At 41.5% G+C, this 72,089-nt stretch overlaps 1 protein-coding gene across 3 annotated transcripts; it reads right to left on the reverse strand.

Annotated features, from left to right (window-relative positions):
* Window positions 1–10,643: 10,643 nt before the first annotated feature.
* Window positions 10,644–43,250, reverse strand: RIPK2 (receptor interacting serine/threonine kinase 2). 3 transcript variants are annotated; one of them, XM_048508653.1, is made up of 12 exons: window positions 42,257–42,377; window positions 36,740–36,812; window positions 26,632–26,785; window positions 25,205–25,360; window positions 21,198–21,355; window positions 20,234–20,283; window positions 19,683–19,844; window positions 17,926–18,011; window positions 17,224–17,319; window positions 16,133–16,238; window positions 12,229–12,399; window positions 10,644–11,227 (listed from the first exon to the last, which is right to left on the reverse strand). In XM_048508653.1, the coding sequence occupies exons 2-12, from the start codon at window positions 36,751–36,753 to the stop codon at window positions 10,899–10,901; spliced, it is 1,482 nt and encodes a 493-aa protein (XP_048364610.1). In that variant the 5' UTR covers window positions 36,754–36,812; window positions 42,257–42,377; the 3' UTR covers window positions 10,644–10,898. The 3 variants fall into 3 exon arrangements, with proteins under 3 accessions (XP_048364610.1, XP_048364609.1, XP_048364611.1); XM_048508652.1 differs by lacking the exon at window positions 36,740–36,812 and having other exon boundaries at window positions 42,257–43,250; XM_048508654.1 differs by lacking the exons at window positions 36,740–36,812; window positions 42,257–42,377 and adding an exon at window positions 27,739–27,755.
* Between the last annotated feature and the right edge of the window lie 28,839 nt (window positions 43,251–72,089).

Consider the following 72,089-nt stretch of genomic DNA (forward strand, 5'->3'; position numbering starts at 1 on the left):
ATCAGTCCACATGCTGCAGAAAGCAGCACTTCTAGGAACTGCACACATTCTACGCAAATACCTCTAATATCCTAGGTCCTTGGGAAGGACTCGATATTCAGAGATGAATTCCAGACACTTGTGCTGTGTTGTTATGTGTATAATTATTATTATTATTATTTGGTGCTCATTGAGAGGGAAGCTGCTTTTTCCTCTAGGCGAGTGATGGCGAACCTTTTGGAGACCAAGTGCCCAAATTGCAACCCAAACCCCACTTATTTATCGCAAAATGCCAACGTGGCAATTTAACCTGAATGCTGACGTTTTAGTTTAGAAAAAAATGGTTGGCTCCCTCTTCCTCCGCCCCACCCGCTCGAGCAGGGGCCAGCCTGCTGTAGCCTCCAGCAAGTCCCTTGCGCACCGCTCTGTGCCTCTCTAGCATCTCTGCCTCCTCTGCGCCCCCTCCCCAGGGAGCAGCCACCAGACCTGCCAGCCAAGTCCTCCCTACTCACTGCAGTGCATGCACATCGTGCTCAGTGGCCCAGGCCAGCCTAGATGTGTGTGTGTGTGTGGGGGGGGTGATTTTCCACCCCCACATGACGAACTCTGTGTGTGCGTGCCCACAGAGCAGGCTCCGAGTGCCACCTCTGGCACCCGTGCCATAGGTTCGCCATCACTGCGTCTAGGTGCATCCCATAAATTACGTAACAGCATAGGAGTTGCTATGTGAATTTACAAATAATGAAAAACATGTAAAACAAAGAAAACCTTACCAATGTACTCAGTTTAGGCTTCTTCCAGAGTTACAAAACTGCTCTATTTAGAACAGTTTTACTGGAATCTAAGGATCAGAATGAAGCAACGTGCTTCTTGTGAGCAGAAACTTAAGTTAATGTGTGTTGGACAATTAAACCTTGTCTCTTAGGGTGGTGGGGTTTTTTTTGGCAGCAGTGAAAACAAGGGGTCCAGTGTCAACAAATGAGTTTGTGTTTGTGAAGGCAAAGAGCAGTTGAGAGAAACTTACCCAGCGTAACCAACCAAGCTGTGACTTAGGCCCTTCCCTGTTTCCTCCCAGCACTTGACTTTCAGAGATTTTGGATACAAGGTGAACTGTTCTGCTGTTTCTAACTGCTGCAGTCTGAAGAATCTGAAGCATTTTTCATTCCGTGCAACTTCCCACCCTTACTGGCCACATAAATAATGGAGACCCACAAGCACTGCTCAATATCCGTGGCTTGTATTCGGCAACCACCAATTTGTTTTCAGTTATAATCTAGAAAAGTCTGCCACAAAGCCTTGTCTTACTAGTCTGTGAGTGAAAGCAGAAATGAATCAAGCCACCAAAGGTACTTAGAGACAAAGCTTCTGCAACAAAATTAAACTTAAGTGACAAAGTAGTCATGCATGGGGAAAGCCTGACACCGCCAGTGCCAATTTTTTTAAAATCAACTACAAAACAATCATTTGAGTGGGTTCATTGCTGCAGTGTTATTTACAGTTCCAAGAAATCCAAACCCTTCTGTGGCACAGTAACAGCTGTTCTATTTTAAGCTCTCAGTAAATAACAGTGTGTAGAAGGGCAATGTGGCACCATATGTTAGAACTGCTTGTCTTGATAAATGAGATGACTTCTCAGAAACATTTAACAAGGGTGACCTTATTGAAACCAGAAGTGACATCACATGCACAACGGACACTGGGTGGAGAAGGAAATTCAACATCTAGCACCCATGTGGGTGTAACATCCTCTAACTGACTGGCTTTTCCTGTTGGCGACTGGCTTTGGCATCTGAAGTAGGCACTGGTAGTGGAAGCAGAAAACGACTTATGTATACTATACAAGGTCGCCTTCCATTCAAAGTCCAGAATCCTTACCTTCTTGTCTTCACATTCCTCTAGCCTCTTCAAAAGTAGTGCAGCAAGCTATACATTGCATACCCAGGGCCTCAGACCTCTTCTGAGAATTCAGCATCTATTTTGGCAACAGCAACTGTTGGTAGGGAAGGGATAGGTGAGCCAGGTCAGCCAGCCAGGTAAACCAGTTAGGGAAGGCGAATTGGCTATTCCATGTATATTCAAAAGCTTTTCCTAGCAATCAGCCTCAGGTAAGGAAACTACCCCAACTAATCAAATTTTGGCCAGGTGGCAACTCCTGTCCTCATGCAACATTGCACTTTATTTATTTTAGTTATTTAATTCATTTACACCCCATCTTGTCCCCCAAAGTGGCTTACATCATTCTCCCCTCCTCCATTTTATCTTCACAACAACCCTGTGAGGTAGGTTGGGCTGAGAGTGTGCGACTGGCTCAAGACCATTCAGAGAGTTTCTGTAGCATGAGCTATGAGACTCAGGGACTTGAGCCTGAGTCTTCCAGATACTAATCCAGTGCTCTTAATCACTATACAACACTAGCTCACTGGTTTGGTGGATTAAATTTCAGTGTCTAAGAAAGCAGTTCTAAGCAGATCTATGCATGTGTCCCATGATATTCAATAGGGCTTGTTCCCAGGAAAGTACTCTTGCAATTGCAGCTTAAGTATATAATTGCTTTTGCCAGTTGGGAAAGTAAGCATAAAATAAAAATGGCTAATAAAAGCCATACGCATAGAAATAAACAGGGGCGGTATAAAAGCTGAATAATAAATAAATAAATATAAATAAATTTAAGTCTCAGGATTTAGAAACAGTGTTTTCAGCTTGGATTTCTCAAACAAATCTCTTGTTCTTCGTTTGCAGCAACCCGCTTTTGAAACTGAGGCAGATTTTAAAACTTGCTTGTACTAAGCCGCGGAAGTCTGCCATGAAAAAGAATTTTGAAAAATCCAAGTTGGCATGTCCATTCCCTTGGGCATCAAAAATAGCTCAAGGTCAGATCTTGCCTAGTACATAGAACTCAACATTATTATTATACAGACATATTTTCTTTTTAGGAGGAAAGCTCAAACAACATATCTTTGAAATACCAGCACAAGTTGTTTATTTTTCTAATCAGAAATTGTGATTCTGAGTCAACTTTGTACTTTGGGGACTTCACAAAATGAGAATAGAAACAAAAATTGGAATCTCTTCCTTGATGGTGTTTATTTCTTTACATTTGTTCATTTATATAATATGCTTCTCCCCCAGTATGAACCAATAATAAAATAAAAAACCAAGTACAACAATACAAAAAAGTGAACAGGAGAAAAGGAGGGAGGTATCTCAGTAGAGACTCTCTCTTTGTCTCTCTCTGCCACAAGATCTTCACAGTGTAATGCAGTTCTAAGCAGGGTTGCACTTTTCTAAGTTCATTAACTTCAATGGATTTAGAAGGTTGTAACTCTGTTTAGGATTGCATTGCTAATCCAGAAGACAGTGAAATCAAAGGTAAGGATGAAGCAGAATCAGAGGTCTTGTGTGGCCCCATGCTGAATCCCATGGATCCAGTCCTCTAAAAGTGGTACTTTCCATCTGAGTAAAGAGCCTTCCTCTGTTGCAAGAGGTTCTTTGACTGAAGAAGGAATCTCTTGCATCAGGAAAAGGCTCCACATGACAGAGGAAAGCACCACTGTTAGCAGAATAGATTCATAGTGTCCAACCCACTGCTTTTTTATTTATTTAAAATATGAACCCATTTTTCTTCCTCTTCTCAGAGACAGATTCCTCAAGTGTACCAAATGCCTGAATATATTTTGCATTCTACTAGATTTTGAAAATCTGTTACCAACTTCAGAGCCTAGTCAGTGATTATTTAGTAATGAAGTCAAATGGTCTGTTCTAGTAAGTCACCTCTTAAATTCTTGTAACTCTCCGTATAAAGGGTATGTTTAAACAGCAAACTTCCTAAAGCTAAGATAGTCTAGGTATTATCAGTGCCTGGAAAGGAGACCTTGTAGAAATCACAGTTGTCCTTTTTTGAGCTTTGTGTTAGAAGAAAGATGGGATATAAACGAAATAAACATACACAGATTTACTCCAATACATATTATATTCTCTTATGTCTACCTGTTCTTTCCATTTATTGTTGTCATGGTGAAACTCTGGCATATATTTACAATGCACACACATAGCTTGCTGCTGCTTTTACAGGAAATGTTCTTGCCAAGAGTTTTGGAATATATGAAGAAATCAAAACAAACCACAAATCAGCTAAATGGATAGTGCAAATAATCTGACAGCTACATATAATCTGACAAATAATCTGTAAACTATGTGCAAACTATAAAAGTCTAACCAAGATATTGATGTGTGTACTATGTGATGGTGTTGATATCTCAGCCTTGAAACACTTTGATTACATTTTTCACCTTCATACAGCAAATTCTAAAAAAAGCAAAAATATCAAAAATGATCAAAAATACAAAGTTATTTGAAGGAAAATCTTCTTTTACAACTCACTTAAAAAGCAGAGTAAAAAACTCTTGCCAAAACAGTGTTTGGGTTTACACAAAAGAATTAATCTTAGAGCATGAACCCTTACAGATAAGGTTTAACAATGTACAAGCAGATTAAAATTAGGACTGAAATGAGGCTCAGAAATAACTCCGTCTGTACAACTACCGTCCCAAAGTCTGAGTTTAAAGTCTTAAAGAAATTGAGAAATCAGATGAAAATGAGAACAAGAGTTCAAAGCCACTTATTTTCAAAAATGAATCTTCTTCAGCCTGAACATGTCATACAGAAAGTCATAATTTCTGATGATCAACTCAATACCCAACATAATACAAATTACATACCGGTAAATATAAATGGGAGATCATCAATCTGTTAACTAGACAACCAGTTTTTACTCTGCTTTTCAAGTATGTTCTAAAATAAGGTTTTCCTTCAAAATACATGTGCTTTGTAAGCTTGCATTTTTGATAATTTGCAGCAAGACGGTGTAAAATCTAATCAAAGTGTTTCAAGGCTGAGCTGTTGAGTGAGCTGGTGTCTCTGAGCTTAAAGAGAAAGCAACACCATCATATAATATGCACATCAATCTTCGTTTAGAGACCTTCACAGTTTACACATAGCTTTCCTATTATAACAGTCAGATTATTTGAACTATCTATTTAACTGACATAGTTTCTTTTGATTTCGACTTGTATTTCCACCACAAAGTTTGTCTTTTTGTTAAGAGTTTTGGAATATGCACACATTGTTAGATCAAAATCAGTTGCTACATTATGGCCCATTATACATTGAACACTTACCTTGGGGCTCTTAGCTGCACAGGGGGACTGTAGTGTGGTCTCCTCGCATTTCTCTGTTTACAGACAAGGAGCCTTTCATTGCCGGCCCTGCAGCTACTTGCTGAAGTTTCAAGTGGTGTCTGTTTTTCCTGGTTCTCTTACCTCCATTCATCACCTCCCTCTTAAAGGCACAGATCTCATCACACTCGATAGTTGCAAGTTAAAGGACTTTGTTAAAGCCCTTTAAATTGCAGTTATATCGATATACCTATAATAGCAGTTGCAGTTATACCAGTATTGTAAACCCCCCTCCCAAGAAAGAGGCAAAGCAATACCTTCACCACACACTGCTGAAGAAGGAGAACAACTCCTGGAACTGATATCTCCCCGTCCCCCCCACAAATAAAATGCAATAAAAGACAGCAATTTTACAGTGCTTCTCTGTTTATATCGATATATCAATATAATAAATAACAAAATTGAACTAAAATTGAACTAATAATAATAATTGAACAATTGAACTAATAATAAAAATTGAACTAATATACTTTTATTATTATCAAGGGGAAGGAGGCTGCATGGGAGTGCGAGGGAATGAGGGGGGAGCTGGTGGTGAGATGTTTGGGACAAAGTTGCGCTTACTGGCAAATCTCTCCTGCTCTGGCAGCAAAGAAGTTGCACTTAAAGTGGAGTTACTTAGCAGGAGGTGAATGGAAATTGAAAGTGGTATTCAAGGAAATACATCTGTACAAGAAATCTTGCTGTGATAGACATTTGCCCCATAAACACCTGGTGCATAATAGACCTTCAGCCTTCAGAAAAAAGCCGAATGTTTGAAGAAGTTCAGTGACAATTTCATACTACAGCAGGCAGTCAAGAAGACTGGAGTGTTGCCTTTTTGCCAAATAATATCAGATTCTGACTTGACATTGGCACATGATGTGACCTGAAGCATTTGACACAGACATGGGATATGTTACTGTTGCCTGACTCAACTTTCTCCTCCTGACCTGAATATGTGCTCCTGGCCAAAAGTTGTCAAGCCTTATGATTTCTTTATCCTCCTTCGACCCCTCTCATCTCAACATCTGCTCATCCAGGATTTTGATACAGATATTGAACTTTGGCAGTTGCCAAGTTGGTATTTTCTACTGTAGGAGGGTGCCATATTGGGACCTGCCTCACAGCAAGTCCAAATAGCAAAGAACCAGTCCTGCCTTAGCCTACAGCATTCTCCCAAAGATAGGGAAAGAAAGGAATGTTTACCAGATTCCTGGCAACATGTTTCTCATGAACTGCCTTTGCAATCTCTGTTATGAGCATAGTTCTGCACAGGAAAGAAGACTAAACCCTGATCTGAATGCTCCAGACCTTCAAAATTAAGCAGTGTCAGTCATGGTTAGTATTTGGATGAGAGACCACCAAGGAATTCCTGAGACATTATGCAGAGGAAGGCAATGGCAAATTACCTCTGAATGTCTGATGCTTTGAAAACCATACAGGGTTGTCATAAGTTGGCTGTGACTTCTATATTAGATTTGTCAACCTCCAGGTAGTTGCTGAAGATATCCTGGGGTTACAACTGATCTCTAGGTGATAGAGATCAGTTCACCTGGAAAATATGGCTACTTTGGAAGGTGGGCATTATGGCATTATTGTGTTGCATTTTGGAAATTATCCGACACAGCTAAGAATTGTTCATCACAGTCTATTACTGACGGCCTTGGAAATTCCCTGGGAAGAAAGTAAATACAGGTGCTGTCAATTGCAATTGCAGTTACATTAGTCCAGAAGCCTCTAATTAGCCGCATAGGTTACTCAATAGCTGGACTCTTGAAATTCCAAATACCATAATTTTCAATATAGATTATCATGGATTTGGATTTCATATGGTACATTACCTATGAAACAATAGAGACATTTATGATAAGATTTATGAACTTGTACAGGATTCTATATATGAAATTGCTTTCCATATTGTACACTGTTCTATAGATGTAATATACTTATTTGTACACTATCACACATGGGGTGTTTATGGTTAAAATGTTAGTTTATGTTTATGATTCATGACACATATATAAATAAGATGCCTATGCAGCATTGATATGCAACATCTTTTTATATTTCATTCATCCTGCAGTGCTCCAGGAAGCCTACAAGTAGGGCTTGAAAGTAGCCCACTTTCTACCATATGATTATTCCTTCTTCACACGGATTATGATCAGGATTTTCCCTTCTGTTCTGCAGAAGAATCTCTTTCCTCTTTGGGTACTGACTGGGTTAGAAGCCTCACTGCCTCTCCCCTTCAGCATATCTTTCCCAAAGATGACCAATACCTGCGTTAAACTGCCATCAGAGAATGCAGATTAGTCCAGCCTGTCTGACAATCCTTTAGACAGCAAAAGCTAATAGTAGAGTTATTCACTCAATCTCTGCCTCTCTAAAACTCTCATCCAACTGTCTTTTCTGTTCAAATTAAATATCCACTGGTTAACTGGCACTCGCTCCTCCAGCCAATCTCTTATCTTTTTCTCTTATCTTTCTGTAGTTAACTGTTTATATTCAGGTTGGCTCTGCTTAGTTACACTTTAGCAATGTCCTAAAATCCATCACACCTGAGTACCAGGATTACAGTAGAGGGATTTACCTACGGCTAATTATAAGAGGCTCATTAAACACATTCAAATATAAAATGAGAGGGTCTTCCTCTCACAGAAGCACAGGATTTAATCTCATTATTTACTTTAGCTTTTAGCTAAGAGATCTGAATGCTACTAATCACATGCAATATTTGCACTTCAGCTCCATATGATTTCTGTGCCAAGGAGGCTTATGGTTCTGGGAACTCAGGGTAGTTTATGTTGCTTTCGCTGTCTTGCCAGGTCACTAATGCTGTTGACATATGGTGTCATAAAATATTCAACTTCAAGTCATAAAAGCATTTAAAATATGTAGACTCAGTCTCAACTCAATATTTTTCTAATATGAGATATCAGTCATCAAGTACTAATAAAAACATCGTGGGATCTGTTGTTTTAGCTCGATACAGATTCTAAAGAGTAAGATTATGTAAGCATAAGATTTTTCATGAGTTCAGCTGTACTGGTTTCAGCAGGCTCAGGTAGTTTCTAATATAGATGGTTCATATAAAATTTAATACTATTGCCTACTTTACAACCTCTCCCTTCTATTTCATGGTCTTTATTAGGCTATGTCCAGCTGCTGATACTTTTACCAGGTTCGTAGACTTTATTCAGAAAAGAAAAGGCACATAAGAAATTTAGCACTGATTTTTCAGAAACACATGCCTTAAGTGGTGTACTAAAGACATGTTTTTGTACAGCACTCCATTCTATATTATCTCCACAAGGAGGCACATGTTCACCGAATGACAGCTACAAACTTTCCTCTTCGCTGCTTTTTAGAAAGGAATTTATTTCTACGTTAAACTTAGCATAGTTGGAAAAAGTGGAGTGCATCTCTACTCTGCTTATGTTCCCATGAGTAAACCAGGAGCACTGATTTTAAAAATGTTCTCATTTGAGGTGGTGGTGGTTGTAAAAGCTTTCATTGCCAGCTGTTCTGATAAATTCTGAAGTTCCTTGAAAAACATACTTCTTATTCGTTAACTGAAAAGATCTCTAGAAGATGCTGAAAAAGATACACACTTATGCCAGGAAGGTGATTCCACAATCTAGGCACTACAGCTAAAAAGTCCATCTCATTCCTGAAGGGAGGGAAGAACTGAAGAAGGTGTTTGGCAGATAGTTTTTGAACATGGGTAGACTTTTATGAGGACAGCAAACAGTCCTCAGGTTACCCTAGTCAAGTCCCAGACCATTCAGAGCTTTAAAAACAATGCTGAATTGCACTTAGAAATAAGGTGGTAGTCAGATGAGCTTATTCAACACTAAAAGACACAAAGAACTTACCAGGTGTCTCTCACTGAAAGTTCATCAGTTAAAGACAAGTTTTACTGACAGGCAGCTTGCTGACCACTCATCTCTTTTAGCAAGAGATGCAGGAGACTGTTGGATGTATTCCAGGCTGTGCATGCCATATGAGAAAAATGGTTCAACAGGCTTAGTGCTCCACAAGGCACCCTAAAAATTCTGCAGGATTGAAGAATGCATGATCATATAGGCTGGACAACCGTAAGAGACAAATCAATGTGGAAAGGTTTCTTTGGGTAGAAAGTTTAAAAGCCCTAGTTTTAGATCAAAGAGACTTCCACATGGGTTGTCTGCTCCAAGTTAAACACATTGTGGTACATTTGCGACCCTCTTGGGATTTCCCTGGCTTCTCTCCAATCTTTCTCAAACCTGAGTTTCAGGAAACATCCTAGCAAAACCAAGATGGCTGCCTCTTTGGTGACAAAGTTTGGATTTCGCCACCCACATTGCCGTCATTTCACTTGATCTGTCTCCACGGTAGCCAATCTCTCCTCCCATCGTTGGGGGCTTTTTTGTTTTTAAAAATGTCAATTTCATATCATATGGATATAGTTATAACAATACATGTAACAGGTTCTGGGAAAAGCCTTCATTTTTATTTCTCCAAAAGGAGTAATAGTGCAATCCTAAGGAGAGTTACACCAGTCTAAGCCTATTCATTTCAGTGGGTTTAGACTGGAGTAACTCTCCTCAGGACTGCACTGTAAGTTTCTAACTCCTTTTATTAAAGGGAGATAAGGGCAAAGCCATATTTCCACAAAGGAAGAGGCTAGAGCAAGGATCCCTAGTCTTTTTGAGTATGCAGTCACCACTGGAATTCAGATTCAGATGTGGGGTACAACCACAAAATTTTGTCACAAGAGATGGAGCCAACCACAAAATGTCAGGGAGTGAGGTCATGCATAACTCTAATGGTAATTCTTCAATATTTCAGGCAGAAGCTCTGGTTAGCAGGATATTTTTTTAAATGAACATATTGTTTAAAAACATTTGCAAGCATACATACTGAATACACTTATGCTGTGGTGACAGCTGCTGGCAAAGCAGATTTTTAAAAATCTGCAGTCAACTCGATCTCCATTAGTGGGATTTCAGAAGCCCTTCTAGGTACATAGCCTCAAAGATTTTCTAATAACTCTTGATGGGCACCAGAAAAGGTGTTGATGGGCACAATGGCACCCACGGGTACCACACTGAGGACCCTTGAACTAGGTACTTCCTTTTAAAAATGGAAGCTGGGAATACACAGAACCTGTTACACTTATTCTTATAACATTATATTGATATAACAATATGAAATTGGCAGTTTTTAACTGAAAGAGCTTCATAGAGGGTTTTGGGGGGGAGGGGAGGATGATTCTTGATGGACTGAGGCAGCAAAATTGCAGGGAAAACTGTCATGTGGAAATGCCATTACCATTGCACTGAACTGACACCATGAAAGCAATGGGGAAACCACCCCATGAGCTAAACCAGAATTTTCAACTCTTATTCTCAAAGGCAGATTTGGCTGGCAACAAAAGGACAAAACCAAAAACTGTGAAGCTGCAAATATTTTCACAATATTTTATGAATTGTCTCTAAATATAGGTCCACAAAATACATGCGTATCAAATTCTGAGTGTTTGGTGTAAAAATAGTCTTTTTAAAGGTTTAAAATTACAATGGTATTACATACCATACTTTCACTTATCAGACCTTTTAAAAGAACCATACTGGAGCGATAAGGCAAATAACAATGAAATGACATTTCTGAAACAAAAATCCTTCTTGTCAGAAAACATTGAGTTCTTTACTCCAACTTCTATCAATTTAGAGATGTGGGCTTATTCACAGTAGATATATTTGGATAAGGATGAAGTCCCATCTGCTTGTTGTCTTTCAGTTTTTGCACTATAATTTTAGCAACTTCCTCTCCTTGGCTATCTGTAGTATCAAGCAGTTGCCTGACTCTTGATGTCCGTGTAGGTTTGGTGCTGATAAGTTCATAATCTTCTTTCAGGATTAAATCCCTTGACAAGAGGGCGTCCAGACACTGGTTAAGACAAGCTTCAGTCATCTGGTCAACAATTTCCTCTCTTTTACTTTGGGTCCACTGATGAGTAATCCCATGGCGCACAGTCCTCAATAGAAGATCTAACAAAAGAATGGACACAAATGAAGGTCTGGAAGTATATAAATAACACCAAAAGATGCCAAACAACTTGAACTGAATGATCAATCCACCAGAATTTTAAATACCACAGTTATGGGTTAGAATCATTAGATTTAGTACATCAGTTCTGCTAATAGCAATACTTTCTTATGGTGCAAGGCATTTTCCATTGCATCACCGATGGCCCCTTGCTGTAGAACAGATCCATGGGATTCAGCTCTCTATTCTTAAAGTGAAACAATCTTGCTTTTCCACAACTGGTCTTCACAGACCTTTATGTGTCAAACAGCAGCACTTCCTTCAAAGTGGGTTTGCCATTGTTCACTGGCCAGATTCTCAAACAAAAAGCTTAACAGCCCAATAATTTTACAAAGATACACAGACTGCTGCAGTGCACATTTATACCTATGTAGAGGTCAAACTACACATAGGGTTGGGAGTTTCTTGACAGAGTTGCTGACGAGCTAACCCTTAAATACACCCATAACAGGTCTTGGTATGTATTGGAGCTACAATTCTGGGCAAGGGAAGTCAACTTTTCACGTCCCATGGCATTTTCTATTCAAAAATCCCAATGAGTGGGGGAAGATATAAAATGACTCTTTGCCACTTAAGCTGAAGGAATACTCTTTAGGCTGAAGGAAGGCTGTTGGAAAGTTGGATCCATCTCATTAATTCTAAAGGCTAAGAACCCCTGTTTAGAAACATCTGTCATCCTACTGTGTTGTGGAACAGTATATAGCCCAATCTTATCAGATCTCAGAAGCTAAACTGGTCATTTACTTGGAAAGATGTCCACAAGGAAGGCTCTGCAGAGGAAGACAATGTCAACCCACCTCTGCTTAATCACTTGTGTGGAAAATCCAACTAGGGAGGCTATAAGTCAGCTGCAACATTGACGTCACTTTACACATGCATCATACTACCAATAAATTCCCAAGTTGGTCGTAATCAATAGTATGCAAAAACTGCACCACGATACCTGAATTAACTACTGATGGCTGCAGCAATTGCAATGAAGCATTAGAAGAATTAGAACTGGCCGATGAGGAGGAACTTTGTTGTGATATGTAAGAATGTGTACTTGGGAACAGAGAGTTATTTTTCTTCAGTGTAACCAGCGAACACGGCCCACCTGATGGATCATGACTACCTGCATGCAGAAGACAAAGTGTGCTTTTTATTTTGTGTTCAATAATAAAACAAACCAACAAAACTCACAAAAATGTAATTTTGCATAAACTGGCTGTGAATCAAAGTGGTATTGCTGACTTTCACACAATATGTTCTATATCCAATTTATCAATATAAAAGCAGCATAATTCACTAAACAGTTCTCCATCTCCAGATATTCTTCAAAACAAACTCTCTTTTTTCCTGTTAGGAGGATATTTGCCCGGTATGATTAAGGTCATTGGTTGTGATCTCTTTTAATAATGGCATTTACAGATAGCCCTTCATGTGCCTCAAGAGCCAAATGATTCAGAAATCTGAGGAAAACCCTACTATTTTTGGTATAACACCACTTGAGCTCTGAAGTATAATACAACAAAACAACAACTCCAGCAACAACAACTGCTCAGGTTCTTCTTTCCCAGTCTGCATCAGGAAACTGATGGCCCCTGCACTCAACATTAAGAAGAGGAGGAAGAGAAGAGTTTGGATTTATATCCCCCCTTTCTCTCCTGCAGGAGACTCAAAGGGGCTTACAATATCCTTGCCCTTCCCCCCTCACAACAAACACCCTGTGAGGTGGGTGGGACTGAGAGAACTCCGAAAAGCTGTGACTAGCCCAAGGTCATCCAGCTGGCATGTGTGGGAGTGTACACACTAATCTGAATTCTCCAGATAAGCCTCCAGATTAGATACACGAGCTCTTAACCTCCTACACCACTGCTGCTCTCATCTTAACTCTTCATTAGCCACATAATACTTTTGTACACTCTTTAGCCTGACTTCTGATGAGGCAATATCTGGAAATGGAGAACAAGGCAGTGAAAGCAAACGGCAACACCCATGGCAGGAGAGTTTTACTTTACTGTTTTAATGACTAGGTGCCACAATAACCCACACAATGACAAATGTCAGTCAGGCAAGGATATGGAACTCGGTTGATGGCCAAGTCGAAAGAGTTTGCTTCATGAGGCATTTGCTCAATCACTACTGCTTAGGATTGCCAGCCAAGGGTCACAGAAGGATTAGGAGGGCAGAGGCAAATGGTAACCACGTCATTCAATGCCACAATGCAACTTCTGTTTTTAGGACAAGAAATGATACTGTGGCAATCACATGATGCTGCCCTCCCACTGACAGGAGGATGGGGAACACTATCAGAGATTTCTGCACCAGAAGTGGGCAATTGGTGACACTACCACCACCACCTCTTCTCACTAATCGTGACCCAAATTGGCTTATAACATTATTTTCCCCTTCTGTAGCTTGTCCTCATCACCTTTTAATGTAATTTAGACTGTGTGCAAGGGGCCCATGGTCATGCAGTGAGCTTCCATGGCAGAGCAAGTATTTGGACCCGGTTCTCCCATTTCCTAGTCTGACACTTTTAACCTCTGTGCTCTGTAGACTTTAGAATCAATAATTCACTGAGCAGAAAAGGTAAGAAAACAAAAGAAATTTGACTCTGCCTAGGGATACATCTTTCCCATTTGAGGAAAGCAGAAAGGGGATTTCTGCCCTCATTCAGAGCTTCTGATCCCCAGTTCATGGACTGCACGATGACTAAGACAGACAGCCTTGCATTGCACAAGTATCAGACAGCACAGGAAAGCCCCTTTATGAGTATTGCTTAAGGGTCACTCATTCAAAAGCTACAGAGCCTGGAAAGAGTCAAATGGACATAGTTCTTTGCTGTCTATTTATACCTCAAGCTGAACACAAGGCATCCTTGTGTTGCTATCCAGACCAAGAATCAGCAGTAATACAGTAGACAGGACCCTTTTAATGCATGAATGAAAGCTGAAAGCAAAGAAGTTCATTTAGAAATGTTCTACAGGGTTCATGTTACGAGCTTGAGTAGTAGGAAACCAGGAAAACACACAAACACGCACAAAGAAATTAACATTATAGCAGAATTCTCCCTTTCCCAAGAAAAATATTAAGAAATGATTTGGTTTGTAAACATGGCCTGGGATAGTGTTCAGCAGTCTGTCAAAGTGATATGTGAGAATTGGGAAGGAATGAGATTCTGAAACTAAGTTGCTGTTGATGGCCCTGACACTTGTCCAAGAGACTGGACAGAGAATCCTGGCCTGCAACCCAGCATCACTGGGAAGTTTAGGGTATGCTTTTTGGAATGCTCACTATTGTAATGGAACTTTTAAAAATATTATGGCCTCAAGCTGGCAGAGTCAAGTTCTCAAAAGTTTTAGCCGGAACAGTGTTTAGAACTAAAAGGTGTGTGGGTGTGTGTGGAAGGGAAGCCTTGTTAGATACAGCATACTGAAACCTGAAACTTCTAACTCAGAGGTGAACAGACAGGACAAGCCTGCTTTACCATCCCCTCAGGACCCCAAAGGTTTTCCTTTGAATTTCTACTCTTGTTTAACCAGTTTGTATCCTTTTATGCATTGCTTCCTGTGCACTCATCCAATTCAGAATAATGAACTGAATAATGAATTTGACATAATACACATATTTACTATTAAAATGTATCTAGTGCAAATATGCTAAACTGTAAAAGATTGCCCCAAATAGAGCACAGAATATTTTAGGATGCTTGTCCCATGGATCTCAGAGCAATTATCCTAACTGACTTACTCAGAGCAATTATCCTAACTGACTTACTCAGAGCAATTATCCTAACTGACTTACTCAGAATTCTGCTCAGGTCTACTCAATGGGAAAGTATTCCTAGGATGCCACTGTAATTAACCTATTTTGATTTACATGCAACCAATTCATCTTTTTTTCCCTTTCCACTTTGGTTCATTCTATACTATCAGTGCTATTTGATGTCACCTGGGCCAAAATGTGCATATCTATGTAGAAAATTTGTATGTTGCCTGTACAGATCTGATTGAGGTGGTTCCTAATTAAAACAAAAAAGCAAAAATGAACCAAGACACTGAAAAGGAAAGCTAATAAAGTTAAATATGTAAAAACTAGTCAATAAAACAGGCCAAGGCAATAAAATAAAATAAAGCAAACACAGCAGTTTAACCCTTGGGCTAAAAGGGCAATTGTCAGCATAAGGCAGATCACAAAACAGTAAAAAAAAAAAAAGGAAGAATCCCTTAATTAAAAGTTTGGCGTAAAAGAAAATGTTTTGGCCTGGTTCCAGAAAGAGAGTAAAACAGGCACCAGGAGAGTGTTGAGAGGACATTCTAAAGCCAAGGTACCACCACCAAAGGAGTATGTCACAGCTGCCTCACAGCTGCAGGGAAAGGCAGAGAGAACAGAGTATAAGAAAACTTCTTGACTTGTTGGACAATATGGGAGGAAGTGGTCCTACAGGTACACCACCACCCCACCCCTTTAGGGCCTTTGAGGTATGAAGAGAATTTCTAACTGGGTTCTGAAACAGATAGACAGCAATTTTAGCAGTGATTCAAGTTTCAGAAACAGAGAGACCTACACTGAAACTCAATTGCTGCCATGAAGTTTGCTGGGAACCCTGGTCCAGTCATTCTCTGTCCCAGCCTAACTTACATCACAAGAAATGTTATGACAATAAAATGGAGGAGAGGTGAATGATGTATGTTGATCTGAGATCCTTATGGAAGGGCAAGGTAAATTTGCACTTAATGGACAGAAAAATAAGCCATTCAGTACTTGGTACATTGGTGACAACCTAAAGAGAGCTGTGCAATCTTATTTTCAACTAACTGATCAGCAGTCACCAAAGATATAGCATGTCAAATATGTATTACCTTCTGAGAGAATATTGTACTGTGATGCAAGGCAAAGTTCTGACATTTCTGGGGGAATGCTTTGCAGAGGAAGTCCATCATTTTGGAATAAAGAATCACATGCTTCCTGGAACAAATGTAATCATACAAACACTTAATAATAATGTCTAATATAATCTCCCTCCCCTAATGGGAGCATCCAGTGTGTGTTGCTCTCTGCACTAGGGATGTGCACCTGAATGTTTCCAATTTGAAAATATATCTAAAAACACATTGTGGGTATTTTTCATATCGATTTGGGTGTCTGGATAGCATTCAGGATATTTAAGGACCTGAAAATTTTGGAAATATCAGGAATATCTGGGAATAACTGGGGCCAAATTTTTAAGGCTCCTAAGACTTTTATAGTGTGTTTGTGTCAGTGTTGTCTTGCTTGTCTTGGTATTGTCTTGCTAGAGTTTTGGTTTGGATTCTCCGGTTTGATATTGGTTCTGGACAACTTGGTACCCTGTAATTCTGGTGTCATTTACTTGAAAAACAGCCACTCCAACCCCCCAGAAATATTCCTCATAGGGAATAATGGAACTGCATAATTTCCGAATTCCTCACCGAAACCAAACCTGAATACAAAATCAGTACTGGGGTCCCAAATAACCTGAAAGACTGGTATTTGTCTTTCCCGACATCTGAATCTAAAAATACCAATTTTTTCCCCCAGGTGAACATCTGTACTATTTATCTTTGTTTCTGAATATTGTAAAGCAATTGGTTGCCAGTCAACAGACCTTTGTTTTTCAGCCCTCAAAAGTATTCAGGGTACCAGAAGTTGATGTCTTTACTTTATTTTTCTGTTTGTAAAATCAAATGCCGTTCCCTGGTTTGGTACTCTCAAATCATCTTAACTTTAAACAGCACTTTAAACACCAAACCTTTCCTCAATGTTGGATTGTATGTATTACAAAGAAGCCATTTTTAAGTACTCTTGAGTATATCTCAGCTCAATGACAATTGGTGAGATAATGTTTGCCAAGTACTTCAGAGGATTACAAATGCTAAACAAAGATTGAATTGTTCTGGTGGTTTCAGTAGCAACAAATGAAAAGGTGCTTTACCTGTTGCAAACTCGCATTTACTGGAATGTTAAGAGAGATTGACTGATCGCTGGACATCTTGCTCGGTAAGTGAACACATCGCCACTCATATTGTACCTGAAAGAAACATTAGCACGCTTGCATCAAACCCCTGACATTATGAAGTTCCACTCTCCATACCCCCAGCCTAGTAGAGCACTCTGTCAAGTGAGACCTGTGCCCTGTGGGACTCAACCCACTTCCACAGGGTTTGTAAAACTGATGGTGCAATAGATCAGCTGGCCTCCCCTCCCCTCCCTTCCCCTTCCTTCCCTTCTTTGTTCCTTTCCCCCACTTCTGCTTGGTTCTTTTATTTCATCTGGCTCTGCCCTCTGGGAAATTCAGGAGGTTTTGGTCCTCCATTGGTTTTCAGATGCATCTTAAACCACCCTCCCCACCAAGGAGTCTTTATATGTAGATAGGATGACATCTTATTTTGTTAAACTGGAAATAATGGTTTAAAATTTAATGTTTTTATTTGATATTTATATTGAAAGTGTAAATAATTTTTGGAAGAGCCATCCTGAGCTCGGCTTGGCCAGGGGAGGGGATGGTGTAAACAGAATAAAATAAAATGTATATAATCTCAAGCTTCAGTTATATGGTAATCATATTCCTTTTAGTGCACAGATAATCTCCATGTTAGTGTATTTTCTCACTAGGTTATAATAAAAGCTAACTTACTTTAGTCTTCTTTAAGTGTAGAACTGCTTCAAGCATAGGTATCTCATCAAATGTTCTCAGCACTGGCTCAAGCTCTATCAAGCATTCTAAACAAGAAAAAAAGAACATGGTTCAATAGGAGCAGATCTGTAACAGTCATTACTCATCTCTCAAAATGCATTTATGAGAAAGACTTAAGGACAAGCTCCATAAACAATGCTGTGAAGATTCCAACAGTACAATTCTAAACAGTGGAATTCTAAGCACCCTTTTAAGCAGATTGACTTCAATGGCCTTAGAAGGATGTACCAGTGTTTATGATTGCATCACAAGAACCCTAACACCAGCACATGCAGACATGCCCTCCCAACTCTAAGCAGACATCCATGTACTGATTTAAAACTTTTATCAGCCCACATGGAGGCAGGCAATGATAAACTATCTCCAATATTTGTTTCCTTGAAAACCCTATGGGGTCACCACAAATCAGTAGTGACTTGAGAGGGGGGGGAGAGGGAGGGAGGGAGGGAGAAATCAGCCAAATTTAAGGCTTGAGTCCTCTGAATCCAGTTAAAACAATCCACAAAATGATTGATAACACAATTATCATAAAAATACTAAGAAATGTTAAAAACAATTAGAACAGCAGCAATTACATAATAAAATCAGCATAAGTAATAAAGCAAGTAGCAAAACTTTTTAGTACAATGGGGGACTTAGGTCAGATTCTCTCGTAAAAGTCAATCAAGTAATCAGAACAGAGTTAATTTCCTAAAATTAAGATTGAATATATAAAATATAAATCAACAGAATTCCTGGGGAAATAGATATGTCCACCTGGTGCAACAAATTTAAAAGACTGTGTCAGATGGCTGTAGAAAGGACCTCCCATAACTAGAATACCAAATCTGAAGTACCAAATGGTAAGCAACCATCGCCAGGGTTAATTTTCCTTTATAAAAACGTTTGTAGAAAAACTTTGTGTCTATGAACAACTTGTCGTGTTTCAAGTCCACCAGTTTGAACAACTTAGTATTAAGGCACAAAGGCAGCTTGAAGTTTTTGTTTCACATTTATTTCCAGGCTCCTATATTAAGAAGTGTAATTATCAATATACTTAATTGTCAACATGGCCATACCTACGGATACTTAAATTGTGAGACTGCAGTCATAAATAGGTAAGACAGACCTTTCTAAAAACCTAAAAAAGCCCCCACTTTGAAAAAAAATCTGAAATCTTTAAAAAATACATTGCATTATTACCTGCTAATACAGGCTTCTCAACTTATATATGGAAAATACCTGGAGAGTTGGGGGTGGAGCCTGGAGAGTGACCTCACCATAGAGTTCACCTTCCAAAACAGCCATTTTATCCAGGGAAATTGATCTCTATTGTCTGGAGATCAGTTGTAATTACGTGCTTAGGGCCTCTATCCTAGGCTCTGCTGGCTCCCTCTGGGAACTCCAAACCTCGCAATTTGTGTACATGTACAGACTAACAGTTCCTTCTATGGTCAGGATCTCCTCAATCAACTGGAATACAGACAGATTAGGGGTATGGCAAATAGCATCTGATCATACTTTCAAAGTTGACCTTTAGGTTGAATGAGTTCTAAAGCACACTGCTAATGCAAAGCTTTTTCTCATTTCTTTTGGTTGCATGTAGGGTAATAGGAATAATTCTAAGGGAGTCCATGTTAGTGTAATTACAGAACACCAGGACAAAGAAGATGCTTGCTAACTATATAAACTACCCACGACATAAAGGTGAAACTGACGTGAAAAAGAAGGCCTTTCATCTGGATTTTGTGCCCAGCTGCTTTCGATTAAAGACTTCATCAATCCTCGGTGAGGGATGTCAAGTGATAAATACTCTTCACCAGTGTCTGGACGCTTTCCTTGCATCACGGTATACATAATCTGCAAGGGGTTTATAACATCTGTCAAAGTAGATATTATGCATTTATTAGAAATACACACACTTATTTCTCCAGTAGCAAAATTACACATGATCATAAAACAATATTTAGCACTTTGAATCACACTATATTGCTACCTAAATAATTGCTAATATTGAAAAATAAATAGTGGCTAGGGGAAAACCAAACCCAGCATTTCCACCGCCCAGATTTTCATGCCATCATTTATATAAATGCAGCTTTAAATTTCAGAGGGAAAAGAAGGAAAGCATTGGCCATCTTAAAAAGTTAAAATGTATATTACTAATGGGGTGATTTTTTAAAAACATATTGGTTTCTTAAGCAACTGCTGCCTGGTAACACAACTGCTGCTCCTTTAAAGAATTCTGAAATAAAGATAAGAATCTGACCTTCAAAAGGCTGTCTTCTTGACATCACTTCCCACATAATAATGGCAAAACTGTTCAAAGTAAAAAGGCACATTAATGTACATCTGTTCCATGCTTTTCTGCTAAAATGAAAAAAATCTCCACAAAAATACAGACAGCGGCTTTTATACGCTACTATCATTTCCTATCACCAGAAGTGCCTCTCTGTGAAAAGGGGGAATATGTTTTTTATTCCTCTTTGCACTGCAAACCCTTTTGCTCCCATCCTGGGGGAATCGTCTTTGGGGACAATGACCAAATCTTTGACAAGCTATGAAAAGTTTCCAGCAGCTATGATGCAAATTTGGTGCCTCTATCTTAAAAAGCAGCTTCCCCCAGAGTCCCAGAAAGATTTCCCATAGTATACCCGGTATAATGGAACCAACGCTGGGGGTGAGGTGGGTGGTGTGTGTGTGTGTGTGTGTGTGTGTGTGTGTGTGTGTGTGTGTGTGTGTGTGTGTGTGTGTGTGTGTGTGTGTGTACAAGCATTTTTTGTTTGTTTGCTAAGTGTTTGTTTGGCAGGGTTTTTTCCCTGATTTTTTTTGGCTTTTGGGGATTGGGATTGCCAGCTACAGTTTGAAGCATCACCCCCCCCCCCTTTTTTTTTTTTTGGCTTGGCATAGCTTTTCCAAATGCACAGTCCTATTCTTGATATACTCCCTCTCAGTGGTGGGATTCAAATAATTTAACAACTGGTTCCAGTGGTAGGATTCAAATAATTTAACAACTGATTTGTTGGTTCTGCCGAAGTGGTGCTAACCTGCTGAATCCCTGCTGAAAACCTGCACCCTCTCCCCCATAAATTGCTTAAATCTCAGTTTAGTGTAATGTCTGAGTGCGGACACAGCATTTTGATATACTGTATTTGCATAACAGAGAAAGGTTATTTTTTGAAATGCAACAATACATTATTTCTTTAATTCAACAGCAGTAGTATTAGTAGTACCTGTATACATCATGTTTCACACTCGCACGTGTTTTCTGGTTAGGATTATAATCTTCAGGTGGCATGTACATAATAGTCCCTCCCTCAGACATAATTTTCTCTCCACGTGACTGTGATATGGACACTGTGCGCCATTTTGACAAACCAAAATCTGCAATCTAAATGCAACAAAGCCCCAGGTCAACAGAGGAATACGGAATATGACAGCTTTCTTCAGATAGAGTTGCAGAATGATAAAACTTGTGTTTGGGTTCTGTACGAATGATCTTGGAGCGTTCCTGGGCTTCGCTTCCAGTGAGAATGGCTCAGCAAAGAAATATTTGCAGTCAAACATAATTAATTCTTACCTCTACATCATAAACTATGGTGGATCTAGTTCCCCTTTCCTCCACAACCAGGATTCTAAGTCTTAGAAGGAAAAATGTGAATCTTAGAATGTGGCTGTGCTCAAGGGGAAGTCCAAGGAGAGCTTCTATGGTTGTCAACCTCCAAATGGGACCTGGAGCCCCCCTGGAATTATAACTGACTTTCAGCCTACAAGAGTAATTCCCCTGGAGAAAATGGTTGCTTTGGAGAGTGGACTCTATAGCATTATAACCTGAGATCCTTCCTCTCCCTAAAACCTACCCTCCTCAGAATCAAATGCCCCTCCCAAATCTCCAGGAATTTCCATACAGTTGACAACTCTAATTGCTTCTGCCTTTCCCTATCCAGGCTTGACCTTGCTTAGCTTCTGAGATCTGACAAGATCAGGCTAATGGGCCATCCAGAGCAGGGCAGGCTCAGTGTTAATGGAGATGATTCTGCTCCCCCTTCTACCTACATTGCCTGTACATGAAAAAGTTACATATAGAAGGGCATTGCCTAAATGCCCAAATGAAAAACTGAAGAATTTTAAACATTTTTTAAATGATAAAAATCCAGGCTAGAAAAATAAAAAGGAAAGTTTTAGGAAAGTTTCCAAGAAGTCACCAAGTATCTATAGTAGCTAATTATTCTCAGTAATGTTTCTGTGGAAAAATACAAGAGGAAAATCTTAGAATGCCTTTTGCATGAACAATCACTGGAACAGTCATTCTGGAAATCTTACTCAGCAAAAGATACCTCTACTTGCATGACATACTTGCATGACTATTATCTTACACAACTTTATGACCTCCTTTTTAAATAGACAACAGTGCATTCTCTCTCCCGACCCGAGTGGAATTATTTTCTGCGTACTAGGTAAATCATGAAACTTGACTAATTTTCACCCCTCCAAACAAAAAAACAACACCCCCCCAGCTATGAAATAATGTTCCTTGTAAAAGCAAATAGCATATAGACATATAACACATATAACTTATAGAAATTATTAGTGCTAAAAGAGAAACAGTACAGGGCCAGAGGGCCAAGAATGTACATATTTCGAAGCTGAGTCATCATGCAAAGACGCAAGCTGCTATCCAGTTCCAAGAGGCAGCTATGCAGATTTGCTTCGATTACAGCATTCATGTTTTAGAAAAGCAAATTTCTAGCATCTAATGCAGTGGTTCTCAATCTGGGGGTTGGGACCCTTTGGGGGTCAAACGACCCTTTCACAGGGGTCGCCTAAGACTCTCTGTATCAGTGTTCTCCATCTGTAAAATGGATAAATGTTAGGGTTGGGGGTCACCACAACATGAGGAACTGTATTAAAGGGTCGCGGCATTAGGAAGGTTGAGAACCACTGATCTAATGTCTAAAAAGTAAGCTTGGATAATATCACCACTTGTTGAGGGAAGAGTTTAATTGTATTTACAGTGCTCAGGTGATTCATTTTCTCCCTTAGCATTGCACCCTTTCAAATAGCTACAGGAAGTATCAAGGCACTGAGTTCCACCACCGTTTCTTGTTCTTTCAAAGCTTGGTTTAGGCAAGGCTTGCTCTAAAATAATAGGAGAATTGAATTGTGCTGTGTGAACAAAAATACCAGAGTGCTGACATTTGGGCAACTGATAAAAACTCCAGGTATTGGAAGTTAAAAATATGATATCATGCTTCATTCCTTGAGACATTAAGAATCGTAAAAACTGGTGTCATGTTCCAGGCAATTAAGATGATTAAATGATCGTATTGTCATCATGATAGGGGAGGGTTTATGGCTGCAGAGTACATCCTACTTTGTTATCTCGTTCGGAACCTTACAATTACCTGGTTGTTAATTGAGTGCATAACTGGCTTAGATAATCAGGCATTGATTTATTATTATTAGTTTATTATTTACTGGACATTAAACTACCCTCCCCCAAAGGGCTCTGGGTGGTGTACAATTACACATAAAATATCATTAAAACCATACTTTACAACTGAATATTTAAAACTATAAACCAAAGCACATAAATAAGACAAATCTAGATTAGTCATTGAGCCCTCAGCCACCTCAAATCTTTGCCATAAAAATGGCTTCCCAAGCCCAGCAATTTGTGCTTCTTTGAGCCTTACACCAGATTCCTAGATTCACCCTTATGGATCCTAGCAAGGGTGCTCTCTGTGCTAGATACCTTGGAACTCTGGTCTCTTGAAGAACAACTTAGACTTGGTAATAACTTGGTTAGATTTTGCTCTAAATCAAGTTAGTTATTGTCTAGTTATTGTCTAGCTAATCTTCAATGGGAACAGGTTCCTTTGTTTTATTCCTTACTGTTTAACCACTTATATAACTCTGGGATTAAATCTACCAACCCACTTCAGGCAGTGCCACCACCAGCCCTTTGATCTACCCCTACAACCAGAAGTTAAAGGGCAGACTTCCAGTCTTTCCAGGATTACAAACAAGAAAGTCAGCTCTGCAAGGTAGACCACTTGCAGAGAGAAATTTTCATGAAACAGTGTGGCAGCATGTAGCCAAAGAGTTTAAGGATTTAGATTGAAGCCAGCTGTGGTCAGAAACACCTTCTAGTATGATTGTTAAAAATTATTGCATTCATGTAAGAATAAAAAGAACAGGGCAATCCTGATCCAGGAGGCAGCTCAGGGTGGGGATGCTGCTGCGCTGTTTCCAGAGGGCTTTCTGGAGGCATAAGGAAGCAGAAGAAACAAAAAACATCCCCAGCTGCCCGAAAGCTGTCTAAGGGGGGAAATGGTGTACATCTTCCCCACCGCTGGTGTTTCCGGGCCAAAACCTGGCAGGGGTAACTAATGTTGGCTTTGCCTCCAGGAATGCCCCCAATTGCATCAGCCTACAAGTTAGGCTGACACAACAATGCTGCTGCTTCCTATGGCCAATCCGCCCCCACCATCTGGATTGGGCTGCCCGTATTCTGAGTTACTACTGAGTTACTCTTGTATTCACAGTAGTGTTTAATCAACCTCACCTTCTTTTAGTTCAACCCAATCTTCAGTCCATCAGCTTCCCTCTTAGGGGGTTTATTCCTCTATTTCTCCAGAGCAAAAGATTTCACTTGTGGAACTTCGCATTCATGTAGGTTCTCATTTAAACTGCACTGTTACCTGTGCAAAACTGCTATACACACTCAGTGAACATATCAGAGGGTAACTAAGGACACCTAGATGCCTCACAAAAGTTGCAGTCCAATTTGAACAAGACTCTGCGAGAATGCCAAGTCCCTCAGATGAATTCTTCTGCCTGAGCAGCAACAGGTCAAATATCTTGCATCCCAACAAGCTTCAGAGACTAACCATGCAATCCTAAGAGGAGTTGTGTGTTTCTAAGAGGACTAAGTTAATGAACTTCAGCAAACAGAAGTGTGTAACTCTACTTAGGATTGCACTGTATGGCATAATAGTCTGATGGCATAAAGAGGTCTGATGACATAAAGAAGTGCATATGTTCCATGAAACTATGCTTGCTTTTTGAACAGCAGTGAGTCTCATATTTATAAACAGAATTTGCTTTATACTGTATAATCTGTAATCCTGAGTAGTTTCATTTCCATTACGAGGACATTTCCTCTTTTCTGCAGCCAACAGATATCTCAGCTTCCATTCAGAGTAACAGAGACACTAAAGAGAAAGACAGAGCGTACCTTAATGTGAAACTCACTGTCAAGTAAAATATTCTGTGTCTTCAAATCATGGTGCAAAAGTGGAGGACTCATGGTATGAAGATAGTTTACTCCCAAAGCTATTTCATACAGCATGCGAAACCTCAGAGGCCAAGCAATGTCAGGATATACATTTTTCTTTTAAAACAAGAAAAAAAGAGAAAATGATTAAAACGCAAATATATTATTTGTCTTATGGCTAAAGAAATATTTATTTCATTCATTTATGCCCCACCTTTCAACCTTACAGGAATCCACAGTGGCTTCTCCCTCCTCCATTTTGTCCTCATAATAACCTCATAAGGCTGAGAAGGTGTGACTGGCCCAAAGTTGCCCAGAAAACTTCCATGGCACCAGTGGGAATTCAAACTTGGGTCTCTCAGATAGTAGTCTGACACTCTTAATTACTACACCATACTACATAACATAATAAAACCTGAAATGTGTACTATATTTCTCTACAATTACTAAATGATTGCATAGTTTTCAGACGTATTCTTGTATTTTTGAAAAATAAAGTGGTAGGGTGAACCTCAAAATGAAAGTACCAAGCTGAAGAACAACCACTGAAAATGCATGTCTGAGCATTCATATCATTGATCATTCAAGTGATAACCTGCTGCCATGTATCTATAACCAGTTGGTAGTCTGGAAACCATACTCTTAAATGAGGAGGACTTTGTGCATTCTGAGGAATACAGGAAAGTGGCAAAGTGACAAGTTACTAGTCAAAGTGTACTCTCTCTCAAGTACTACTACTCTCAAGTAGAGAGAGAGAGAGAGTACTACTACTCTCAAGTAGTAGCATGTACCTAGTGGTAAGTCATCACCTAGTAAATGGCGGTATACTTGTCCTTACAGCCACCAGCCTTTCCTGCAAGGGATCAGCAGAGCAGGCAAGCATATCAACTATTTTCCACAGATACCTCACTGAGGGTGCTCTGGAGTCACATACAAATGTGGAGGAAGCTAAACCTATTTCTCTAGATCGAATTGTGGGAAGAAAGTTGAATAAGCCTGAGATTCATGCTCTCGGAAGGAAGCAGTTGACTGCTATAATGCTTTCTTCCGCATTACCAATAATTCAAGCCTGACAACACAGCATGTTAGGAAAAACAATTTTTAAAAAATCATACAGAACAATGGATTTATACAACATTTAAAATATTAAAATAGCCAGGAACTGTGGATATTTGAGTTAGCGGCTATAACTTCCAAGCAAGTGGCCAATATAAATACTTTGCAGTAGTTTATTAATATGCTGTCTGCTTCTTAAAACAGTACTGTGCTCCCTTCAAGTTTCTATGCCGGCCTTCTATGCTTCATTTTAAAACAATTAAATATTGACATTGCTTGGGGTGGGGGCAGGGAGAGAGGCCTCAAACAAGTATACTATAATTAATACTTACTCCATGTAAAAGTTGGTTTAATGACCCATTAGGCATGTATTCTGTCACTATTCCCAGAAATTCAGGCTCATTGCAAATTCCCAGGATAGGTAGAATGTAGCTGAATCTTGCTTGGTGTAAAATTTCAGCTTCTTTTAAGAGACACTTTCTGTCACTACAAAGAAAAAAACAATAACGTTACTACATTAAGGTGTAGAAATATGAAAGTGTAAATTAAACTTCAAATCTAGACTATATTATTTTGTCAGAAATGTGAACTGAAGTTCCATTATAGTTAGAATGGGTTGAAAATGGATAGAGGTTTCACAATCATATTGGCTTTTGAGTTTTCCAAAACTCTTCATCAAGATGAATGGTACAAGAGGAGGAAAGGAACAGAGTTGTCAGTCCTACTTGGGAACCTGTTGATAGTTAACTTGACCATGAAAAAAGGCAAGGTATTCATCTGTTAATTAAAAAATAATTAAAAATAAAATTTGGTACAAAGGGACAAGCTACTTGGTATTGACTAATGTGCAACATCACTTGCAATGAAAACCAGAAGTGTTGCCATCACTTCAGAAAAGCACTCTATGGCCCCTTCCGCACATGCAAAATAATGCATTTTCAAACCATTTTCACAACTGTCTGCAAGTGGATTTTGCTATTCCGCACAGCTTCAAAGAGCACTGAAAGCAGTTTGAATGTGCATTATTCTGCATGTGCAGAATGAGCCTAAGATTCACAGAATTTTGAATGACTCCTGAAGTGTCATACCCGTGAGATGATGCCATTTCTGGTTTCACATTTAAAACGACAGCATGCGTTGGCACAGCTCTTAATTTTCCCCTCATTTGCTGCCTGGTTGAGAAAAAGTGAGCAACGTGGACCAGGACAGGAGGACTCCCACTATAAGGGGAAACCTGGTCCCCAACAGAAGGAAATCTCATCCCATTCTGTTTTTGAGTTGCTGAAGCACAGAAACTACTTTTTGGAGGTGCAAGGCCATGTAGTTGGAATGGGAGGAGGACAGAAATGTAAACTTCTGCACATGCTGCTGCCCTCGTCTAGGCCTGCCAGCTTGCTGCTGCTTGCTTTTATGGAAAGCAGATCACACTTCAAACTCACTTTTCCTGGTATAGATTCTGCTTCAGAGGTCTTGAGCCCCCAAATTCATTTTCCTGTTTTCTATGAGGTACCACTATGCTCACAGCTTCTCCATCTATTTAAATTAAATGATGATTACTTAACAAATCTACTTTTTGGGAAGGGAAGAAGCAATATACTTCAGACAAATGTTTCCTAAAGATAAATAAAACTTTAGTAGTGCCCAGTTTTCTAATTCTTTGTGTTCTCTAATTCAGTTGTAGGTGGGTCTACAAAAACTTTAATAATCTTAGGTTCTTCCTAAGTTTACATACTGAAGCACATGTTTGTCTCATTCATTCTAACAACCATCTTGCATCAGAGGTCATTCTTTTCTTATTATAGAGTTCATACTGGGAAACAGTTATTTGCCCAGGGCTATCCAAAGGGCTATCCAAGGGGCAAAAAATCCAAACTTCACATACATGCTACAGGGGTCAGTGCTATCAGTCACAGACCAGGAAAGGGATTTAGGCGTCTTAATTGATAGTTCCATGGGAATGTCAACTCAATGCATGGCAGCTGTAAAAAAGGCAAACTCTATGCTGGGGATCATTAGAAAAGGAATTCATAATAAAACTGCAAAGATTGGGTAGAAAATGTTGACAGAGAGAAATTTTTCTCTCTTTCTCACAATACTAGAACCAGGGGGCATACATTGAAAATGCTGGGGGGAAGAATTAGGACTAATAAAAGGAAACACTTCTTCACGCAACGTGTGATTGGTGTTTGGAATATGCTGCCACTGGAGGTGGTGATGGCCACTAACCTGGATAGCTTTAAAAGGGGCTTGGACAGATTTATGGAGGAGAAGTCGATTTATGGCTACCAATCTTGATCCTCTTTGATCTGAGATTGCAAATGCCTTAACAGACCAGGTGATCGGGAGCAACAGCCGCAGAAGGCCATTGCGTTCAAATCCTACATGTGAGCTCCCAAAGGCACCTGGTGGGCCACTGCGAGTAGCAGAGAGCTGGACTAGATGGACTTCGGTCTGATCCAGCTGGCTTGTTCTTATGTCTTATTTCTTATGTCAAAGACCGAAGACTAAATTAGATTGAAAGTGGGAATTTCCAAACCTAGCTGACATTCCTAGTGATTGCACTTTCTCATTAAGATGTTACAGAAAAGCACACATGACTGACTTACAAGTCCACTGTTAACATTTCAGTATAATGTGTACAGGAGGATTACAGCATCTGGATACCCACAGACTTTTCTGTTGGGGTAATATTTGTGTTTTCCTTCTCAGCACTCAGCACAAACAAGAGATACATGTATTGTTGAAGGCTTTCATGGCTGGAATCACTGGGGTGCTGTGTGGTTTCAGGGCTATATGGCTGTGTTCTAGCAGTATTCTCTCCTGACGTTTTGCCTGCATTTGTGGCTGACATCTTCAGAGGATCCTCTTAAGATGCCAGCCCGGAAACCACATAGCCAGGAAACCCACGAGATACATGAGTCTATCATGTCTTGTTTTCCTAACTGTCCTGAAGATGCCAGCCCGGAAACCACATAGACAGGAAACCCACATAGCCAGGAAACCCACGAGATACATGAGTCCATCATGTCTTGTTTTCCTAACTCTTCATAAAGGGCCAAAGCTAAAAGTTCAACTCTCCATTAGGTGTTAAACTGATTACTCATCTAAATAATCATGAAGACTGTCACCTTGTCATAACTTAGAGAAATGCTGAGTGCTACTGTGACCCAATGATTATAAACTATACCGCACATAATAATGCTTATAAAAATATTTGCGTCACCTGTAGCCTACACAGAATTACTAATATTCACCTAATATACTACTTAATAAACATTCATTAATACAACCACAGCTCAAATGCACTTTTTTGGTATGCAAATATTTTATTTCCTCAACTGTCTTAAGACTGTTTTAGTTGGGTTTTTACATAGCTTGCATTTTAATTCTTTGGTTCTTTGCTGTTTCTATTAACCCAAAGCGTTATTTTAATAAATGTTATAATAACTCTGGACTATGTTGGTTTATTAACCATTACATGTTTAATTAAAATAAACAAGGAAAGACGGGGGGGGGGGGGGAAGACTGACTTTAAAGTTCACACAAATGTCACTGTTTCATTTATGCTCTTTTTTATTTCTTTGCAATCTTTATTGTTTTAATAGATATTTTAAAATGGCTTGCTCCTGTAATATCCTGTCTGATCACTGAGGCCATCTACCAAAGGTGATCCTGACAATGAAATGGAGGTTGATGGTGAGTTAGGCTAAGTTTTTAAATGAACACTGTTTTAAAATTAAAATAGCATTAATCACAAAATTAACAATAAAGGTAACACTGTACTTTCGTATGTATAAACTACATCTAGATAACATAAACTCAATAAAAAGTAACCAATGGTATTGAAGGTCTATTTGCTTCCCCTCTTTTTAAGGACTGAACATCCCTTTTTTTAAAGTATGTTTGAACAGGTCTGTTTTTTTAAAAATTATTGTATCATTTGAATATTCCATTTTATATTAGTACTCTTCTTCATTCATTTTCAAACAATACATTTTCCCCTTTTTCCTCTCTCCCCCCCCCCCCCGTATTTTCTTCATGATTTTATCAAACAGCAGAAAGTTCATTCTTTGTAATCTCTTCTCCCATATTTCCTCATTGACTCCAGCTTCTTTCATCCAGTCCACATATATTGTCCATATCTTCAAAATTTTGCCCTGTTTATCTTGCCACAGTTTGTTTTTTGTTATTATATTGAAAACGTCCAGTGTCACTTGTTCCCAAATATATTCCAACCATTTCTGGATTGTCCATTTTTTAATTTTCTTTCCAGCCTGAACATCCCTGATTGGTAAAAACTCCTACTGATTCTGCTACCCATAACAATCAACATGACATCACCTGAGTGGATTATCTACTTTGGTATTATGATGTAAATAGAGAATTTGAAAGCAGTCTAATCTTAGTCATTTGAATTATTCATGGTTCCACAGACGCTTGATAGATAAACCGCCACACACCACACCCAGCCTTACTGCAAGAACCTGATGTCTCAAGGTCTGAAGTCCTTGAGAATGTGTCTCTTACTGCACTGTGTCTAAAGATGAGTGGAGAATGAGTGGGAAGGAGTATTATCTGCCCTTGAGTGGAGAATGAATGGGAAGGAGTATTATCTGCTCTAGTTCCTTGATAGTGTGCTGAAGAGGGAAATGGCAGCACAGGTGGCAGATGGGGTGACAGCCTCACAAAGTATCCCTTGTTGAGCTGCCACTGTTCACAATGTTCAGGATGCCACAGGATGGCCTGGTGGCCAGCTCATCTTCTCCAGATCAGCATTCCAGCAATGATAGAAGGCGACTAAGCAAACAACAGCACAAATGGCTGTTTCTTGATAATGGTTAGACAAGGCTGCCTCACGTGACTTGTAGCAATTGTGCACTCACACTAGTGCTTGAAGGAATCCTCATTTTCCAAACCCTATGAGTGACTATGGGAGGTTTACATTAGGTCTTAACAAGTTTGGGCCATAACTGTAGCCTCAAGTTGCAAAGGAAAAGCAGGATTTCAGAGCTGCAAGGAAGTACAGCTTCATTTAAAAAATAATAATTGTGGGAGTTGTAGTCCAGTCAGTCCCTCCTTCTTAGTTCAGGAAACTACCCCTCCCAGAGTCCTTTGCTTTGAGGAGTGAGTTGTCAGGACCATGGCTTGCCTTTATATAGTAGGATTACTATTATTATTCAATGTAATATCCCACTCTTCCCACTAATACAGCATTACCCCTGATTTAAAGATGTGAAAAGGGGGGCGACAAGAGGGAGGGAGGCTAGCCAACTACACTTCTCAGCTCTGTTGCTGTCCTCAACTATAGGCTTGGCAGAATAGCTCTGTCTTACAGGGCCTGCAACAGACCATTCCACCAGGCTGGGGTCAGGGCTGGAAAAGGCCTGGACCCAGTCAAGGACAGTCTGACACTTCTTGAGCCAGGGACCTCCATCACGTTGGGCACCCCAAGGTGTCCTGGTAAGGACCTGCGTGACTGCATTTTGGACCAGCTGAAAATTCCAGATCAGGATAAAGGGCAGCCCTGCATAAACTGAATTATAGTAGTCAGTTCTGGAGATGACCATTACATGAATCACTGTGGCCAAGTTGGGACAGATAAGGGACAGATAAGGCGTCAGTTACCTGACCTAGCAAAGATGGAAAAATGCCAGTTGGGTCATATTTATGACCTGGGCCTTCCTTGAAAGGGAGACATCCAGAATCACACCCAGACTTTTGACTGATGACTTAGGTGTCCAGAGTTGTCAAGAGTTGGGAGCTAGTACCCAATTTCATATCCTGCCCAGCTCAGGCACAGACCTCTGTCTTTGATGGATTTTGCTTCAGCCAGCTATGTTTCATTCACCTCACCATGGTGTCTTGACAACTGGTCAAGTTGTCATCAACATATGGATGACAACACAGTCTAAAACTCCATACCAGCTGGGCTAGGCGGTGAATGTAGGTGTCGAATAGCACTAGGGAAAGGATTTCTCCTTGAGGGATACCAACGAGTGGCAATGATGAGGTTCTCTCTTTGATCCCGACCTTGGAGGAAGGAACCCAGACACTGCAATGCTGCTCTTCTTATTCCAGAATCAACCAGATCAAAAGATTGTGATCAACCAGATAAAACACTGCTGTTACATAGAAAAAATCAGCAGTGCTGATGCACCCTGATCCAGCTGCCTCTGGAGATTGTCTGTGAGAGAGACCGGCACTGTCTCCATCCCATGTCCAGGTCAGAAGCCAGACTGAAATGGGTCCAATGCTGATGAATCATCCAGAAACACCTGGAGATGCATCGTTACTACTCTCTCAACCATCTTACCCAGCAACGGCAAGTTGGCAAGATCCAACGTATCTAATGATGGTTTTTTCAAGCGTGGATATACCACCACCTCCTTCAGCTCAGATCTATAATATTCCTCAGGGGAATATTTAAGATTTATTTTACTTTCTTCAGCCAGTCATGAATTATTGGGCTCCCTCCCCCTAAGTTTCTAGTAAAGACCAATCTAGCTGAGTTAAACATATGTAAATCTACTGCTTGAGGATTTTTAGTCATGTCAACTACACAATTCAAAAGTAAAATCTCTGGCTTATAGGAAATATGTCTCTTTAATATGTGTGATATTATTTCCACCACTTGTTACTAGTAATCCATTGCCTGTTTAGAGGTCTATCTCTTGTGGGGAAAAAATCTGCTTTCCAAAAAATCAGCACTTACTACACACATTTGAATAGGTCTTTGCTAACGTGAAAGGGCATAGGTGGCACTTTATGTGAGGGTGCTGATAACCTGACCTTTATGTGAGGGTGTTGGTAACCAGTTTCTCACTGAGACCGAGAACCAATTCAGATAAATAATACAGAAGGCAGCTGACCAAATTATAGCACTAATATTAATACAATGGCGATACTAAAACAGACTAACAAAATTTATTCCAGCATAAGCTTTTGTGAGTCATAGCTTACTTCATTAGATGTACTGGAATATATATCCATTACACTCACCACAGAAAGAAGGATAAAAATAGTCATCAGTTCACTGGGAGTGGATGAGGGCCATCCCTAAGTGCTGTTAGACAGCAAAGTTGGAGTAAGATAAAATCTAATGTAAGATTAGCAGATACAAGTTCCTCTTGCATTGCCTTATCATGCCTGTTACTCCTGCTTTGCTTATTCAATAGTGCTGAACTGAGTGACTAATTTTGAGTGGTCTGATTACATTATATTAGATCTAGATTTAAACTAATCTCTTTTGCAGTATCTCACTGTCTCTGCACCTTTCTGTTGTGAATATAAAAGCATCAGCCTAATAGATACACACTTCAATGTCTATGATGAAGTGAGCTTTGACTTATGAAATTTTATACTGGAAAAAATACAGGGGGCACTGGACACCTGTTTTATTTTGGTGCTACAGACTAAAATACCTACCCATCTGCATTATCAAGTGAGATACAGATTTAATACAGAATGTTTGTACATGTATCCTAAATTCTAAACCAGACAGTACTTGATCTGCTCTAACTAGTTCACATCCGATCAGCAAGACTGCTTCCACTCACATTAGTCCCTCTTATAAGTTATTCAGAATTTCCTTGTTTTTGTCATTCATCATTGCAAGCTTGAATGTCCTTCAGCAAAACAGCTAAACTTCAAATTAGCCATATGCTATAGCCTAGATACTTACTTTTTGCCCTCCCTTTTCCTTGCTTACCTCCTCTCTAAGGTTCTTAATCCTTAATAGATACAAAATAAAGGAAAAATCCAGGATACAATCTAAATGATTGATAAGGGTATATCTAAACAAGCCTTTTTCTGTTTAATAAGTGATTGGAAGGGGTGACCTGCATCCCATCCCTCCCCACCTTTGTTTCTTTTCTCCTTCTCCATCAATCTTCCCCCCTCTCTCTCTCTCCACCATCCCTTTTTCAACTATCTCCTCCCTCATGTGCTCTGTCAATCTTCCCCACTCTCTTTCTTCCCCTTCTTTGACCATCTTTTCTCCCTTACCCCTTCTTCATCAATCTCCCGATACACATTGTGTTGTGGCTAACCACAGTGAAGATCCAGAAGGCTACTAGTGGCATGTTATCTGTATGTGCATTGTTTGGGGGAAATTTAAACCCCCTAATATAATTTTCCCTGTTCTCAGATTTTTCTACAAATCTGGGATGGGATTTTCCCCAAATTTGGAGAAAAATCTGTTGTCAGTGTAGAAATCAACAGATTGGCCCACACTTCCTTTTAGATATGTAAATTTGTTCTAGCTGTAAGCCATCATAAAAATTAAACAATATGTTATCAATAAAACAATAACGATAGATAAGTATTTCAGAAACATGCAAATATGATGACCAATAAGTCTTTCAGAAACATGCAAATATGAAGTATGGGCTCTTTGTTTTCCTTAGTTCCCCTTCTTACTCCAGAAGCCTTCATTACGCGTGTCTTTTGTCTCATGCTTTGACCACAGCATTTTTGTGGTCAAAGGGAACCTCTCTTCCCTTTTTACCAGTGCAAAAGTTGTCTGGGTCCAATGCATTGTAAATAGAAGGAAAACAACTGTACAAAACTGACAAATAATGAGATTCTTCTATTGATAATGTAGTCAAGGACATAGAAATCTCTCTCCCTCTCCCTCTCGCTCCATGCACGTGGTATCTCTGGCCACAGCCAGTGCAAATACAGCCATTTATTTCTTTTTTTTATCATTACTATTTACAACCAGGAAGTCAATTTTCTGTAGATTTGATTAAGACTGAATTATGGGGCAGCTAAAGAGGAAATGTGGCATATCCTGTATCTTGTCTAATTTGCAAAGACAAAACTGCATATTACAATTTGCAAAATCAGAAATCTAACCCACAAGTGGCATAAACTGAAATCTGGGCGATGCAAATACTTCCTTCAAGGGAAACTGAGTTATGTAAATTAGATAATTATCTAACCCAAGTTTGTATTTAATCAAATTGTGGAGCTGTGATCGTTTCAAATTCCACCCTCCAGGAGCCTCAGTCAATCACCCTCAGAAAGTGGACTGGAATGTAGAAAAGAAGGGGAAAACGGAGTTTGGCAGTTTAGCTGCCAGCCAACTGAAAGAGTTGAGAGTTGGTGGATTTTGGTACGAGAAGAATTAAGATATCTGTTGCTTTGGCAGAGAATTTTGCAACTTTCACTGCTTGTGACAGGAAGCGCCCAAACCTTTATACCACAGAAGCTGATAGGCTTCCCCTTTTTAATTTTTTTTACAAGAATAGCATCCACATTTTATCAATGTTAATACAACTCAAACAAAAAAATGTTGGAATTGGCCAGAATGGAGAGGGAGGCTACTTCTAGAGCAGGGGTAGGGAACCTGCGGCTCTCCAGATGTTCAGGAACTACAATTCCCATAAGCCTCTGTCAGCATGGCCAATTGGCCATGCTGGTAGGGGCTGATGGGAATTGTAGTTCCTGAACATCTGGAGAGCCGCAGGTTCCCTACCCCTGTTCTAGAGAAAAGAAATTGGAGAGAGGAACTGTTTTCAAAAAGAAAAAAATGGAGAGACAGACTACACTCAGAGAAAAGAAACTGGAACTTGCCCTGAAGAACCAAGAGAAGGAATTAGCAAAAAATGCCTTAAAAGAAAAACAGCATGAAATTGAGCTTGAAAGGTTAAAACTTGAGGAATTAAGGCTTAGGTCTGTAGGGTAACAGAGAATGCCAGAAGAGTTATCTCTGATTGATAAGAAATTTCCAAGCTATCAAAAAGGAGATGATACAGGGAGTTTCTTCATTTGTTTTGAAAGAGTGTGTAAGAATTTTATGTTACTGATGATATGATAATGTCCAATGATAAGAGGATGCCCAGATATGTTCTGGGTGAAATGAATTTTATTCAGAAATGAGTCTTTTGGAATCTGCAGATTACAATTTATTGAAAGAAAGGACAGAGAAGTTATGGACTCTCAGAAGAACAGTATGAAAGAGATTTTAGAAGTTTATGTAAATAGTTTGGAGAATTAGTTAAGCTTCTTAATAGACAGCTGGAGGGAAGTCAAGTTAAATCACAAGCAAATCTGGAGGCACTCGTAGGTTTGGAACAATTTCATAAATTGGTGCCAAAAGACTACATTTGGATAATTAAATATAAGAATTGTGCCTCTGTATTTAAACCAACAGAAATTCTGGACAGTATAGAGACTTAAATGGGCAGTTATAAATTTGCCAAAAAACCACCAACAGTAAAAATGCACATCACTCCACAGAAAATCAACATGGATATGCCCACACATAGTGGGAAATTTGAGGAGGAGAAAGTATGTTTTCTCTATAATCCCCAACAAGCCAATTAGTCTTAAGGGAAGAGAGTGCTATGTTCAAAGTGCAGACTTCGAGGATTGCAACTGTTATAAAAAGGGGGATTTGAAGCAGACATTCTAGCTAATGTATTAATTGTGAATTACCTGTCTGCAAACATCCAGTATGTAAATGTTGTCTCTAGAAGCCAGGGGAAAGTAGAAGCAGGCAACCTTTTCCCTGGGAAGAAAGACAACAACTTTAGATCTTGTCCTTCAGTGGAGGCAGACAGTGAATACATGTCGCCAACTGATTGTTGCGAAACCAGCAAGAACTTCCAGAGCAGGCAAACATAGAACCCGGAAGGCAACCCAGTAGGCAAATAAACTGCTAAGACCACTACTGGAACAAGAATTGGCCTATATCTAAAAGTAAGTACCAGGTAAGATAATTCCTAGAAATGGTAGGCAATCATCAAAGGTTTGTAGAAAGCTATAGTAGCACTGATACTCCTCTAACCAAGAAAACTATGCCCAATCAGGTTAACTGGACAGATGAATGCCAGGAAGCATTCTACTGCTTAAAATTCTGATAACATCAGAGTCTTAATTACCCCTGACTTTAAAAAACCTTTCACTATAATTACAGAGGCTTCTAAAATTGGCCTTGGAGTGATTCTGAGTCAGGAGGGACCAGACAGAGGGTCAATTCTACCCAATATTGTTCCTAAGCAGGAAACTGATATGGAACAAGAACTAGCAGTCATTGAGAAGGAGTGGTTGGCAACAGTGTGGTTCTTAACGGACAGAAAATGAGGTTTCAGATGCATTCTTAGACCTTGCTTAAGCAGTGGCGTAGGAGGTTAAGAGCTCATGTATCTAATCTGGAGGAACCGGGTTTGATTCCCAGCTCTGCCGCCTGAGCTGTGGAGGCTTATCTGGGGAATTCAGATTAGCCTGTGCACTCCCACACATGCCAGCTGGGTGACCTTGGGCTAGTCACAGCTTCTCAGAGCTCTCTCAGCCCCACCTACCTCACAGGGTGTTTGTTGTGAGGGGGGAAGGGCAAGGAGATTGTAAGCCCCTTTGAGTCTCCTACAGGAGATAAAGGGGGGATATAAATCCAAACTCTTCTTCTTCTTCTTCTTAATCGAGGTCTCCACAGAACTATATCAACTGAGCAATGGTTATCTGTACAAAGGAAAATGGTTGCAATATGTAATAAGGTTTTAACCCAGAGTAACGGGGTTAACAGGGTTATTCTGCATTTGGGATACTGTAAAATAAACTTCGAGGGTTTTTTGCTTACATTGCCCAAGTGAGACCTGCACAGATCTCCTGTAAGTAACATCCTACATGATGAGTTTGACAGTTCAGTTGCTTATGAACTGATGGACTTGAAGGTTAACTGATGAGTTTGACAGTTAACTGCTTATGAACTGACGGGGTTAAAGGTTGTTGGATTTTGGTGCGAGAAGGGTTAGGAAGTTTGATGCTTACCTAGCAAATTCATGAATGATATTTCTCCTCTTCTCCATTTTATCCTCATACAGCCATGTGAGGTAGGTTAGGCTGAGGGGTGACTTGCCCAAGGTCACACAGAAAGGTTCCATTTGAGAACTGGGGATTTGAAGCTAAGAATCCCAGATCCTAGTTCAACACTCTAACTGCTACATTATACCACCTCGAGTCTTTTCTACCTCATTTGTTTGCATGTGTGCATCCAACTTTGATCAAAATTATTTTTTTGCTGGATTGGGCCACTTGGAATTTTCCAGCTATTTTAATGGTCCATTCTGTTTGAATGTCTGCATCTTTCTATGTGTCGATCAAACAAGAGACTACAGAACATGGCTGGTCTTATCCTAACAACTTCTGGTGAGCAGGACTAATTAGCCTTAAAGCTAGAGTAATCGTCAGAACATTTTCAAAGGTGGATGAAACAAAGGACTGCAGAAAGAAGAGAATCACAGCCATGAGATCTTTTCTATGCCACATTCTTCATCAACTTGATTGCCAAAAGCTGAGAAATATAGAATTTTCAACAGACTGCAGCTCAAAATGCAAGAAGCAAAATCAGACTCTATTGTGTGCCACTCAGTTTGCAAAAAAACACCAAATCAAAATACCAAATAATAAAAATATGCAGTGCAACATCATCTTAAGACCACCTGATCAAAATTAAGCCCCTTTGAATCCTATCAAATTCAGTTCTGGGCAAGAGGTTGTTTAGGATCGCAACCTAATCTTATGCATGATGACACAGAAGTTCCACTAACTTCTGTGTGACATACTCTGAATCTTGCAATCCTATGTGCATTTATTTTAGACTAAAGTTCATGTAAAAAGCAAGACTTGCTTCTGATTAGATATGGATATGGATAAGATCACAATGTTAGTTGTTAGTTAGTTGAACAATTTATCTAGATTTTTAATTTCCAGGCTTTGGAGGAAGGAGGCTTTTTTTAAAAAAGAACTAAATCTAATACATATTGAGAAGAGGCCTAAAAGGAAATCCCTAATGATCTTTTCATCTTTCATACACTTCAGGGATATCAACAGCATTCACAATAATAAAAGGAAAAAAACCAGAAACAAAATAAAAGGGAAAAAACAGAAAAGTTGACAGAAACACAATCAAAAGTCTAAATGTAATCTTTCAGCGAATCTCACACAGAGGACTATTATAATAACTAGCATAAAGATATAGAAGAGGACAAAAAGAAAAGAATAAGAGTTCTGTTCCAAAAGATCCAAGAAATCAAAGGGAAACTGTAAACATGGTTAGGCATGCTGAAAGATCAACACAAATTAGCTGAACTTGACAAAATAAATAAAAGACAGGAACAATACACTGAAGAATTATACAAATGATATGAAAGGAGAACAGATTCTCTCTAAGAAGAACCTTTTGAAGAAGAATCTACAATTTTAGAAAGTGAAGTGAAAGCTACACTAAGAGCACTGGGGAGAAACAAATCAAGAGAAGTAGATAGAATATCAATAGAGTTATTCCAAGACACAGAAACAGAGTCTCAACAAAATCTTAACAAGAATATGCCAAAAAAGCAAAAAAGTGCCAAAAAATGGAAAACAAAACAATGGCGCACAGATTGCAAATGGTCAATTTACATTTCATTCCAAAAAAGGAGATGTCAAAGATTGTAGCAACTATGGGACCATCACATTAATTTCTCGTGAGAATAAAGTGATGCTCAAAAGCTCACAACAAAGACTTATCTTATATGCCAGATGATCAAGTTGGATTCAGATAAAGAGGGACTAAATATCATACTGCAAATTTATGATTACTGAAGAATAAGAATGTCAGAGGAAAATCAGCTTGTGTTTCACAGATTTCAGCAAAGCTTTTGACTATGTGGATCATGAAAAGCTATGGTTGGTTTTAAAAGAAATAGGTGTGCCACAGTATCTGATGTATCAAAACATAATGCTTAACCTATATGCTGGACAAGGGCAGTATATGGAGAAACAGAATGCTTCCAGTTGGTAAAGGTGACAGACAAGAATGTATTTTATCTTCCTATCTCTTCAACCTATGGGTAAAGGATCTCAAAAGGTCAGCCAGATTGGATTTAGATAAAGTGCAGTAAAAATTGATAAAAGACATTAATAATTTGAGACATGTAGATGATACAACATTACAGACAGAAAATAGAGAAGACCTTAAATGACTCCTGATGAAGGTTAAAGCAGAAAGTGCCAAAGCAGGATTACAGCTGAACATCGAGGAGACAAAAGTAATGACTGGTGGAGAATTACACAACTTTAACAGCCCAATTCAGAGAATGCAGCAGCCAGGGACGGCACCGCTTCCGTGCCACCTCCAAAGCGGTTTCAGGTGGTGCGAGAAGGAAAAAAAAACCAACCTAAAAAACCCCTGGCAGCCTGCAAAACCCCCAATGCTCAAAATTACTTATACCACACTTACTTGTAGCATAGGTCTGCAGACAGGGGCAGGGAGGGATTCCCAGGTTGAAATCCGGGTGGAGGCCAACTAAAGTAAGATCAATCCCTAGGAATGCCTCCAACCCATCCCCTTCTATGCTGGCATGAACTTGCACAACGATGGAGCTGCGGGGTGGCAGGCTCTGTATTTGGGCACCATGGAGCTTTGCAGCACCTGCCTGCCGGCATGTTTGCCCTCTCTGCCGGTGCATTTGTTCCATACGCCAATGGTGTGGGAACCCTTGTCAACACAAGCCCACTCTACTTCCAGGATTTCACCTTGGATTGGGCTGCTAGATTTTTGCTGAAGAAACTGAAATGGTTCAAGATCTTATGTTCCTTGGCTCCATTATCAACTAAAAGGGAAACCTGAACCAAGAAATCAGAAGGAGTTTGAGACTTGGAAGGGTAGCCATGAAGGAACTAGAACAGTGGTGGCGAACCTATGGCACGGGTGCCAGAGGTGGCACTCAGAGCCCTCTCTGTGGGCACGCGTGCACAGAATTCGTCATGTGATAATAGTGCAATTATTTCAGGAAGATTATTAGCATTAAACCTAAGACCAAGTTTTGGGGAAGCAGTGTAGGTAACCCTGTTAAGCATTGTTAAACCCTACTGATTTTCATGGGAAGAACGAAAGCATGATCCTTTACCTGGGAGTAAGTGTGGTTGTTGGCAATGGGGTTTGCTTCTGAGTAAACCCTCCTAGGGTCGTGATTCACCCGTTCGAAGCGTTGCACAATTGCTTCAAAGCAAAGTCACCGACTACCACCAAGTTTACTCCTGAGTAACGTGCACCTTGGAGCCAAACGTTTTTTCATACTAAAACCTCAGTATTCAGGTTAAATTGCCATGTTGCCACTTTGCCATGTTGCCACTTTGCAATAAATAAGTGGTTTTTGGGTTGCAGTTTGGGCACTGGGTCTCGAAAAGGTTCACCATCACTGAACTAGAAAGTGTAAGGATGTGTTGCTGGTGACCAAGATTAAGTTAATTCACACCATACTATTATCCATTATTATGCACAATAAAGAAAGATGACGGGAAGAACATTAATTCATTTGAAATGTAGTGTTGGAGGAGCATTTTACAGATACCGTGGACTGCTAAAAAGACAAAGCAGTGGGTTCTAGGTCAAATCAACCCTGAACGCTCCCTAAAAGCTAAAATGACCAATCTGAGGCTATCATACCTTGGTCACATTAACAGAAGACAAGAGTTACTGGAAAAGACAATAATGTTAGGAAAAATTGAGGGGAGCAGGAAGACCCAACATGGGATGGACTGATTGTGTAAATGGCCCTCATTCTGCAAGACCTCAGGAAGGTTTTTAATGACAGGACATTAGTCCATAGGGCTGCCATGAGTTGGAAGCCACCTGATCACCCTCCACTCACACAACAGTTAGAATACTTAACGTGGACAGGGAGCCAACCCCCCCCCCCCCAAACTTCTTAGGTGACTTTGGGTCTGTCACTATCTCTCAGCCTAAGTGCCTTCATAAGTTGTTGTTATTATTATTGTTGTTATTATTATTATTATTTAGATTTATAGACCGCCTCACCCCCTCTTGCAAAGGGCAAGAAAAAAGCTAAGCAGTAAATAAACAGAGCAATTGTGGGGGGCGGGGTGGATTTAGGCCTCCTCCTGAGATTTCTCAAGAAGGCCAACTAGATAGGTAGTCGCGCATAGCCTGCAGAAATCCACGACACTCACCTCTCCAGCAGCGGCCCCTGCAGACACTTGACAGCCACGGGGATCCTCCAGTCCGCGTGACGCGCCGAAGAGACGGTGCCGTAGGTGCCCCGGCTGATGAAGCGCAGGTCCGGCAGCTTGTTGGAGGAAATGGTGGGCAACGTGCAGCTGATGCACGAAGGCGACCAGCTCGCTTCCCCGCCGCCGCCGCCGCCGTCCAGCCTCATGCCGCCGGCAGCGGCCATCAAGTCCGGCTCAGTTTAGCGGACTCCCAAACTTCCCTGGCGTGTCCGGCCGCAGCGGAGCCTCCTCCTTTGCCCCGCTCAATGCAACCAAACCACCCCGGAGCAGGCAAAACTCTTGCTTCTAATCCCGAGCCTGTCTCGAAGGCTTTCCCCAAGAACGAGGGCGAATGCACCCCAATCCTTCGGCGCCCCCCTCCTCGCGACTTTGGCTTCGCATCACATCCCAATGCTTCGGCTCTTCACGCGGCCCCCCCTCGGCTCGCCAAGCTCCCGCCTGCCTCGGACTCTCCACCTTCCCTTTCACTTCTACCGCCTTCCGGCTTCCCCTCTGCTCTGACCCCCGACTTCTCCATTTACCGACTTCCCCGGCATTTGCAACCCGTCGCTACTTTCGCTGCAAAGCGTCTCCAGTCGGTCATTCCTGGCCCTAAACCTCTTTTTTCACCCTGAGCGCTCCGCCTCCCGCTTGCACCGGTTTGAAGCGACTTCCTCGGGGATCTTCAGGCTCCGCGAATTTAAAATCCAGTAAAAGTTGCCGTTTCCAGGCCGATCGCTGCAGATCGCAAAGAGCAACCGAAACCATCCGGCGCAGAGGAAGCCCAACTTGCTGTTTATCCTGCTTGGAAACCTTCCATTCGAAGTGAAGCGAGAAGAACCGGAGCAACGTTGCGTTAAAAGGGGAGAGAGAGCAGAGCGCCCTGGGAAGGAGCTGCAAGCCGCGGCCACTCCGGATCCGCCCTGATACTGGCGACAGGAATGGAGAGAGGGGGTAGGCGATGGCTCAGCCCCAGAAGTCTCCGCCCTCCCGGAAAGTCGCTGTGCGCAGTCCGGAAAGTCTGGCCCGACCTGTGGGACGTGGTTCAAGTACACACGCGGGCAGACGGTGACCTGCTACCTCCTTTCGCCGACCGCCGCCCTAGGACTTGCACACCTCTCCAACCCGTGTAGGTGAATTTGGAGACACTCCAATACCTTAGCGAGCCCGAGCGTCTTGGGGCGTCCCAAATTCACCTACACTAGTTGGAAAGGGGTGCAAGTCGTAGTAACTAGAACCCTGTTAGGAAAAAGAAAGGGAAATTGACCAGGCTTGTCCTACTCTCGGCTTTATGTACACTTATGTGCTCCGGATTCTAAAAACAAAAAGCCTTGTAGTGCTTTTCATTGAGACCAACAAAAAGAACACAACGCACCGTGGAAACTTTCCAGAACTCTGCATCGAGGTGGTTGTTAAATAAAAAATAATTAACCCTTGCATTGAGTTGGGCTGAACACTCATTAATTAGCTTTATTAACTCCAGGGGCGGAGCCAAGTTAATATATGGATCCAAGAAAGAAAAGGGTGGGGGGGGGGGAAGAGGATATTTTAGTGACTAGCAGATTTATTGTAGTAGCACAAACTACGGTACAACAAATCCGACTTTTTAATCTCTGTTACCTGACTGTTCTTTTGGTGTGTGTCGAGTCAAAAACCTTCCTGTCAAATATTCGTGCCTAGAATTCAACACTTTTCAGAGGACCAGAGGCGTGAGCCTGCCGTTCCCTTCCCCAGGCTGTTTTTGATCACGTGCTCCACACATACCAAGTTAGGGAGGAGCGCACATTTGCCTACCGGGAAAAAAAACCCACGCCCGATCGCCCGATGCGGACTCCGCATTCCGGGAAAGTAAGTTATTTATTACGACAGCCAAGCTGGGTCAGTCGACTGCCGCCGCCAAAACAAAAGACACATCTTGTGGCACTGGTACCAAGACGACCGATTTATTGACAATGAACCTTTCCGGAGGTTGAGACAAAGGATAGATACACCTGTCTCAACAGATACACCTGTCTCAACGGGGACAGAGAACGCCAGGAGTTACAAAAAGTTTATGAAACTCACATAGGTCCCCCAATTTTCCTGTATCGTTTCTTTAGGATTCGGCTGGAAAGATACCTTGTATGAAAGCCAATCGGACCAATTGTTCCCAATTGGGCCCGGCCCCCGCACCTAAGGGGCCTCCTGCACTAGGGTAACCTAGTCTTGTCAAGTATATGCATCACACTAACACCACATGTACTTTTCAAAGGTGATCTACACATTTTGTTTGTTTACTTCCAGGCTTACATGTATGCAGTTTTATAATGAAATGTAACTAAGGCCCCTTCCGCACACGCAAAATAATGCATTTTCAAACCACTTTCACAACTGTTTGCAAGTGGATTTTGCCATTCCGCACAGCTTCAAAGAGCACTAAAAGCAGTTTGAAAGTGCATTATTCTGCATGTGCGGAATGAGCCTTAGCATGGACGTAGGTAAGGGGGGGTTTCTCAGGTTTGAACCCCCCCATTCATGTCCGAAGCTCCGCCCCTCCATTTGTGGGTTTTTAAAACATTTTAGTGCTTTTTTGGTTTTTGGCCGGCGGGGGCGCATTGTTTGGGCTAGCGGCACCAAACTTTCAGGGATTATCTGGGGGACTCTCCTGATGATACTACCCAGGTTTGGTGAGGTTTGGTTCAGGGGGTCCAAAGTTATGGACTCCCAAAGGGGGTGCCCCCATCCTCCATTGTTTCCAATGGGAGCTAATAGAAGATGGGGGCTACACCTTTGAGGGTCCATAACTTTGGACACCCTGAACCAAACTTCACCAAACCTGGGATGTATTATCAGGAGAGTCTGTTATTGATACCATCCAGGTTTTGTGAAGTTTGGTCCAGGGCATCCAAAGCTATGAACTCCCAAAAGGAGTGCCCCATCCTTCATTGTTTCCAATGGGAGCTAATAGAAGATGAAGGCTACATCTTTGAGGGTCCATAACTTTGGACATCCTGAACCAAACTTCACCAAACCTGGGTGGTATCATTAGGAGAGACTCTTAAAGATACCCTGAAAGTTTGGTGCTTCTAGCTTAACCATTGCACCCCTGACAGCAGACACCCCCCAAATTTCCCCAGATTCTCCTTTTAAATCCACCCCCTTTGACATGGATTTGAAGGGAGAATCTGAGGTCCTCAGTTTAGAAGAAGAGTTTGGATTTATATCCCCCCTTTCTCTCCTGTAGGAGACTCAAAGGGGCTTACAAGCTCCTTGCCCTTGCTCCCTCACAACAAACACCCTGTGAGCTGGGTGGGGCTGAGAGAGCTCCGAAAAGCTGTGACTAGCCCAAGGACACCCAGCAGGCGTGTGTGGGAGTGCACAGGCTAATCGAATTCCCCAGATAAGCCTCCACAGCTCAAGTGGCAGAGCAGGGAATCAAACCCAGTTCCTCCAGATTAGAATGCACTTGCTCTTAACCACTATGCCACATTGAAAGTGATGCTGTTTCAGGGTGGGGGATAATCCACCCCCAAACAGCATCACTTTCAATGTTGTTTAACTAGGGACCCCAGATTCTCCCTTTCATGTGGATTTAAAAGGAGAATTTGGGCTCTCTAGTTTAAACACCATTGAAAGTGATGCTGTTTGGGGGTGGATTCCAGCATCACAGCGGCTGCCTGGACCAAACTTCACAAAACCTGGGTGGTATCAATAAGAGACTCTCTTGATAATACATCCCAGGTTTGGTGAAGTTTGGTTCTGGGGGTCCAAGGTTATGGACCCTCAAAGGTGTAGCCCCCATCTTCTATTAGCTCCCATTGGAAACAATGGAGGATGGGGGCACCCCCTTTGGGAGTCCATAACTTTGGACCCCCTGAACCAAACCTTACCAAACCCGGGTAGTATCATCAGGAGAGTCCCCCAAACAATCCCTGAAAGTTTGGTGCTGCTAACCCAAACAATGCGCCCCCTGCCGGCCAAAAACCAAAAAAGCACTAAAATGTTTTAAAAACCCACAAACGGAGGGGCGGAACTTCGGACATGAATGGGGGGGGGTTCAAACCCGAGAACCCCCCCCCTTACCTACGTCCATGCGACATCCTAATGTCAGCAAAGGCTTCCAAAATAGCCAGGAAATCCAGTCTGCAAACAGAACTCTGTACAATTCTCTGACTGAAACACCAGGGCTTCCATTCAGCAAACTTCCCTTGAGCCTGCAAGCTGTCTGTGGGGCAGGATGGCAAGATGAGGCTTTGGGTGGGGGAGGGTATAAAGGTTAGGCTTGGGATGGATCTGAGAGACCCGGACTGGAATCATCGAAGCTTTCTGGGTGACTTTGGGCCAGTCACACTGTCAACCTAACCTGAGAGGAAGATTGCGTATAAATGAAGTAAATAACTAAAGCCTCTTGCTCAAATCCTGGACTTTGAATACAGTGAAAGTGGTATCCTTCTGGATGTTACTTATGTCCTCAGAAATGGATGTTCTTGGCAAAAAAATAAAAATAAAATCCATGCTCAAAAGGGATTTCTGGGAGGCTGTGTGTATTTTGCTGGTGGTCAAGGCAGCACTGTTGACAAGGGACATCATCTTTGTTTAGTGCTGTAAGACTGTAAGCTTTAATTAGCAGATCAATTTAAGCTTTAGCTGATTAATGGGGTTTACTTCAATGACAGAGGTGGTAAGTTAAGGGCATGATACTGTTGGAATAGTGAAAGAATAGAAAAATTCTGAAGGCAGCTATTATTTCAACTGTATGTGATGACTGTTAATAAATGGAAACTACTACGTAAGCCCTTCAGTAGAAAAAATAACTAGCAATGCAGCTGCTAGCTAACTATTATAGAGCAATGTACTCTGTAGGCCTCTGTAGGTTGTTGCACTTGTAACCCCCATGTCCAGAATGGGTTGAACCAGTAAGGGGGTGGAGACTCAGAGCAGCAGAAAGGCTGCAGAGCTCTTTGGAGAAGACAAGGCTACCAGGCTCGGACCTTGATTTCTATAAGCCCTTAACACCTTGTTAAGGTAAACTGCAATATTATTGGGAACTACTGGGAAGGTAGTTGTTTGTTTTTTTGCTATGTTGTAAATGTTGTTTATTGTTTATTGTTTATTGTTTCAGGGTTTCTTTTTGTGGTTGTAATGGGTGAGAGTTCTCCTGGAAACCTTCATCATGTTGCATCCTGTTCATCAAGCCCTTGGAGTCTTCAGGAGCCAACCCACTTGCAAAGAAGAATTGGACTTGGCAGTATCAGTAGACTGTAACTAGAAGGACTTGAAATGCAACCTGAACAGGACCTTGAATTGTAATGTTAAATGTTGATGTTTAATGTTGTTTGTAAAGAGAAGTAAACTGTTTTGTTTAAATTTGGTTCTTTGCAACTCCTTCCAAGTACTGCCCCACAGAACCCACAAGCTGAGGTTACACACTGCGGACAGGATGTAGTGACAGGCCACGTTTAACAGGGGACCCAGGGGACTTTGGTATTCCTTCTCTGTAGTAGGTTGCCTGATGCTAAGCGTTAGGTGCCAGGTGGCAAACTGATGTTCTCCTGGGTTTGATGCAGTTGGCTGATGACTCTAAATGGCTGACAAACATTCCCTCCTCCGCAAAGTCATAAGAAACTTGAAACTTCTTAAATCATAGTTAGCCTCTTAGTCAATGTGCTACACTGCCTCTCAGTCCCATGTATCCCCTCCCTATACTCTCGAAACTGTCTGCTGAATAACGGTAGCTGGAGCAGTAAAGAATGGGTGTGGCTGGAGCAAGAATTCCTCACTCTTGCATGATTGACTATTCCCCTTAACTGGCTTTGGTGATCCTTGCTTCTTTGGAAGGGAAGCACTTGCTGCATTTGGACCTTGTCTCAGGCAATCAAAAACAGGACTGTTCTATATAACACATAAGCCTTTTTAGTACAATCCAATAATGCTTGTTTGAGGTATTTGAGGAATAATGGTGTTTGAGGAATGAATTCTAGCCCTGCCTCCTCCTGTTGCTGCTAGTATGACTGTAGCTGGCAAAAGGGTGAGAATATACTTCTACAAGGTTCTCTGCCTTTCACATATGCCTTTTAAAGTTATGAAATATTGCCCCTTGTATACTGGGGAAATAAATTCCCTTTTCTCTTATCCATGAAATCTTAACTCCTGCCACTAGCTAAGGAAGTCACAATGACCTGAGAAGCAGAGGGTTTTTTGTGTGTTTTGTTTCTTTGCTTGTGGAAAGTCCCTGGCTGGTTCAGTCCTGTTAAGACGGTAGTCAAGAATGCCACATTGACATCCAGAAGGAATCTGTTAGTGGAAACACAAGAAGGGGCAGTTTGCTGACAAAACTGTTTTTGAAAAGAGTTTCTTCCAGTAGATATAGAGAGGAGTTTCCCACCATTAGAACTGCACTGACCATGCTTCTTTTTAAATTTTTTTTTACCATGCTTTTCTCCACACGGGGCCCCAAAGGGGCATTATTCTCCCTTCCTTCTTCCTCCACTTTATCCGTACAACACATCTGGATGGTCATTTAGAATGAGAGTTCTCCTTTTCCTTCTCCTCAGGCAGCAGTGGCATAGGAGGTTAAGAGCTCGTGTATCTAATCTGGAGGAACCGGGTTTGATTCTCTGCTCTACTGCCTGAGCTGTGGAGGCTTATCTGCGGAATTCAGATTAGCCTGTACATTCCCACGCCAGCTGGGTGACCTTGGGCTAGTCACAGCTTCTCGGAGCTCTCTCAGCCCCACCCACCTCACAGGGTGTTTGTTGTGAGGGGGGAACAGCAAGGAGATTGTGAGCCCCTTTGAGTCTCCTACAGGAGAGAAAGGGGGGATATAAATCCAAATTCTTCTTTTTCCTTCATATTTGTCCCTTTCTCCCACACTGAGCCATGAGTTGGACAAGTGATATGACGTGAATGTCCTCTATTTTGTCCCTGTGTGTTTACCTCTTTAAAAAGATAACTTATGACAGTGGTGGCGAACCTATGGCACGGGTGCCAGAGGTGGCACTCAGAGCCCTCTCTGTGGGCACGCGTGCACAGAGTTTGTCATGTGAGGGAACTCCCGGAAAATTCCCCCCCACACACACACACATCTAGGCTGGCCTGGGCCGCTGGGCACAACATGTAGGTAACCCTGTTGAGTGCTGTTAAACCCTACTGATTTTCATGCGAAGAACTAAATGGGGCTTGCTTCTAAACCCTCCTAGGGTCGTGATTCACCCATTCAAAGCGTTGCACGGTTGCTTCAAAGCAAAGCCACCGACTACCACCAAGCTTACTCCCAAGTAATGCACACCTTGGAGCCAACTGTTTTTTCTAAACTAAAACCTAAACTAAAACTAAACTAAAAATTCAGGTTAAATTGTTGTGTTGGCACTTTGAGATAAATAAGTGGGTTTTGGGTTGCAGTTTGGGCACTCAGTCTCGAAAAGGTTCGCTATCACTGACTTATGATATAATGGAGATCATAACCCATCCATGGGAATCTCAAGCAGCCCATTTCAGTGCAGCGGGGGTGGGGGGTGGGGGTGGGGGTGGGGGTCAGTTGGTGGCTGAGGATAGTGCTGCCAAGCCACTCCAAAAAGGAGAATTGTTGGCATGGCCGCTGGTGGAGAGAGTGAAAACATTCACCTCTCCCTGGTTGGCCCATTCCCTAAACAGACTTCTGCTGTATATTTTTTCATGCATAAGTTTGTGTCACTGAAAGGGGCTGCCCGTGGTCTGAAACACCACTGGCAGCTGACTAAAGTTGACTTCTCTCCTGGGAATGCCCCTGAAATGCCCCCCTGGATGCTAATGTAACCTCAGCTTGTGGGTTCTGTGGGGCAGTACTTGGAAGGAGTTGCAAAGAACCAAATTTAAACAAAACAGTTTACTTCTCTTTACAAATAACATTAAACATCAACATTTAACATTACAATTCAAGGTCATGTTGCATTTCAAGTCCTTCTAGTTAAGCAGTCTCACTGATACTGCCAAGTCCAATTCTTCTTTGCAAGTGGGTTGGCTCCTGAAGACTCCAAGGGCTTGATGAACAGGATGCAACATGATGAAGGTTTCCAGGAGAACTCTCACCCATTACAACCACAAAAAGAAACCCTGAAACAATAAACGCCAACATTTACAACATAGCAAAAACAAACAACTACCTTCCCAGTAGTTCCCAATAATATTGCAGTTTACCTTAACAAGGTGTTAAGGGCTTATAGAACCAAGGTCCGAGTCTGGTAGCCTTGTCTTCTCCAAAGAGCTCTGCAGCCTTTCTGCTGCTCTGAGTCTCCACCCCCTTACTGGTTCAACCCATTCTGGGCATGGGGGTTACACTAACACAGCATAGCAGCAATAATGTCTGGCCTGATTTCCAGGTTCTGGCCTCATGCTGGCATCCATTCCCCTGCTCTGGCCTGAGTGCCTGTAAGCCAGCATCTGTGCCAGTTTGAATGACACAATAGACACTGATGTCAGTGCAGGGGTCATACTGCATCCAGTGTGGCTTCAGCCCCCCACTTTGGATTGCACAGTGAGTGTTAGGATTGTCCTGTGTTTGTATAAGATGTTGAGCATTAGCTCAACATAAACAGTTCTTTATCAGCCCAATAGTAAGTTGTTTAGTTTATTTCCAACTGCTAGTTTATTTCCAGTGGAAGGCAGCTCATGTGATAATGAGACCACCAGCAGACAGAAAAACCTTGAAACCTCAAAATTTGACTTAAGGACTGACACACCAGAATGTTAACAAGAGAACCATGTGGCTACCAAGCCCAGCACAGGCCGACAGGTCAGTGGTCAGGTAGGAGGAGACCATTGCAGCCGGCACTGAACAATCCTGGGATCCTGGTCTGGGAGCATGTGGTCTGGGAGTGTTTGGACTGAGAGTCCTAACATCAGCTGGCTGATGACTACTGAGAAGACTTATAAAAATGTCAGGACACTGAATGCCAGAGAAGGACAGCAGTCTCATTTGGCTTTGGATGGATATGTATGGCCCAACCACTGACCTCAGGAGTTGACTGGTGGCTTCTGTACCTCAGAGAGTCTTGGGGTCTTTGAGGCTGTATGAGGAGGACCCCAGCTGTTACTATCGGAGGGATTTTCTACAAACAGCATTATCTGGGAAGACCAACTAATAGCCTGAGTCTCCATTGTGACTGGAGTGTCTGAGTCTTGGGACAGAACGACCGAGATCAGAGGGGAGTCGTGGTAGCCAGTGAAGAGACTGGTGATCTGAAGAGCAGAGACACATTGCTCCAGCCCATGAATCCAGGAAGATCCTGAGAGTAAGACAGTGACAGAAATCTATGAAAGCATGGAGGACACCAGTTAGCCCTCTCCCCCACACGGATACTATTATGTTCCTGTGCCTATCTGTGCCTATTGGGGAGATTTCAGATAGATAGCCTGATCTTAGATAAATACAAGATAAATAGATTACCTCTCTGTATTCTCTGCTGCTAGAGAGAGAGAGAGAGAGCTGGGGGTGTGACTAATGGGAGGGTGGGCATATTTGGTGACCCTGTGATTGCAGTGCTAGGGTTGTTAGGTTGCTGGGGTAGGTGGGGGTATGAGTGCTATGAGGGAGTAAACCAAGGGCTGGGCATCCCAGTTGTTATGGATGTGGGAGGTATAGAGATGGGTGGACAAATACTAAGGGAAAAAACCTGAGATATGGGCAGACTTGGTCCCCTTCCAGTCTCCATCTTATCCTGAGACATGATGGCAGTGAGGCTAGGAAATTTAACCCATTGTCAGCACTGGTGCTGTATAACGCCAGGTAATGCTAGCATGCACATTTTCAGGTTCTTCAAAACTCTTCATCAGGCTGGATATTTATAAAAGAAAGGATGGGAGAGACATTGCAGACCATGACCCTAAAGTCTTTTGTAAGCATCCTGGGCAGAATGCATAGATTAAAATGGAGCCTGCATAAGGTTGCACATTTCAGCTTTCTGAGAAAATGGGGAAAAAAAGGGAGCATTCAATGAAAAATATAAAACCTGCAGTCTCTCAAACACCAGATAGAAGATGAAGGTTTCTTAAAAGGATGAGAGCATACACAAAAACGGTTGCCATTATAGTAACAGTACTAGAAATTAATTTTAGCTGACAAGATTTAATGGAAGTGAAATTCAGGTAATAGTATCTAGTGTTTGTTATTTATTTATTGAGAACATTTTTATGCTGCCTCTTCAGGAACCTGACTGACTGTCAGGGAAAGACCCAACAATAATCAAATTAGTTCTATAACAGTGCAAATTTAAGAGTTACACCCTTGTAAACACATTGACTTACATGAGCTTAGAAAGGCACTGCACTATCCTAATTGTTGCCATTAACGGCAACTGGTGGAGGTAAGATAAGAATGAGTTATAGGTTAGAATTTGAGTTTGGGTACAGAAGACTAAATTAGAAGTGACTGCTCGCCATTCAGTTACAGTTCTTTTGCAGTGGATGACTTGTGTAATTGTTGAAGTTGGTTCCTTTGGCAATGCACAGGAAATATGTTGCTGAAAAAGTAAAAGGGAAAGTGGGAATTCCCACTGCATGAGCATCTAGCTGAGATGCTTTTAGCACAGGGAAACTTCATAATATGTCCATAGCTAATCTGGGAAAGTCCCTTGTGGTGTGTGTTTTATTTGACATCCTATCAGATAAAGAAAAACAACATTTACTACTACCCTTGGCTATAAGCAATCCATTAAAAATTGCCATTTAAAAATCATTATTTTTCTAGTCCAGTTTCAGTCTTTTAATGTTTGAAGTTTCCCATGCTCTACAATTTCATACATAGGTGTCAAACTCGCGGCCCTCCAGATGTTATGGATTACAGTTCCCATCATCCCCTGCCAGCATGATGCTGTAGTCCATAACATCTGGAGGGCCGTGAGTTGACACCTGTGCATTATTACATTAATATCCTACCAGATTATAAGTATTTCCAGGTAATGTTTTCTTTATAGCTTTGTAATTCATTACATTTTGCAATTAGTTATTGGCGTAGTAGGGCAGGAGTTATGTAATATATATATTAGTTGCACTGTCTGCATTTATATATTACCACACACCATTGTTTCAGTTGATATCAAACTGGGATTTCATTCCAGGGATTTCATTTCCAGGGTTAACCACATTTTAACCACATTATTAACCACATTTATTAACCACATATATATAAAAACCACAGGGTTTGTTTGTTTATTCTAGTCATTTGTTTATTGAGTAGAAGTGTTTTGTAAGACCTCCTTGTTAGAGACAACAATATAGGGAACATACTTTCCCTTCTTAAAAGCAGACTGGAGACAGGAAATGGACTACCAAGATTTTATGCACAAACTGAGATTGTTATTTACAGCTGAACAAATGCATTGTTGCACAAACAATAGATTAAGCAAACTACAAATTGTTGTGACGTCTGAGTGCACTTTCTATTGCTTTCTCTGTGGATGGTTGTTATTGACTACAGTGTGTGTGGGTGGATTTATTCCTCGTAGTGGAGTTGGAATCCATGTAATCTGGTTTACTAACAGCCCAATCAAGATCCTCAAGTGGCTGGGGACTGGCTACTGCACTGCTGCCCCAGCACCTCCAGAAACTTTCTGGCGATGCAGGGAGACAGAGAAAGTCAAACTTGCCCCATTGCTAGAAAGCCCTTCATAGGACTTAGGCCACCCAAAAGGTCATGACGCAACCAGCTGCAAACCTGAGGTGGAAGCCAACTAATGTTGGCTCCACTCCCTGGAATGTCATGCCTACCCATGCCAGTGTCTGATTGGGACACAGTGCATCTCCACAGTGGCCTGGACTTTCAGCTTTTGCTGCTATGGAGATGAGGGGCAGCCCACCATTGGCACCTTTGCCCCCTCCGATGGCATGGGGACTAATACATTGGCATGCCCCTCCACAACTCTCTAAGGATATTTGCCTCCACCATTTGGGTTGGGCTGTAAGGTTGCAGTCCCAAGGATACTTTCCTGAGAGTAAGCCTTGTTGAATAACATGAGTTTACTTAGTAGATGGGTTTAGGTTTGTTTCCTTGCTGGAGTGTTATACAGGAAGTCTCCAAAAAGATCCCAGATACTTCACAACTAGCTTCCACTTTTGCTTATTTATGGGAAAACATACAGCCATTTGCCTCTGCACTGTCCCTACTCTGGCAGTGTGCCACAAGGAAACATGCTAACAGCTAGTAATAACTAAGTGAAAAGGAAGAAGGGAAAATGTATTTGAATGGTAGTATGGGAGAGCAACTTTTTATAAGTTTCTATATCCTCAAGGTTTTCCAGTACTGTTTTTTGTAAGTAAGCTAGCTGAATAATTCTATAGATACTTCATTCTGGTAGTCTGTGCAGATATTTTAGGCCAAGATGTTACCCAAGGTGGAGATACAGTCTCTCAATATAGTGGGGAATATTAGAGCAGACTGCTTATTAATGTTGCGAAACTCTGGGTAAGGGATCTTTAATACCAGTGTATACTAAGATCAGCTCTAGGAAGAACATCCACAGAGAAGGATAAATTGCAACTTTGACAATCTTTAATGTAGGGATAAGGGGTTTACAATCACTTGGTTCAATGCAGCAGACATTCACACACAGAGTTCCTAAGATATAGATAGGTTGGAAAATAGATTTGGATCACCACATGAAAAAGAAGATCCAGGGTTCAGAGCAAATGGCCAGCATTTGGTTCCAGGGGGAAAGTGGATTGAAAGTATCTCCGGCTTGCTTGTCCGAGATCTGGGTGAGAGACGGGGAGATGGTTGTCTTGAAAAAACTGACCCAACCTGGCTACTAGGTCCTTCATCAGTCACTTGAATGTGGCATAAGCCTTTGTGAGCCACAGAACATTTTGTCAGATGCATGAAGTTGGTTGGCAGAGTAAGACACATACTTGCTTATCACTTTCTGCAGCTGACAAAGTGGGCTCTGGTTCACAGAAATATGTGTGTAAAGGGCCATCAAGTTGCAGCTAACCTATGGCAACCCAGTAGGATTTTCAATAGCATCAGACAATGGTGTTTTCAACAGCAAGAGAGCAACAGAGGTGGTTTGCCTTCCTCTGCATAGCAACCCTGTTATTCTTTGATGATCTCCTATCCAAGTACTAACCAGGGCTGACCCTGCTTAGCTTCTGAGATCTGACGAGATCAGTTTATCTTGGGCCATCTAGGTTAGGACCACCGAAATGTATGCTGTCATAATTTCAGGTACCACAAGATTTGTTTGGACTGCAGCACACTTAACTGGACTGCCCTGCTGAGATTTTAAAAAATGTTTTAGGTGCCATCTTGTGGTCAAAATGTAGAGTGGATCTTTTAAAAAAAACATAAAGAAAGCTATCCAAACAGTGCTGCTCACAGAATAAAAGAGACTTTTTGTTTGGTTGTCAAAAGTGAAACTGTTGTTTAAATTTTCAGTGGGAATTCGGCCTTGGATGATTTTTATGTTGTATCAGAAGTTGCTTAGCTATGTGTTTTGTGTTCATAGAAATCACTGCTGAAGTAGCCGTCCTGTAGGTAAAGCACGGAAAATTATATTTCATGACTATATGGGAAAGTAAAGAAGCAGTGCCTAAATCTTCTTCATATAATCTCTAATAGGAAGGCTGCACAAGAAGCAGGAGACTGAGTATGTATATCTTGTCCATTAACACTTTTATTGGTACTTAACACCTTTAACCACAAAGGGCACACACACACACAAGTTAACTTTCCATAATGATTTGTCAAAGGCTTTCCATAATGACTCACAGATTGAGTATATATATAGCCAATCCGTTCCATCACAAGGCCAAACCCTTTCTTTTGGGGCCTTTGTATTCATCGTCCAGGTTTATATTCCTGCACAATTAAGAGGTTTCTGCCCTTTGGACTCTTATTAGCATGGGTGGCTCAATAAGAAGTTACAGTGTCCTGGGACCCCTTTCTTAAGAGTCTATCCCCTTTCTCAAAAGGCTATCCACTGGTGGGATGGAAGTGCGGATGCCAACTCCAGGTTGGGGAATTCCTGAATATTTAGGGGCAGTGCCAGAGGTTGGTGCGGTTTGGCTAGGGGAGACTGTTCAGCAGGATACAATTAGGCTTGCCAGTCTTCCCTCTATGGGGACAGAAGCCCTGTTGCCTACCGAATGGTGGCAGGCTTCATTGCCCAATGCCCACTTTTGGGCTTGGACCCACTGACTAGGAAATACTGATCTATAGCATATTAAAGGACCTACCACAGCAATGAAAGTTGGAAGTAGGAATCTCTGCTTACCAGAAACTCTAGTAAAAGTTATAGATTTGCATTTCCTGTATAGAAAGAACTCTTCCTGGCATAGAACCATTGCGTTTCTCCCGTTATTCATACAGGGAGAACAAAGATGTTTGGAAATTTAAGGTCAGGTACTTGCCAGACCAAGATTTAAAAAGTAAATGAAATAACAGAAACTCTGTAGGCATTTGTTAGACAACTCCACATTTTAAATCAGGAAGCGGATTGTTTGGTGCTCCTTAACAAAGATTATTTACATGTAGTCCCTTTTTAAATGTGAGAAATGCATACTTGCCATCCCCGTTCTTTGTTTTAGGTGCCATTTAACCATCAAAATTCTGTCCGCCATCCACCTTGTGTGGCAAATAATGAAACAATAAATGCAAGACCTAATAATAACTTCACAGTGTGAACTGGCATTCAAGAAAACCCATTTAAAACTTGATGTGTGATTAAAAGCTGCAGTTAACAAAATCGGTAAAGCAGACCCAGAATTTACTTAAACAAAGAAGAAAAGCCAGTTATAAACACCACGTAGTAGACCCTTGCAACCCTACACATCCTTATTCCAGTCTATATCTGTTTAAATCAGTGGATTTAGGCTGAAATCAGGGATGTAGATTAAGGGAGGGGGGTGTTTCTCCGGTTCAAACCCCTCCCACTACATGTCCGGCTTGCTTGAAACAATGCATGGAATGGAACAGCCGGAAAACTCTCAATCACCAAACCCACTCCATAAAAAATCTATACCTACATCACTGGCTGGAATAACTGAATAGAATTGTACTGTCCACCACTGAAATGTGTGAATACATATGTCATAAATGATTGGAGTAGATGTCAGGCAAATAACCATTTGATACATCCATACAACCTGTAGAGACTACTTCCTTTCTACTGCAGAATGTTTTAAAGTTTTGCTTTAAAAATAGTTTAATTAAGTTCCCCAAAAGCCCTGTCCTTTTTTTTGTCAGTAAGCTTTGTGGCCTTATCATTTTGATAAAACAGGTTAAATAGTCATACATCTGTTTGTAGCAAGACTATTACCACCTCCTGCTATCACCCATTTCAACTATGTTATTGTGATGTCTTTGAAACATCTTGGGGAACAGTAGAACAGAGCTACTCCATTTCTAGCCACTTGATGTCACTGTCGTCTCAAATTCACTGATCTCTCTCTCTTTAAATCTCATTTATGATGACATGGTATTATTAAGAACTTGAATAAAACATTTTCAGTTACTTTATCAGAACTAGTTCAGGAGAAGGGCAGGGGAGGAAGCTACCCCAGGCATGGAAAGAGAGAAGGCAGAGAAGGGGTGGTGGTGCCACAGCAGCTACTAGTCAGTGGCTGTGGCTGCTGCACTCACTGTCCTTCTGAGCAGGTGAGGTGGTGTGATGATGCCCCTCTCCTGGTGGCCTGCACAATTGAAAAACAGCACGATGAGGCAAAGATCGCATATGCTGTGCTCTGCTTCTGGCTTGTGCTAGTCTACAAACTGAGTGAAGCTGCAGCCAGGCAGCCCGAGTCTCAATTGTCTCAGCCCCCAGCCAGGCACCAGCACACTCAGAACATTGCCAGCCCTGCTGCCTCCCTCTTCTTCTGGAGTCCCACTTCCTCCCAACCAGGGAAGTGAGCAGCTGCCACGCTAGATCTGTGGCCAAGGAAGGAGGAGATCCTGGGGCCTGGAGGAGGGAGGGAAGAAGAAGAGATTTTACTACAAGGAAGAAGGAGGGAAGAAGAAAAAATTCTGCTGTGAGTGGGGAGGGAATCAGGGCTATTATGCATGTATTACTTACCCTGGGGCTCTTTTCTTCACAGTGGGTTTTCCCACTGTTTTCAATGCTAACTGGGGTTCTCCCATGGCAAAGCTTCCCCAGCCAAGCTCCCCACCATTTCCCATACGTTGCAGAAGTATAATTATTCATTAACAATTCCTAGAAGGCAACACAGTTTAGTCAGTTGCTTAAAAGAATTGTTGATTATATATGTATAACTAGCGGGGCCCCGCCATGCGTTGCTGTGGCAATTGTCCTTCTCATCACAGTCCACAACCCACACAGATGTCCATGCAGGTCCAATGATCCCCAGCATAGCCTTTGGGGGTGGTCAAATGGAATCCTTCTTTCTCTTTTCAATTCACATTGTTATATGGTGGTGTCTTGTTTTTTTTAGTATAAGGTAACCCTTTCCATTCCACAACGGAACTGTCCAGAATGTGAATCCCGCTGTCCACGAGGCTGGTTGACACGCACAGTCCTGGCTTGGGTAAGGCAGAACTGGCGCAAGGAGGCTATCCCAGTCAGGCAGCAGAGGCAGGGTGGTGAGGCGCTCAGATCGAGGCCAGCTCCCTGGGTTCTTAAAGGGCCATGTGCAAAAGAAGTGGAGCCAGTAGTGTTGGTTCGCCCCCACCCTGCAGATTTTCTTAGAAGAAAAAGGCAAACTCCAGCTCGCTTTTAGTAAAAGAGAGCTGTGGCAAATATGGGTGAGGAAGTGGGTAAGTGGTGGTTGGATGTGAGGGAAGGCAGAGTGAGGTGTGTGAGGATGAGCTGGATGTGTATGAGAGTATGTGTGTTGTGTGGTAGCAGTGGATGAGGCACAGAGAGTGAAAGTTACCTGCGTGTGAGGGGGGGAACCCCACCTGACATCTCACACGGCAAAGTGTGTATGTGTTTCACTTCCACTCGTATTACCTAACAATATTACCTATTTACTGTTTTCAATGCTCATCTGTGGCCATCTGCATGAAAATTTTAAGAGCATACCAACCCCTCACGCCACAGACATGCTGCACGAACATTCTAAGGGTGACAGTTAACCACAACCAGCTTCATGGCCTGGTGCGCTAGGAAAAAGACGTTTTACCTGGCTCAGGTGTGGACTTTTGGTGATTTGAAGGTCCAATTACCTGCCCGCAACAGGGAGGAACGTCATGTGAAAATTTGGGGCCGATCCGTCCAGCCGTTTCGGCGTTAGGGCATCAGTAACAAAAACACTGTTAGCTTTTTATATATATAGATGTAAACATTGATTATATACATCTATATAAAGAAAAAATGTATTTCATATGAGGATATCATTTTTTTTACTTTTGACCCTCTTCAAAAATGCAGATCCAGCCCTGACTGTTATCTCTGTTCATAACTATTTTGAATATAAATTGGGCAATTCTCATCACATCTTTACACTTGAAAACGGTTCAAGTGCATGTTGAACCTAGCACATTTTGCTTGCTGTATTAATTCATTCATCTTCCTTTAGAGTGTGTACATGGGTGTGTTTGAAACCATAATTTTTGACACATTTTTAAAGTGTTCTCTGTTGTGAGGCTGCTGCAAAAGTTTCTGTTTGCTGTTGAGGCCCGGGCTGCAAGACCTCTGTCAAGATTCAAATCTGTTTCCCTTTGGAATACTTAGATGCATGCCAGTTTCTTATGGGTTTTATTGCCAGGATTAAAGCTGGAATTAAACTGAAATCATTCAAAAGTGACTGTGTCGCAGATCTGAGGTGAAGGTTCTCAACTCCTTGCAAAACAAATAGCAAAAGCAGTTTTTTTTCATGTTCAAATTACAACAGTTCTTCTCAGACTATAATAGCTTAGACAGATGTTTCGAATGCTTCCTCTGTACACAAACAAATGTTCTGAACACGAAAAACTAGAGAGATCGCCAGGCTGAGAACATGGAAAGCAGAAGCATCAGGGTTTCTTAAAAAAATAGACAAGAAGTCAGCTACAGCTGGTCTTTCTCAAAAGATGGGAATGGCACATTTCCAGGCAAGGTTTCAAAACAACAGTGATAAGACCTCAAATGATGTCTCAGAACTGGGCAGAATTCAGGCAAGAATTTATTTTAAGGCAGAATGCAGGGCAGTGATGGATTTAATTGCCACTACAGCCTCCATGCCATGATGGCCAGTAGAGCTTTTCTAATTCCATGCCTTGCGAGATCTGGATTCCTTGAGTAGATGACTGCACAGTTAATTAATAAACTAATGAAAATATATATTCAAGTTGACAGCAGCGTGAGGTGGCTTACAAAGTCTAGTATTCATCATCAATATAGACAACTGACAATATAAGAATAAAATAATCAACTGGAAATAGTTCAACTTAAGCTAGATAATAACACCAGAGAATCACCCATAATGAAAACTTCTTTCCCAGGCATGTGCACTAGCATCAGAATCTGGATTTGAAATGAGAACCCTTCTTATTCTGTTTCAAAATCTAGAATTTCTGAATATTTTGAATTCCACAGGAATAGCTATTTTGCACTTAAAAAAACCAATGACAAACCACTTTTTAATGGTTTTTCCTCAAGCCTCTGACCCTTTCCCCATGGCTGTATCAACCTCAAGGAGTTAAGATATGGCAAGTTCAAAACCCACCACTTCTATTGCCAGACAGCAATGCCAGGCATTAGGAAATGATTGCAATCTGGGAATGGATCCTGAACAGTGTAAATGCAATGCCCCAAATAGGCCGCTTCTCAGCCAAGTAAGCCAAGGGGTCAGTTTCTTCTAGCTCAGGGGTAGGGAACCTGCGGCTCTCCAGATGTTCAGGAACTACAATTCCCATCAGCCTCTGTCAGCATGGCCAATTGGCCATGCTGGTAGGGGCTGATGGGAATTGTAGTTCCTGAACATCTGGAGAGCCGCAGGTTCCCTACCCCTGTTCTAGCTTACAGGGTTCCTGCATGTACAATTTCACTTCTACCATGTCATCCCTTTGACAAAACCATAGGGACAACAAACAGGATACACTGAATTCTCTACTACACCAGCGTTAGTGCCAGGCTGTCTGGGAAATGACTAAGTTTCCTTCCTCAAGCAGTCAGGCAAGGTTGTCTGAAGAACAGATTTCATTTTCCGTTTCTTGCAAGCAGCCTAACCTGCTTTCTATAGGAGTCAATCGGACTCCAAATATTAGGAATTATTCTGAAAATCCAAAATTATGAATAGCTGACCAACAAAAAATTGGCGGTATAAGCTTTTGATAGTGAAAATCTTTGGCCCTTTCCGCATGGGCCATATACGGCGCCCTGGGGATGGCAAAAATGCCGTCCCCAGGGAGCCGTTCGCACAGGGGGCGCAGCTGCTTTGCAGCTGCGCCGCCCGAGTGGTGCAAAGCTGCCGTTTTCCAACCTCGCTTCCCAAGCGAGGTTTATGGAAAACGGTGGCTTGGAGCCACTGCTGTGTGAACGGCAGTGGCTCCAAGACGTCTTCCCTCCCCCCATGTCCGGTCGACCTACCTGCCCTGCGGCCCTCCGGCGCGTTGCCAAGGCCTGGGGACACGCCCCCTCTGCCCTGCGACTCCGGAGCGGTCGCGCAGGACAGGGGGCGTGTCCCCTGGCCTCAGCAATGACGTGCGATACGGAGGGCGCGCCAAGGGCAAAGGTAGTGTTGACCTGACGACGTGCAGCTGCCAAGCGCCGTCGTCCCGGGAGGTTCTGGGAGCATCGATTCTCAAATGTTTATACCCCTCCCCCAATCTTGCTGGTCTCTAAGGAGCCACTGGACTCAATCTAGCTGTTCTATTGCAGACCAACCTGTGAAGTGAAATGAAACTATAACATTCCGGTTTGGAAATATTTGTAACTATGCAGAATGCAGCATTATTAGGTGACTCTCTGTATTAACAAATTCCACACCCCTACTCTTTGTAATGGGACAGCTTTGCAAAACCACTGAAAATGGGTCAGCATGAGTATCATCCTGACAACTTCACAAAGGCGGTTCCAGATGACTGAGACCATGGCAGGTCATGATTGAGTTTGGGATGTGGCAGGTATGTATGAGAGGCAGTAGTCAGGAAGAACATCTGACCAGTTCTTTGCAAGTTTTTTAAAAAAGGGATGAGGTCCCTTTTCCACAGAAGTTTATATCTAGAGCGGCACCAATAGATTTATTAACACACATATTTGAAATGATCCTTTTTAATTTTATGACTTCTAGATTTTCTTTCTGTTCTGGATTGTTTTGATAAATGGTTTTTAAATGTAATTGCAATTGTGCCTTTATTACATTTTAATTTGATTGTACTAATATTATAAGCCACTGTGGGAGCCAGCTGGCTGAAAATTGGAATAGCAATTGGAGGGAAATAAACAAATAAATACAGATTTTGGTGTCTGCATTAGCTACCACTAAAAAAAAAACTAGAATTTTTACTATTTTAAAAACAAGCTCTGTTTTTCAAGTGGAAAGAATCATTCCATCAGTGTTAAGTCTCTACAGAGTAAACATTTTACAAAGGTGAGTTGTTCAATTATTCCCCCACCTCTAACTATCAGAAGTGGTACAATCTAATAGACCTGCACTTTGAATTTGCCTTTGGCCTGGTAAAACAAGTATGACCAATGTTTTTGCATAAATGGATGGTCTTTCCTACATCTAAAGAGCTAGTACTTCTGCTAAACCTATTTAGAGAGTGTAAAGGGAAGAAGATTTGCCATTCATCCCTATTCCAACCAAACCACATGTGATAGGCTCTTTAGAGTACAATGTGTGAAAGGTTACCACAACATGTGGCCATAGAAACAGGATGGATTGAGGTTGACAGTTAGTTTTAAATAGTTCCTGATATCTCCACTTAAAGGATTTCAGGTAGCAAAATGTTAGGAAAGTTAGGATCCTCTGAAGATGCCAGCCACAGATGCAGGCGAAACATCAGGAGAAAATGCTACTGGAACATGACCATACAACCCGGAAAACCCACGACACTTTAATGGTTCTGGCTGTGAAAGCCTTCAACAATACATTGTTAGGAAAGTATTTTCTGCCTGTGATGACCTGCAGAGTTGCTGCTGGTTGAAGTGGACAGTGTTGAGCCAAAAAAATCAATAGTTAAGAGCCAATTCTGATGAGTTTGTTTATAGAATGGATATGCCTCCTGGACAACTCACTGAGAAGAATGATGCTTTCAATATTTATTTTTATTTTACTTTGTTAAATTTATACCCTGCTCTTTCCAACTGAAGTTGGACTCAGGGTAGCTTACACACAAGGTTAAAGTACAAAATAGTACTAATAATACAATGAAATGTAGCACTAAGATACTATAAAACTTAAAATCCACAGATGGTGAACATTTAATGCGTAAGACTCCAAGCCTATACAATTATATCACCACTCTCTTGACATAGTTCCATTACCAGCCTGGGGGGGATATGAAAAAAGAGGGGGGAGGTGCACAAGTTGGAAATTCTAGGAGGCTAACATAGGCTCCTATTCTTGCAGTGGACCAAACATTGACCATGACAACTTCTTCAACTTTTGGAAATTTATTCTGGTAAAACCTACAACTGCAGGCCCCACTCTCTTCCCTGGGTTTCTGACCAATGGCTACTATCTAAGGCTGTCTCTGCATGACTTCACGAGTGAAGGTTCACTGACATAGTTGACTCCAGTGTGCATCCCCCCTCGGGCCATTCACAAGGTGCCATGTGAACGGCCCCGGTGCCCCAGCGCCCCCTGGCCTTTCTAGAGCGATGGCAGCTGGGGGACAAGGTAAGAGGGAACTGCGTTGGCGCGAGGAAGATGCTGGCTTCCACCCAGTGCCATTTGCATGGCACCAAATGGAAGCTGGCGTTTTCCAAAAGACTCACTCTTTGAGCAAATCTGAAAAACACTGTTGTAGGGGAGGGGGAACGCCACGCAGCAGCAGTAGCTATGCGATCTCCCTCCCCCATAATGGCATTTTTACCAGCCCCACACCGGTCTAAATGGTCCATGCAGAAGCAGCCTAACAAGAGCAAGATTTGGATCCAGTAGAACTTTAAAGACCAACAAGAACTCCAGGAGGCTGGTGCACTGGAAATTTTGTTGATCTTCAAGGTTCTATTGGATCCACATTTTTCTCTACTATTGCAGACCAATATGGCTTCCCACCTGAAAAAAAAATCAATTGTTTGATTCTGTAAAAAAACAGCTTCAGTTTATTTTGCATATTTACCTCATTCAGTTATAAAAGATGTGTGTGTTAGGGGTGGGGGTGGGGTTAAGTGACGAGACTATCAGGACCTTTCTTTTAGCTCCACAGTAGAGCTCATTCTAAGGTCCTACCTAGATTCAGTTCCTGGCATACTGAGAGAAAACAGCCCCAGTTGTTCTGGAGGCCATTTATGGGACTCATCTGCTAAGGTTTTAATTGGGCCAGAATCCGGCAGAGAACTAAGTTCAGCTGATCTATGAGCTGCTCACCTGGTGCAGTATATTCTCTCAGCTACCTCAGCACATGCCTGCTGCCTCTGATGCTTCTGTTGAGGGGAGACGGATCATGGTGAGCTCAAGATCTGGGTCCTGGGCTGGTGTTTGGTTGCCCTAGAATTTGGAGGGACAGATGGAAGTTCTGGTGGAGAAGCTGCAACTGCAGGCTCCTCAGGAGCAGCAGCTGGAATAGAAGGGGTGAGCTGTCTACTGTGCAGCGATTCCCCTGGGTTTTCTGTTTGTAGTCCCCAGACTCCTTCTCAGAGTCTTCTGAATTGGAGTTCTGAGTTGGATCAGCAGGGGTCCTGACAAGGATCCCTAGTCAAGCGAGTAATCATGGGCCTCAAGCTCAAGGGGAGATTGAATCAAATGCAGATAATGTCTAATTTTTGTTTGGGATAGTAAAAATCACAACTCACTTTAATGTGCATCATGTGTTGTTGTTATATTTTTTATTATGGCTCCAGGTTTTTCTTGATCTCTCAAGGGCCTGGTGGTGCTTGTTACAATTCAAGATGAAGGAACTTATTACAGGAAGTGGGCCAATTCGTCCATTGGCACAAATCAGTCAGTTGCAGGTTTACATTATCAGCAAAAAACAAAGTAGATTTACACTGACATTCAGTGACTGCTTACTCCTCTGGCTTAAGAGACTGAGTATTCATATCTATATAATGTGCACCGACATTTTCTACCCACCCAATGACAATGGCCTTCTTAATGTACATTAATTAAAATGCATGAGAAGGCATGTTGCCATTGCATAAATGCTGACTAGAGGTTTTCTTCTTCTAGTGCCCCATGCACAATTTCCCATGCTTTTTGGGCAGGCGAAGAACAGCTAAATTACTGACATAATGTCCATGCAAGCAACTTTGTATAAGTCAGGTTCTTGGTATGATTTATTACAGCATTACGCTTTCTGCTATGAGATAGATATTTTATGTGTGTTTTAAAATTCAGTTTAAATTATATAACAGTGCTTCTGGATGAGGTACAGAGTGTCTGTGCTTAGAATCCATATTTTAGCCATGATTTGTAGGGTTTTGCCCCCTTTCTACCCAAGGTTTCAATAAAATAAAAGAATGCCTAAAATATTGAAATGATTGTTGTTATTGTGATAAATAATTGGTTGTTCATTTTGTATTCTGAGTGGCATAAATCACATCAAATAGAGACATAGTATATGAAAAAAACCCAGTATCAAGAATGTGAGAACAGGCTTCTTTATGCCAGTAAAAAGAGCAGTCTATGACAGTGTAAGTTCTATGAGGCTTGAGAGCAAAGGTCATCCCAATCTGGATGTTCCCTTAAAACAATCCAAAGGGAGTGAGACTGAAGTCACATTGGAAGCTGTGCCAATAGCATCCATGCCGACAGCACCATGCAAGGAAGAATGGACACAGGCACTGAGAGACGTACGTCAGTGGTGGGCAGCCACCACAGTGCCCTAACTTGGTAGCTGGCCTGGGAATGCTTCCTCCCAGCAGTGCAGACTTATGCCTAAAAAAGAGGTAGGTTTCACTGTGGGTTTCCCTGGGGAAGAAAGGAGTTTCTCCTTCTCCCTCAGCGCCTGCATCACCAAATGCCAATTTGGAGGCAGCACAGAGAGACAATCCCCAGATACCGCTGTATTGTCTCCCATTTGAATTGGGCTGCTCATTAGAAATTAGTCAGATGATGAACAACAAACAGTCAAGTCTTCCTTCAGCTGTGAAACACCCTTCCTAGAATTCATTGTTGTGAATCTTTTGCCTATTGATAGTTTCCATTGTAGCTATAGATTTTCATTTTTAAAAGCTTTTTTGTGGTTCGCCATCAAATGTAATGATGAAATGTAAATGCTTTAATTAATAAATATAGCCAGTGTTGTATGATGGTTAAGCGTGCTGGGCGAGTATCTGGAAGATCTAGTTCTGACTCCCCACTCATGGATGCTTGCTGGGTGAACTTGGGACAGCCATACTTCCTCAGCCTAACCTATTTCATAGGTGTTTTATGAGGATAAAATGGAAAAGCAGAGAATAATGTAAACTGCATTGGGTGGGGAGAAAGGTGGGGTATAAATATATTAAACAAACAAATATGAAGTAACTTGTAAACTGGATGGTCCTCAATTTCTCTTTCCTCTTCTTTCAGCCACAAATGGTCAGACTTCCAGTTTAAGCAATGGCACAGAATGGTTAAGCTCAGACTCATTCTGGGCTATGAAACTCAAGTTTGTGTTTCTAAAGGGGCCCGCATGCTTCCCCAGATGAAGGAGGGAGCCAGAGAAAGCCTCCTGAACTCCTGAGGTAATCTCCTCTGGTGGAAATCACACAACAACTCTTACCATAGTGATTAGCTGGAGCTGAGAAGCCAGAATTTGCACAAGTGCCATCACTTTCCAGTTTGAGCTGCTGAGATTCCAACGGGGGGAAACATTCAAGCCATGCACCTCTTGTGGAATAACTGAAGTAATAAAGTGTGCTATAAAAGAAACCCAGATTCTGCTGTTGATAAACCTGACAAGAATCAGGATATCTTCTTAAAGGTATGGAATGATAAAATGTAGAGTTTCCAAAAGAGTTAAAAAGAAATCTTATTAAAAGAGTTTCAGATGAGAAGACTCTCCAGTCACAGAGGTAGAAATAGCAACATATGACATGCAATGTAACTTATGACCAGAAACACAGGAAGTGACATCACCACATTCTGGTGACATTGTAGAAATCACACAAAACTCTATGGTAAAACCATAGAGATTATATTCCTTGACTATCATCATAACATGATGTCATTTCCTGGTTTTCATCTGTGGGACCAGGAAGAATCAGTGGGAGCTCCCCTGCTGAATGCAGGTAAGTGGCATCCCTAACAAGCTCTGTTCCCTTACTTGAAAATGAGATTGACCTAAAATCTCCAATGGGCTGGAGGCTCAACCATTCTCACCATGATAACCAATCAGACACATTTTATGCTTCTGTAAATAGGTTAATATATACAAAGTCTGTTGGCATCAATAGAGGTGTTTCCGGTTACAATTGTGGAATATATCACTTCAAGCCTTTTGGGACCAGTGTCCAAAGTTGTTTTATTGAGACAAACCAATAACAGTGTTTCCAGAACTCCAGGAGAATTTCTAGGAGCAGCTAATATACCAAAAATCATAATGGCAGCAGGTCTGAATTTAATGAGCTGAAAATTATGTAGATGATAAATAGTATGGAATAAGATTATCTACTTAGAAATGAATGTCCCCATAGAAGTGGTTCAATCTAATTTGAACAGATGCTGTACTGGCAGCAAATGCCGCATGATCCATTGGTTAATCAGGCATAGGCCTTGCCAAGAAATTACAGAGGCTGTGCTTTAGTTGTCACTTTAAATGCCTCCCTCATGCAACTGTACAGATCTTGCAACAGCTTTTCCCAATTGATCTTTTCATAATGATTCCATTAGTCATTATTGGCTTGAGAAGGGATATCTTGATTTTATATATGCAGCACTCTGCCCGCCCCCACCCCAGCAAGCATCACTTTGCCTGAACAAATGTTGTTTGAGACAAGATGTTTTCATATTTATTCTGATTCTTTGTTATTAGTGTTGCAAGCAAAAGAGAACACCCATGGTGTCTGGTGGCTCTCCAGCACTACGCAAGAAGCTTCTAGATTATTCCCTTTATTCAATAATGAAGCATTTCAAGGCAAGACCTATGAACGAGGTGCAGAGACCAAAGCCCATCCTTTTTATTGTGCCCAACATGGGCATTCAGTGAATTTCTGCTTCCAAATACAGCTGTCACTGACGCCTGTAGCCTCAGACTGGAAGCCCTAGTTATTTGACCAAAGATGGGACCCCTGGGATTCCTCCTTGGCCCACAGGATGTTCTTATTTGGACACTGCTTTCCATTTCAAGTGTCACTCACCTTTAGTACTCCCCTTACACCTTCACGCCTTTTCTGTCACAGTGCTGCCCAATTCTGGCAGGCAAGTTATTCACCGCAGGTTGCCTTAAGTCTACAGGTCCCCTCTTGGTCCTGTCTTTTCTGTGCCATGGCTTGAAGGCCATTCCTTGGCCTTCTTCCTGTTGCCCAGTGCCTCCTCTTCATCAACCATTTTTTGATGGTTTACTGCCTTGTCTGCCAGCTCAGAGCACCATTCTGTCCACATGAAGCTACTTTGTCTCTGCTGGCTCAACCACCCAACACCCTCCTCATTTGTGCCAACAACTGTTTTTTGATGGTATGAACATCTGGGTCATTCAGAGAGCCCAATACCTCCTGGTCCCCACAGAGCAATTTGAACAGCCACACCGGCAGCTTTATTTAGTCATTGTGGCCAATAGCCAGTGATGGAGCTGCTCTCTATGAATTTATACAACCTCCCTTTAAAGCCAACTAGACTAGTGGTCGTTATTATATTCTCTGACAGTGAATTTAAAAAGTTACTTGCTTTTTAAATTCTGATTGGCCTGATTTTTGTTAATTTGATGAGAAGAAATCCTTAGAATCTCATCCTTTAGTTTTGAAGCAAGTGTGTTTCTGGGGGTATATGACACTGGAAATATTATTTTTCAAAAAGTAGGTGTCCACAGTGTTCTGTTGGTACAGCTGCTATTGCTTGCATATTTACCTATACTCTCAGTTTGGCTACCTTATATGATAGCATGAAACACACATGAAACACATGAAGCTGCCTTGCACTGGATCAGACCAATGAATTATCAGGGGAATATTGTCTACTCTGACTGGGGACTCTCCTGTGACTGTAGTGGTGATTTTTCACATCATCTGCTACCTGATCCTTAATTGGAGCGGCCTGGGATTGAACATGGAACCTTTTGCATGCCAAGCAGATACTCTACCACTAAGCCACAGCCCCTTTCCTCTCCCTAAATCAGTTACGGAGGCCCCTTCCGCACACGCAAAATAATGCGTTTTCAAACCACTTTCACAACTGTTTGCAAGTGGATTTTGCCATTCCGCACAGCTTCAAAGAGCGCTGAAAGCAGTTTGAAAGTGCATTATTCTGCATGTGCAGAATGAGCCTGAGATTTCTACTTGCCATCACACCAGTCCTTCCCCCTCAAAAGCCTGCAGCAATTTAAATATGAAGCTAGGAATATAAAATGCAAGCAGAAATTCTGTACAAACGACACTAATAGAACATTATTTGTCTTATTTCCCCCTCATCAAGTTATTATTTTCCCCTCATCAAGTCACAGCTGATTTAGGGCAAACAAATAGGGTTTTCAGCAAGAGACTTTCAGATGTGCTTCATTCATTGGCTGGCTCTGCATATGAAACCTGGACTTTTTTGGTGGTCTCTAATCCATATACTTCAGCTTGACCCAGCTAAGCTTCTGAGATCTGATGAGATCCCATTAGCCTTAACTATAAGGTCAGGACTTGATAGTAAAGTGACGTCAAGTTGCAACGGGCAACCCACCATGGAGTTCTCCAGGCAAGAGATGAGCAGAGGTGGTTTGCCATTGCCTTCCTCTGCAATACAACCCTGAACTTCCTGGGTGGTCTGCCATCCAAGTGCTGACCATAACTGATCATACTTAGCTTCAAAGGTCTGGCAAGCTCAGGCTGTTCAGGTCTATTAAGGCTGCTGCAGCTACAGCAGCCTTTACCATAATTTACCATAATTTTCTTGAGAAATGACATTGTTTGGAAAATCAGGAGGCATGGCTTCTCTAGCTGTTGTCAGTTTTTCATTTTAGCTTTTTTACAACATTACATTTCTTTACAAAGTGATTTACAATGCTAACATCCTCTGTATTGACATAAGATATTGACTACGGTTTGCATTGTGCACATTGTTCCAGATTTTGATAAAAAGTATTTTGTTTCCCCTCATCAATGTCTTTCTCCAGGCTTTGCAGATTGTAATTAGTTTAAGCTTTGAATAATATGTCACACCATACAGTTCTGATATGGGTCTGTAGATCCTCTTTGGAGCACAACTATTTGTTAGAAAAATCTATTATGGCTCCATAAAGTACCTCTGATTTATGATTTGTAGATGCAGTTGAGTGTTATTCCTTGTGACTTGCCTCTTTTCATTGTTTCTTGAAAGTCTGGCTGAATTCATGGCAGGGGGTCACAGTGGCTTCCATAATTTCCGTGCCCCTTTCAAAATTTTTGCGCTTGCATTTTAAACCCATTAGCTTCCTATTATTTTGTCAAAGGTGCAGCTTTCCTTTGCAGTGACAACATTTCATCTGTTGAAGGTCAGCTCCAGCACTGTGCACTGAGCCTTCGTTTTAGCTTGTTCACATGTCAAGTGAAATGGCATAATCAGAGCTGAAATAGAGGGTAGGAAAAATAGACACATCTCAACTGCACATCTAGTTGGGTGGGGCTTTAGCCTTGGCATGAACTTGCCTTCTACAAGTCAGATTAGTTGTCTATAAAGGTTAGCACTGTCCACTCTGACTGGCAGCAACTCTCCCAGGTTTCAGGTCTTTTACATTAAATCCTACCTGATTCTTTTAACTGGAGATGTTGGGGATTGACCCTGAGTCCTGTTGCATGCAAAACTAAGTGGACACCTGCACCTCTTGTGGACTACCTAGCCCTCCCTCTTGCCTGTTTGCCCTTCTTGGTGGTTGATTTCCCTCTATACTTGTCAGCCATCCAGCATGTTACTTGCTTAGTCCCTCATACCAGAACTTTCTCTATGTCCCCTTCCGCACATGCAGAATAACACACTTTCAATCTACTTTCACAGTTGTTTGCAAGTGGATTTTGCTATTTTGCAAAGTAAAATCCAGCTGCAAAGTGCATTCATTTTTTAAAATAGGGAATTCAATGCATTTCATCAATTGATATATTTGTAGGGTTGCCATGAGTCAGAAGCAACTTGATAACACTTTACACTCACATAGTAATATATGAATCAGGTTCTCTTTAGTTTCCAACTTCCATTTAAAAATAGCAGATCTCTAGCTCCTTCTGTTACACGCAGACCAAGAAAAAGGAATATTTCCACAACAGAAGGAGCTAGAGTCCAGTCCTTTCCCTTTTATAATGTAAAATGCCATGGGCAGAAGCCAGGTCTAGTACCAGCTGTTAGTGTATTTCTTCCCAGATTAGCATTGTCTCTTTTCTATTCCCACTCTTGCACCTCACCAAAAACACTATTGAAGTTTTGAGACATAAATTTATGTTACTCCCAGAATTTGTGAGTGTTTTGCACCATTTTAGGTTTTCCAAGCAAACCTGAAACTGTTAATTTTGTGTATAATTTTGGCTCAAGTATATCTGAAAGCATACTTTTAGGGGTGTTGCACTAGTCTAAAAGGAAGGGAGTGGGTTATTCTCATGTGCCCAGGTTTAGCCAGTGAGGAATTTGGGGGGAAAGAGGAGAACTTGTG

This window comes from Sphaerodactylus townsendi, linkage group LG09, assembly GCF_021028975.2.
Source record: "Sphaerodactylus townsendi isolate TG3544 linkage group LG09, MPM_Stown_v2.3, whole genome shotgun sequence".
Lineage (NCBI taxonomy): Eukaryota > Metazoa > Chordata > Lepidosauria > Squamata > Sphaerodactylidae > Sphaerodactylus > Sphaerodactylus townsendi.

Bases quoted from the DNA above. Each gene is read 5' to 3' on its own strand.
- RIPK2 (XM_048508652.1), bottom strand. From the start codon at position 42,480: ATGGCCGCTGCCGGCGGCATGAGGCTGGACGGCGGCGGCGGCGGCGGG. The intron at 21,356-25,204 runs GTACGCTCTGTC...TGTTGCATTTAG, and splicing joins ACAGTGAGTTTCACATTAAG to ATTGCAGATTTTGGTTTGTC. The intron at 17,320-17,925 runs GTAAGTTAGCTT...TGTTTCTTTCAG, and splicing joins TACACTTAAAGAAGACTAAA to GTACAATATGAGTGGCGATG.